We start from the raw sequence: 70,525 nt of genomic DNA, 5'->3' as shown, positions 1-70,525 counted from the left end.
TTTCCCCTGGCAACTGAGTCAAAGCGGCAGACCTCACTTACCGTATGCCTCCTCTGTGCAATAGTGAACTGACGTATCGAAAATGACCCCCTCTGCGTCGCACGACGGGAGAAGCAACCACCTGATGGAGGGAGAGAACTCTGGGAAACGGAGTCAAACGTCCACACTAGATTGGCTGCTGTTACCCTATTTTCTGTTTCAAAACCTGCTACAGGTTAGAATACCTAATGGACAGCCTGCAGACGCACCCCCTGCCCCAACCAGGAGTCTCAAGAGTTGGATCCAACCAGCTTTTTCTGCTCGCTCTCTTCCAATTCCCCTCCTGTCGGTAGTCACTATTCCGTGTGGCTTCCGTTCACATCCTAAAACCCCCAGCCTGGCCTTTTTGGGCAGACTTTCTTTTTTTGCCAGTGGAAAAACTGGTGAGATCCACAGCCTCCGGTTCCCTCCCTGCTCCAGTTGCATTCTGGTCCCATAGTGGGGAACAGGACACAGGAGTCGCAAGCTGGTCCCAACATCTTACTCACAGATAGAGCAGTAAAGCAGAAATCCAACCAACATTGCCACAGTCAAAGCCCCAGCCACGATCTTGGTAACGGTATTCCTCTCCAAACTACGAGAGCCTGCAGCGGAAAATAATTTTGGGTGGATAGTCGTGTTAGTCTGTAACAGTAGAGCCAAATTCAAGTCGAGCAGCACCTTAGAGACCAACAAAGTTTTCCAGAGTGGGTAAGTGTTAGAGAATTCCCCATTCCGGTGCCAAAAGGCAGGGGAAGCCTTCCTTCTAAGGTTGGATCACGTGGTGCAAAATGAATGAAATCCTGCCCTCAAGTCATAGCTGAATTATGGCAACTCCTGGCGGGGTTTTCATGGCAACAGACTAAGAGAGGTGGTTTGCCATTGCCTGCCTCTGCAACCCTGGTCTTCGTGGGAGGTCTCCCATCCAATTACTAACCAAGACACTCTGCTTAGCTTCTGAGATCTGATGAGATCAGACTCACCTGGGCTACCCAGGTCAGGGCTCCCAATGGGTTAAAGGGTTAAATCTCCCCAAAAGATAAGAAACAGTGAACAAACCTTACCCAGGACTTTTATATATGCACCCCCTATTTCAGAAGCAGCCCCGCTTATAGCCTTGGACACAGTATAGTTTCCGGTATCGTCTGACGTCAAGCTCCTGATGTGCAGTGAACAGTTTGGCCCTCCCGTCTCCCGCCCCGTATGGGCTGGCCCGTTCTGCTGCTTAGGAGAGGGGATGTACATAAAGATCCACTTTGCTTCATCCACTTGGTCTCCCCGGTACCAGTTGCAGAAAAGAAAGTTGAGTGACCCTCCCGGAGTTAGGGTGACACTGCGGCCTTTGAGCGGCTGTGACGGTTCCCATGTGACTGGAATTTTGATGGCCTGGGCTTGGAAACAGGAATTCAAGATGGAGGCTGTGTGGAGACAAGAAGTTTAGTTTACTTTATTCGATATTTAACCCGCCCTCCCCGCAAGCGGGCTCAGGGCGGGGGTACAACAATCATAAAATACAATTTCACAATCCGTCATTATCTAGAGGGCTTTTCTTCTGGGGAGAAAGGTGGTGAAACTCAGTGGTGGAACTCAGGACTGCACGATGCCACTTTGGATAAGCTGGAACAAGGGGGGAGTTTTTTCAAGTTTAAATTGCCCTCTGCGAAAATGGTCACATGGCTGGTGGCCCAGCCCCCTGATCTCCAGACAGAGGGGCGTTTAGATTGCCCTCTGTGCTGCTCGGCAGCGCAGAGGGCAATCTAAACTCCCCTCTGTCTGGAGATCAGGGGGCGGGGCCACCGGCCATGTGACCATTTTTAAGAGGTGCCAGAACTCCGTTCCTCTGCATTCCCGCTGCAAAAAAGCCCTGATCATCTACAATAAAATCCACCAATTGAAATCTGTATATACACAGAATCGTAAGATGGTCACTTACACATTCCTGCCCCACAACATACAAAGAGGGATGAAAACGGACAGATGAGAGGCTACCGGATGCGTACGTGGGCAATTCACAACGACACTAAACAGCCCCATGCTTTACAGGAGACAGGTGGGTGGCTCAATGATGTCCTAATGCCGGCCTCAACCATATGCCTGGTGGAACATCTCTGTCTTGCAGGCCCACCAAAATGGCGGGCCCAGGTGTCTTCAGACAGAAAGTTCCACCAGGTTGGGGCCAGGACCGAAAAGGCCAAGCGAGAAGAGACAGAACCCTGCACTCAGCAATAAGAGAGTCATTCCGCATTTTGCCTGAACTGGATAGTCCAGGCTAGCTTGGGAATGATCTTCTCAGGAAGACATTAAGAAGATGGATACCGTTCATCTTCTTCGCCATCCTAAGAATTGTGAGTTCTGACTCTCAAAAGCTTGCACCCTTGAAATCTAGTTGGTCTCTAAAGTGCTACTGGACTTGCTCAGGGCACATTCAGACATTACAAAGAAACAGTGTCTTGTTTGTGATGGAGGTGAACCTGGCTTCTCCTGGGGCTTGCGTGATCTCTCCCTCCTCCCCTTTCACATGGAGCACAACTCAAGACTTTTGGGTTTCAGAAACCTTCAGTATAGCTGGAATTCGATGTGACATCCAAAAACAGGCCTCTGGAATGGGGACACATGGGAGTTTGTTTCTTCACACAATCCAGGATTCTAAACCTCAAAAGAATTCTGCATTTTGCATCAGGAAATCCTGAATCCTGCCCTGTGGAAGATGTGGATACATCTAGGAAGGAAGGATACATCTAGGTGGCCCTAAGGAAGCCCGCCTCGCTTCATCCAGGGCCAGGGCCTTTTCAGTCCTGGCCCCAGCCTGGTGGAACGCTCTGTCAATGGGGACCCTGGCCCAGCGGGACATATTATCGTTCCGCCAGGCCTGTAAGACAGAGCTGTTCCGCCAGGCGTTCGGTGGTTGAAGGGGGTGGTGCCATGTCGGCCTCCCACCTTTGGGGTGGGGGGGGTTTCTCCCCACCATTGCACCTTAATGTATTTGGTTCATTTATTTTATTTTTGTTTGTTGTATGTTGATTTTAGAATTGTTGTTTTCTTGTTTTTATTGATTTTAACTGTTGTTCACCACCCAGAGCCCCTGAGGATGGGTGGTTTATCAATCGAAATAATAATAATAATAATAATAATAATAATAATAATAGGACAACTCCCTGTACTGGTGTTCTTTTGGGCTGGTTTTAATACTTTAAAAGGTGGTTTTATTATTATTTTTGCTTGCTTGCTTGCGCAAGTGAAATGCAATGCATTTCACTTGCAGCTACACTTGCAGTTCACTTAGCAGCTACATTAATGTACACCATTGAAAACAGATGCAATAGGGCCCATTTGCAGAAAATTTGAAGATGAGCATAAAGTCAAGCATGGGGGTGCAATCTTTGTGAAACAACTCATAACATTCTGTCTGTTTTAATTTGTTTGTCACTTTCGCAGCTCTTGTGAGGGCAGAAAGGCAAGATATAAATTTTTGTAACATAAAATTAAAAACAACAACAGGCTCATACCCATCATGAAGGAGAAAGGTGCAGTGCAAATATATTCTTAAGTGTACATCGTCAGCCGCCTGTGTGCTGGTTGTAGAGTTCAGGTTTTGGAAAGTAAAATCTGGACTTTTCTCAAGCTTGAAGGATCTAGGAAAAGGGTTCCCTTTGGAGAAACTCCCCAGTATTTTTCAGAGAGACACGGGGTTGTCAACTCTAGGTTAGGAAATTCCTGGAGATTTGGGGTTAGAACCAGGGGACGATGGGATTTGGGGAGGAGAGAGACCTCAGCAGGGTATAATGCGATAGACCCTACCCTCCAAAGCAGCCATTTTTTTCATGGGAACTGATCTCTGTCACTTGGGAGATCAGTTGCAATTCCGGGAGGTCTCCCTGAAGGTTGACAACCGTAGCAGGCACACCCTAGCCAGCCATTAACCCTCTTGAACTCCAAGCTGTGCTGCCTCACAATCAAAGCAGGGCGGGGAGATTCGTGGCAATTACCCCGGAGTAATTAATGCGGGAATGCGCGCTAAAAAGACCCAGACGGAGCCAACTGCCGGCAGCCCCGTAACGGACAGCCACGGCACGGGACCGGCAGGGATGGCTTTAGCCTTCCTTTCTCCCCTTCAGCCTCCCGGAGGGTCTCCTTTGAAAAAGACAGGCGGAGATAAAAGGGGTGAATAATGAACGGGGCCCCTCCTGGTCAATATCAAAGGTCGTTGATGGGGCGGATAAGGATTGGAATGACTTCGCTTTCTCCTGGGAGGGAATCCATCCCTTCGGGTCCCGCTGCCCTTTCCAGGGTCCCGATCCCCTTCACCTGCTAGCAACGCTGCCTGCCAGGGGCTTTTCCGCCTAAGGGGGCAGGGCAGGTGCCCCGTCCGCCTCCCCATCCTTGGACTCCGCTCCACGGGACAGGCCAGTCCCCCGGACGCCTGGGTCCCTCCGCTCCGTTCTCCTCCCTTCTTGCCATCCCCGCCCGCGTCCCAGCGGCTATCCGTGCCTGCTCTCCGACGGGCATGGAAGGGCTTTTCTTTTCCCCGGCCCTCCCGGGAGGACGGCTGTCCCGAGGCAACCCCTAGGCACCCCCCACCCCTCCGCGCCCCAACCCGGGCGGCTGTTTGGGTGCCTGCCGTTGATTTGGCAGTGGGATGGAGCGACGTCGTGGCTTACAGAGACTGAATGTGGAGGGAGACAGAGCTACCGGGCTGGGCACCCTTACTTCGGAGTAAGCAAAATTGACCCGAAACCTTCGCAGGCACAGACTGCTCATTTTTAAAAAAACGAAAAGCAACCCCGCTCTGGATTTTTACTTGTTTCACCATGAGACCCTAACCACACCTGCGCTGGAGATAGCTCAAAACAGGTAGCCGTGTTAGTCTTTCTGTAGCAGTAGAAAAGAGCAAGAGTCCAGTAGCACCTTTAAGACTAACAAAAATTGTGGTAGGGTGTGAGCTTTCCTGAGACACCGCTTCTGTCTGAAGAAGTGAGCTGTGACTCTCGAAAGCTCATACACTGCTACAAATTTTGTTAGTCTTATAGGTGCTACAAGACTCTTGCTCTTTTCCACTGCTGCACGCTTGCACTGTAAAGCACCCTTGCAAAATGTTCTCGCCGTCCCAAAGTGCTTTTCGCACAGCTAGTCTGTTTTTCACCCCAGAACAGCATGAAGTGGCTTCAGCTTCAAGTTTCTAGGGATGCCAGCTGGAGGAGTGGGCAATACTAATCTCACACTATGTAACCCGCCTTGAGCCTCAGTGAGAAAGGCAGAATAGAAAAAACATAAATAATAATAAAAAATAAAATTTGGGGGTGGAGCCTGGGGAGGGTGAGTTTGGGGGAGGGGCTAGAGATCAGCAGGGTGTAAGGCCATGAGGTCCACTCTACAAAGCAGCCGTTTCCTCCCGGGCAACTGATCTCTGTAGTCTGCAGATTGGTGGTAATTTCGGAACTTCTCCAGGCACCACCTGGAGGCTGGCAACCCTGCATACCTCCCACACAAACTTTTCAAGTCCAGTGAAAGCCACTGAAGCTGCTTCTTGTGTTTTAATAGCTGCTTTGCAAGTTAATACATTGATAAAATTAGGAAGTGTGTCCCATTACAGAGTTGCAAACCTCCTGCTGCATAGTGGTTAAGGGTTGGGCTGTGAATCTGCACTCTGCTGGTTGGACTCTCACAACTGCCATGAGCTCAGCAGGTGGCCTTGGGTAAAGCCACTCCTCTCAGCCCCGGCTCCCCAGATGTATTGTGAGAATAATAATAACACTGACTTTGTATTACTCTGAGTGGGACACTAATCTGTCTAGAAGAGTGGTATATAAGCACTATTATTATTATGAGAGCTACTTTAGCACAGTGGTTACGTGGCTAGGCTGTGAATCAGAATGCTGGTGGTTTGACTCTCACAACTGCCATGAGCTCAGCAGGTGGCCTTGGGTAAGCCACTCCTCTCAGCCCCGGCTCCCTAGATGTACTATAACAATAATAATAACATTGATTTGGTCCATTGCTCTGAGTGGGGCGTTAATCTGTCTAGAAGAGCGGTATATAAGTGTTGTTTCTTATTCTGTCACTGCCAAACCCCTGGTGTCCAGGGAACTGCAGTTCAATAAAAGGAGAACAACATCTTCACAAAACTTTGGCTTTGTCGGAGAGCAGCACCAGTCAAGCCATTTCCCAACTGGTTTCCATTAGTAGTGTTGATGCCAATAGGAGAAACTGGCCGGGAAGCAGCTTAACTGGTAGATGCGCAAACTTGCCTCTACCATGCGCTGCTGAAACAGGGAAGTTGTGCGTACTAGGCATCCTCCTTAGGGGCTCTCCAGTTCTTTCTGAACTCCATTTTTGTCTAGAGGCCAAAGCATTTCCCGGCTCTGTCTCTTGCCAGAAAACCTGTTTACTGCTATGTGGATGTGGAAACTTCCCCAGGCAGCCGGGCCGCACATTCCTTCCTTGCCTAAGTGTTTTGCTAATTGTTGAAACACCCCCCAGTCCTGCCCCAGAGAGAAGTAAAGTGCCATTAGCCTGCCCTGCCTCCATCAAACGGATGGCACCGAGCCGCTCGCAGGTGCCCACCTCCAATGATTGTCTTTGGCATTCCTCCTTGCAACTGGCTGTCTTAATTCTCTCTCCCTTCCTCTCAAATGGACTCAAAGGACACACTTCACCAAGCTGTTACAATTGAAGATTAAATAAACGTCTCTTTTTTTGGGGTGGTTGTCAGGTAGAAGCTTGCAGGTTTGGCTCAAGGTATTACCTTGCCTCCGATGGCCAACTTCTAGGTGGGGCATGGAGTTCCCCTGGAAGGGCCACTGTCTCTCTAGACTAATGGCTCAGCAGATAAATATCTACTGGTGGTCCCTGGCCCCAAGGAGGTCGGTCTTGCCTCAACTAGGACCCGGGCCTTTTTGGCCCTGACCCCAACCTGGTGGAATTCTCTCTCTGAGGGCCAAACAAGTGACGCCTGACACAGGTTGGACACTTGTCAGCTTCCCTCAAGTTTTGGCGGGAAATGTAGGCATCCTGGTCCTGCGGCTTGGCTCTCCGACTGCTGTCCAACGGACTTTTCAACTGTCACTTGTCCCAACATTCCGCCAAGCTGCCTACATTTCCCGCCAAAACTTGAGGGAAGCTGGCAAGTGTCCAACTAGTGTCAGGCGTCACTTGTACTTTGGCCCTGAGACAACCCAGGCCCAGCGGGATTTATTTTCATTCCGCCAGGCCTGTAAGACGGAGATGTTCCGCCAGGCCTTTGGTGGTTGAGGCAAACGGATCTCTTCTCTGGCATCCTACTAGGGAGGGGAGGGGGGCATCTCCTGGGGGTTTTTTTTGCTTTTCTTATCTGTTGTTTGCCATCTGCCACTATGGGCCCAAATGACGATACGTAGAATGACGCAGTGTGCGCTGCTGAGGGTGGGTTGTGAAACTGCAACTGGTCTTTTATGCTACCAGTTTTAACTGTTTGTTTTTGTATTTTTAAATTAATAATAATAATTGATGTGAGCCACTCTGGGCCTACTTGCGGGGAGACTGGACTACAAATTTAAGAAAGAAAGAAAGAAAGAAAGAAAGAAAGAAAGAAAGAAAGAAAGAAAGAAAGAAAGAAAGAAAGAAAGAAAGAAAGAAAGAAAGAAAGAAAGAAAGAAAGAAAGAAAGGCAGTTCATGAGGGCAGATTGTACGGCATACCATAGATTCTACATGAAATCTCACCCCAGATGCCCTCTTCTGCAGGAACCGCACCCAAATCTCTAGAATTTTCCCAGGCCAGAGTTGGCAACCTCTTCCCCAAGCAAGATTCACCCAGTGCCACCCATACAACTGCTAGTCAGCTTGAAGTCACTTCCACTGGGCTCAGCCGGCAGCAGTAAACATCTAGGAGGTAATACCTGTTGCTTTTGGATGACTGATGGCTAGGATAATACTGTCTTCTTGGTGGAGAGTGCTCTCAAGTCAGAGCTGACTTATGGCGACCCCTGGTGGGGTTTTCATGGCAAGAGACTAACAGAGGTGGTTTGCCATTGACCTGCCTCTGCCACCCTGGTCTTCGTTGGAGGTCTCCCATCCAATTACTGACCAAGGCTGACCCTGCTTAGCTTCCGAGATCTGACAAAATCAGGCTCACTTGTGCTATCCTTAAGGTTGCTCTATAACCACGCTATCAAGAGCTTGCTTTTCCTTACTATTGAGCAATTCCTTTTTTAAAAAAGAGGACTGGACTTTGGAAATGGTCTTTTCTAGTATCTGAAGATATGGATTACTTCTGCCACCTAGCGATCTGTTGAAGTGGTGGCCTGTGACAGATTGGCTGAGTGAGGGGGCACTTAGGCTGGAAGGCTCTTTGCAAGTCCCTAAAGGCTTGTGATGGCCACTGCAGGAATTCCTGTCCGAGACGGCTGCTTTGGAGGAAGACGGAGAAAAGGGGGCACTGCAGAAGCAACCGTGCAAAGTAAACCCACAGTGCAATCAAACCGAAACCAGGGTAGAGGGTTACAATCTTTATGTACCCAGAATAACTCCCTTTCAGTGAAATCCTAAACAGAGTTACTCCAGTCTAAGCCCATTTCAATCCATCAAACTAAACAAAAAGGCATAATTAAAACCACGTTAAAATACACCATACAATACAATAAAATGCACATACATAAAAATGGGCTTCGACTGGAGTAACTCTGTTTAGGATTTCACTGTTTGAATTCAGTGGGATGTACCACGAGTTGATATTTATTTATTTCAGGGTGGGGTTTTTTTTTGTTACATTTATACTCCGCCTTTCTGTCCTCATTAGGGCCACCAAGATGTCTAACAGGCTAAAAACATACATCATAAAAACTTAAAAACCATCAAACGAAACAAAAAGTCATAATTAAAACCATGTTAAAATACACAATACAATACAATACAATTTTATTTATTTTAAAATTTATTTTATTTGATTTATACCCCGCCCTTCCCACAAATGGGCTCAGGGCGGTTAACAACATTCAAAAAATACATTAAAAGTCACAAAAACATAAAATCAATAATAATTTTTTAAAAGTCATTAAAATAGTCCAGGAGCAGGCTATTTAAACAAATATTGGGAGTCCGTATACGGGCATAGCAGATGGCTGAGGGCAGCCCCAGAAAAAGTGGTGGTCTTAGATGGAAGAAGGAGGAGGGAAGAAAATGCACATACATAAAAATAATCTAAAACATAAGGCAGAAAGAAGGGTCACTGAGGGGACACTGGACAAAAAAAGAGGGCTTCACCCCTAGTGGAGGAAAGAGACAGAAGGGGACAGACCCTGGCAAGAGAGTTCAAGAGTTCTGATGCCATCAGGGCTGTATTTAGGAGGGGCAGGTGGTTGCCCCTCCTAAATTTAGATTGCCCTCTGCGCTGCTTCACAGAGGGCAATCTAAACTCCTCTCTGTCTGGAGATCAGGGGGCAGGGCCACAAGCCATGTGACCATTTTCAAGAGGTGCCGGAACTCCGTTCCACCGCGTTCCTGCTGAAAAAAAGCCCTGAGTTAAAGAAAAAAACAGTTGTATTAATTGGTAAAAATGTTTCTTCTTAACTTAAATTTGCACGCAAGTTTGCTTCCATAGAACCCATACAAGGAGAAGTTACATCCGCACCTTGAATTGTTCCCATAAACAGACTGGGCGCCAGTGTAGATGGGTCAAGATTGGAGCAAAGTGGTCCCTAAGACCGCCTCCAGTTACCATGTCGGCTGCAGCATTCTCACCAACTGAAGTTTCCTAACACATTTCAAGGGCCATTCCACCTAGCCTGTATTGCTCTAATAATCTAATCTAGATATAAATGGAGACATGCAAGGGAACAGACGGCGTGTCATACCTAGAGACACTGAAGCAATCCGTTCCCTAACAGCAGGTATCCCATGCCAGACTTGAGGTTTTTGACCACACTGAGGTGTGACAGATTGTTGAGACAGACCACTGAAAAGCCAGAAACTGGCTTTTGTATAAGAGAGGGAGAACACACCGATAAATCACAATCGTACCATTGTTTGGGCTTGGCTTGTTTGGGCCTGGCTTCTCTCCCATGAAAAAGAGTTTTGTTGTCCCAGGACTATCTGTTCATGCTAGCAAAAATTAATCCCCATAACAGGAAGTAACCCTGGGGATTGAGTGCTGACAATGTTTTTGCTGGCGTTGGCCCCGGAGAAGCTTGCTTGGCTGGTCTTGTAGCCTGGCCCACCAGGACAAGGGTTTACGGTGTAAAAAGGTCTTGTGAGTCATGCACAGAATTTCCAGGCAGCTTGTGGGCTTTCCAGCTGTCTCCTAGAGCTTCCCCTTGCTCTGTAGTATGACCAGTGGCGATTAGTATATGATTCTGTTCCACCCTGTGCCCTGAAATTGCCTGCTGACTTCTCCCCATCAAACTAGGCACATTATAAATTTCAGCACATAAACCATCATCAGGAAAACTTATTTTGCTCCGCTTCCTCGATGGTTGCTGTTAAAATTCACATTGTGTCGGGGTATTTCACAGGGCCAAGTTGTGGCAACTTTGGTCCTTGCAATTCCAGTCCCTAATCTATGAACTGCTTGCCTCTGTTTTCTCTTTCTTTTAATGCTTAAAATTGCCATGACTACACCATTACATTATTTCTACCATGGGGCTCCTTTCCTGGTTTCATGGCATAATTAGTGCTAATCAATTCAAACTAAAAAATAATAAATACTTTATGGAAGTTATACTTCACCTATGGCAATAAACAGAGAGTCTCTACATGAGACACCTCAGCATGTGCTCATCAAGTGTAGAGAGATGCCATGTTAGCCAGGAAGCGTAGTTTAAAAAGAGCCTGTGGAGATCACTCCTCAGAGGGTTTGTCAATTTCATCACCTCCCAAAGTCTCTGACAATTTCACCTCTCCAGTCGAAAACTGTGTGGGATGGCAACCAGAGGGCAGTGAGGAATGGCAATGGGCTGGAGCTGCTTTCCAGAGCCGGGCTTGGACCTGGAGAGGTTATAATGGGCTGAAGTTTCCCTTCTGGCATTTCACAGCTCTTCACACAGCTCCAATGTATAGCAAAGCCTTTGCCCTGCCTCCAGCCCTGCCTTTTTAAACTACCCTTCCTGGCTACCATTGCATATCCTGACACATGTTCTTCACATGTCAGATGTCTTATGTAGAGAGACTCAGAGAGGCAGATTCATGATCATAACAAGCACACACACAAGGCACATAAAGACATCTAAATAGTAAGTTTCAGTTGCCTTTCCCCCCTTTTGACTGTATGCCTTTTAAAAGGGTGGGGTGGTGGATGTGTGTAGCAGGGGCTGCTGTAAAAAATCTCCCAAGTCATTCAAAAAACCAGCTTAAACATTAAAAGGGGACATTTGCGTGAACAGCTCAATGAATGAATGACTGGCAAGCTCAGAATACGCATACATACATGCTTGTCTAAGATCACACAATGAACTTTCTACTCTGGTAGCCCCTTAAGAAGCTGCAACGTGTTCCAGGGTATAGGCTTTTGTGACTTTGTAAGACACAAAGCTTTTTTTTTTTAACTTTTTATTTTGAATTTTTTTTATTTTGACAAAACAATTTAACAACAAAAACAAACACCAGATCACAACAGTCTGCCTTGAATTAACAATACATTTCTACAGTTCACACAAAGTTCAAACAGTTTTAGCATATCAATTACCAGGGCTCATTTCGAGGGGGAACGCACAGGAACGCAGTTCCAGCAGTTCTCCAAAGAGGTCACGTCAGGTGGCCCCACCCATCTGACTTTCGGCCATTTGGGGCCCATTTTGGCTTGGATTGGGGCCGGAACAGCCTGGATCGGATCGGTGCCAGGCAGGGCCCAGCACTGACCCGATCTGGGCCATTTCGGCCCCAAACCAGGACCAAAATGGCCACTTTCGGTCATTTAGGGCCCTTTTTTGTCATTTTGAGCCCAACTTCGGTCCTGAATGGCCAGGATTGGGTCCAAAACAGCCAGGATAGGTGATGTCAGGGGGTGTGGCATATGCAAATCAGGTAGGCTAATGACACTTCTGGTGATGTCAAGGGGCGTGGCATATGCTAATAAGTTATGCTGATGAGTTCCTCCAGCTCTTTTTCTACAAAATGACCCGTCAGTTACAAGTACAAGTGTGCATTTCTTTCTGCACCCTTTTCTTTATTCTTGTTCGCTCAAAAACTAAAAAGATCGAACGGATAAGAGTTGCTCGGCTTTATCTCGTAAGTGATCATGTAATCTAAAAGTGGTAGCCAGTCTTCCCCAAAACAGGATTGTGAATTAGCCGAATCCATTTGCTTTAGCTGGTGAGATATTTTCTCCATGAAAAAGAGATCCCAGATTTTGTGCCAGCATGCAATGGGAGGTCGAGGATCCTTCCACATGGAAGCTACAGTGGTTTTGGCTCTAGACAGTAGTGATGCTATAAGATCTCTTGGACCAGACGTCAGATCTTGTTCTGTCCAGAGATTTAATAAAAATAAACGTAATAGTAAAATTGACTCATGAAAGCTTATACCTTTGAAAATTTTGCTGGTCATTAAGGTGCTGCTGGGTTCGAATTTTGTTCTACTGCTACAGACGAACGCAGTTATCCCCTTGAAATTATCATGATGGACCTCATGGCCACGGCCGGCTCCAGCGTCGCTGGCGCCTGAGGCAGCTTAAGGGCTCCCGCTGCATGCACCAGACTGCATGATGATGTCACTACGTGTGACGTCATCACGCAGGGCTGGGTGCATGCACGGGGGGCCTTCCAGCCCTCCCGTTCAGTTGCTCTGCGGGCCAGGCGCAGCCAGCCACCCTGACCACCGGCTGCGCCTGGCCCGCAGAGCAAGTGAACAGGAGGCTGCCCGCTCAGCTGCCCCACCCTGCTGCTGCCAGCATGTGCTCCTGGCCCGGCAGCACCAGGCACGGCAGGTGGCCGGGGCAGTGTGCGGCGGCATGCATTCTCCCAGCCCTCTGGCTCAGATGCTCTGTGCGCCACCCCGGCCACCTGCTGCACCTGGCCCACAAATATGAGCTTGCAGCACAGAGCAACTGGGCGGGAGGGCTGGGAGGCTGCCTGCTCAGTGGCCCCGCACTGCTGCTGCCACCATGCACTCCTGGCCAGGTGCAGCAGCACGGGGCAATTGAGCTCCGTGGCGTGTACCCCCGCCCCCGAGCCGGCGCCCCCTCCGGTGCCTTAGCGCCCAAGGCGGCTGCCAGGCAGGCCTCAATGGGTGGGCCGGCCCTGCTCATGGCCGAAATAAGACCTGAACACAGGGGCTGAGCTGCCGTTGAAAGAGGCTGGTGTTGCGGCTCCATCGTCCTGCAAGCAAGGAGCTGCCGTTAGCAGCAGGATGTTACGGGCAACAGGATGTCCCTTTGCAAAAGAGAGCCCTGTCCTTTAAACCAAGGTACAGAAGAGGGAATCTTGCCGTGGCCGCTTCTCTCCTCTCTGCTTGACTCCCTTCCTCTACACCAAAGTGTGGTGTAGTGACTAGAGTGTCACGATTTGAGAGAGCCAGGTTTGACTTCCTGCTCTGCTGTGGAAGCTGGCTAGGTGACCTTGGGCCAGTCACGCATTTTCACCCTTACCTACCTCACAGGGTTGTCGTAGGGATACGGAGGCAAGGTGAATGGTCTAAGTTGCCTTTGGTCCCCTCTGGGGAGAAAGGCAGGGTGTAATGAAATGAGTAATACAAGTTTGCATATGGTCACCCAACATCTTGGTTTTGTTAGCTGAGTGCAAACAGAGCAGAGAAGTTACGCTGTGCTGATTAAAGAGGCAAAAAAAGGTTTGTTTGAGGAAATACATACTTGAGAGTGAAGATGAGAGATAGAGATAGGTTCCTTGCTATCCGACTACATCTTGCAGAGAGAGTGAATGAGGCAGGAGAGAGAAGAAGGAGGATATTGCCCTGTTTAGCCCAATAGGAGACAAGACAAGGAAATGACCCCCAGGAAACGAGAGAGATGCTGCTCTCAGGGCCAAGCTACAAGTGACGAATGACACTTGAACGGCAAGTGAACAGACTCACGTGTATTCCTCCCTGTTTACTTGCACTCCACTTGCCCTCCACTTGATCACTACGTGATCACTATGTGATCGAGTGGAGGGTAAGTGGAGGGCAAGTGAACAGGGAGGAACGTATGTGAGTCTGTTCACTTGCCGTTCAAGTGTCATTCGTCACTTGTAGCTTGGCCCTCAGTGTTCCTTGCTGCCCCCTGCACAGAAGGCACCTCTTCCCTTCTGGCTGCTGCAGTACACCAGACATTGCTATTTCCAACAGGTTTTGACCCTTACTTCTGAAATCAGCAAGGTGGCGGGCAAAGCTGGTAACGTGATCCCTTTTCTTGAATGCGACGAATGCCTCTTGAGTCTCCCTGCAGTTGGCTCCGGCTTTAGTCCTGGGGTCATCCACACCCTTTCCACCAGACCTTACCAAGCATGGGGACGGTGGGGTGGGTGGGTAGAGAAATCTCCCTTCTTTGATGCCAAGACTTCAATAGCTCTCCAAACAAAGTTAAGATCCTCTTACAGGAAACTTTTCCGCACCGCTGCTCCTGGGGATTGCCCCCTTTTTTACTCTGAGCCTTCCCAAAAATGACATCAGGAGAAGGCCCTAATCATAAAAGGCTAGAAGTGAAAGCTGCGCTGGACATTGCCACTAAAATGGGAGGGTTGCTAGTCTGGACGCTGCTGCTGCTCTTGCTATCTGTCAGCATCTTTGGCTCCTCAACCAGGGGGAAAGGTGAGTGAAAAGGAGAATCTGGGTCCCGGAGCATTTTCAAGGAGGAGGAGGGACTCTCGTCCCTTTAACTCATTCCACATTATGGTCCGCCCCGCCTGCACATATTTAGCAGGGGAGAGAACAGTTCCTTTTATTACCACAACAGAGCTGGACTCAGGGTTGCCAACTCCAGCTTGGGAAATTCTTGAGATTTGGGTGTGGAGCCTGGAGGAGGGCAGGGTTTGGGGAGGGTAGAGTCCACCCTCCAAAGCAGCCGTTTTCTCCAGAGGAACTGATCTCTGTAGTCTAGAGACGAGTTGTGATTTCAGATCTCCAGGCCTCACCTGGAGGTTGGCAATGCTACCTGGAATGGCGGAAGTTGACTGTGGGGTTGAGACGGACCAAGGAAGTGCTTTCCCCACACCTAACATGCACTACTTCCTGTATAGTACAGACCTGTCCAGTCTTGCAGGTCACCATCCAAGGCCTTCTGCAGCATGAATGGAAAAGAGATACTGTCTGCTACAGGCGGGGCCTTTGCTGTGGTGGCACCTCCCTTGGGAAATTCCTCCTCTGCAGAGATTCATCCAGCACCTACTCTTTGGAATATTAGGTGTCCAAGAAAGGAAGTTCCCATCTAGGCCTTTGAAGGGTGCTTGCATTTTTGTGGATTTGTTTTGATGACTTCAAATCTCGTTTTAATTTGGCTGTTTTAGTCATTTGTACTTTCGCCTGGATTGTTTAAAGCCTTCTTTGCTGTTTTAATTTGCTGCTTTTCCTCTCCCTGCATTCTGAACTGTCTTGAACTTTGGTGGAGAGGCTGTCCAGAAACGAAGAAGCATGAAATGAACTTGTGGAACTCACTGCCACAAGATGCAGTGCTGGCTACAGCTGATTTATTGCTTACTGAATCAAAACTTCTACATGTTATCTTTCGTCTGCTTGGCAGCAATATGTAAAATTACTTTTCCATAGCTGGTATTACTACTATTTAAAAAAAAGAGAGAAAACCCTCTGCTGGCGCTCTTCCCACCAAGGCCAGGCAGCATTAGGTGTTGGTGGTAGGCTTCTCCTTCCTGGCAGATACAGTTTGTAGCTCCTGATTTTTCCTTTTAATTGTGACTGGTGAAAGCACAGGAGCAGGGGAGATAATGTAAAAATGCCCCCTTCTCCCAATTATTCTTAGAGATCAGACAAAAAATTCATGGAAGCAGTTTGTATCTATGTCTGTTAACCACAATCCTTAAAAGGAACCTTCATGTTCAGAGGCAGTATACTCTGAATGTTAAATGCTAGGGGAAAGGCATGTGACTGGCCGCTGCTGGAACACAGTCTCCCAATGCATGTTATCATATTGAGGAGGGGTTGGGTGGGAAAGTCATGGGAAAATGCTGTGGAAGGGTAGCGGTTTTAATGGTAGAGTATCTGCCTTCCATGCAGAAGGTCCCAGGTTCAGTAACACGATCCAGTAACAGGAGATGATGGGAAACCTCTGTAGGTGACCCGACAGAACTACTGATAGTCTGCAAAGGAAGGCTGACCAATTTCTTGGCTCCGGAGCCCTACAGTGAATGTATATGCTTGTACCTGCATGTGTGCATCTGTTTGCAAGAAACAGTCAATGTATATTCATTTTACAAAGCAAACCAGGGACCAGTCCCTAGATCAGTGTGGGGTATACATCACACACTGAGCAGCTGTGCGTGCATTGAACATGATTCAACTCGTGTATAGAGAAAAATCAGGGGTACACTGGCCACAGATTGTATATGTGTTTGCTGTAACTCGTGGACAGCACTATTATAAGGCTGTTTCGGGTGTTTATGAGAATGGAAAACCCGCTCCTTTCAAATTCTGTTATCCCAAGGAACATGGGGCCTTTCTCTCCTCCCTACAGTGTATCTGTTAAATTTTGTCACCTGTACTTTGCCTGTTGGGTCAGGCCAGTTCTAGAGAACCCTTCGTGTGCATGTGGTTGTGCCACCTTTCGGAGCTGCTCGGCTGCTAATTTATCCCTGTTTCTGGGTCAGATCAAGGATTGCACGTCGGCCAGACAGAGCGGGAGCTGAGTGGATCTGACCAAAGCCAGAATGGGAGTGGATTCTGCCGCTGCCCAGGTGAGTGCCGCCGCACCTCCCGCAGCCGGATAAAAGGAGGATAAGGCCCAAATTCTTGTTTTTAATTTTCTCTGTGGAAACTGGCCTGGTTTGTTTGCTATCCGGGTGTGTCTTTTGTAACTTCCTGACTCTTCTACAGATACCTGTGGCATCATGCCCTCTGCTTTGACAATTCCCCAGAGAGGTTAACCGTTTTTTCCAGCTAGCTAGCTAGCGTATTTTTTACCCCAGTTTCCTTCAAAAGCCCCAGGGCAGGGTACATGGTTTCTTCCTTCCTTCCACAGCCCTGGAAGGTAGGTCAAATAGCTTCATGCCAGAGCAGGATTTGAACCCAAGACTCTCAGATCCTACCCTGACACTCTAGTTAAGTTTAGTTTAGTTTATTCGGTGTTTAGCCCACCCTCCCCGCAAGCAGGCTCAGGACGGGGTACAGCAGTCTTAAAATACCATTCCACAACGGGATAAAATACAATACAATAAAATAGAAAAAATCACCAATTAAAATCATATACACAGAATCATAGATGGCTGCTTCCACATTTCTGCTCCCCAACATACAAAGAGGGAGGGAAACGGACAGGTAAGAGGTAATCAGATACATACGCAGGACAGCTCATAACAGTCTTAAATAGTCTCAAGCTTTGCAGGGGGCCGGTGAGAGGCTCAATGATGGTCCTAGTACCGGCCTCAACCATATGCCTGGCAGAACATCTCTGTCTTGCAGGCCCGCCGAAATGATACAAGATCTTGGCGGGCCCGGGTGTCATCAGACAAAGAGTTCCACCGGGTTGGGGCCAGGACCGAAAAGGCCCTGGCCCTGGTCGAAGCCAGGTGAACATTGCACTGTCTTGATCCAGCAGGGGGTTCTGTTTGCACACTTCGCCTTGGGCTGGTTAAGGGTGGTGGAGGAGAGTGCCCTCAAGTCATAGCCAACTTATGGCAACCCTGGGTGGGGTTTTCATGGCAAGAGACTAACAGAGGTGGTTTGCCATTGCCTGCCTCTGCAACCCTGCAATTACTAATCAAGGCCGGTCCTGCTTAGCTTCTGAGATCTGTCAAGATCAGGCTCACCTGGGCTATCCAGGTCAAGGCGCTGGTTAAGGAGGCCTGTTGATCATCGCATTCCCCCGAATTCTGACATTCTTCCTGATTAACTCATACCTTCTGATGTCATTTTAGGCTCACCGAGGCCTCAGAAGCAGAAGAAACACAGGCATGTGTGTCCCTGTGATGACGTTGCCGTATCTCAGCCAGGTAAGAAAAATGTTCTGAAGCACCCCTGATCCTGGGGAGGGAATGAATAGGGTCACATCATGGACTGCTCTGTCACCAGCTCTGAAAAGACTGAAAGTACTTAAAGTGATCTTCCATCAGAGCTCCGTCCCAGACTTTTGGAATGTCAGATTCCTAATCTAAGACTTACAGGAAGGACCACCAGCCCTGCAGAGAACTGGGAACGTGTCCTGGCTCAGCCAGCTTTGCCAAAGGACTCACTTGGTGTGTGTTTCTGGCAGACAAAGGACACCATAAAAAGGTCCCTTTGATTTCTGGTTTCAACCAGGCAGGATTTTTTTTTTCAGTGTATGCGGCGAAGACGTGGAATGGATGAGTGCGGGCAGCAACAACCCCACATCAATAGAGAGAGTCATGAAGTATTTTGTTGAGGTGGGGGGGGGAGCCATGGGAGAAAAGCACAGGAGCGGAAGGGACTCTAGCTCTTCTGGGTCAGGCAGAAGAAGAATCCGCAGGAAGCATATTTTGTCTGCTTTCCTTCCAGAGGGTATTTTTGCCCACATCTGGGGTGACAGAGGCTGCTGGCAAGGTGCTAGAAAAACAAGTTACCTGGTGCCAGAATTAAGACCCACAGCTCTCATGTTCTAAATAGATGCAAGAGGGACCGAAAGGAGATAGGATCTACTGTTCGACGGGAAGAGAAATAATAACAACAATATTTGATTTATATACCACCCTTCACGACAACTTGAGGCCCACTCAGGGTGGTTTCCAAAGTGGGTTATTGTTATGCTCACGACAATCACCCTGTGAGGTGGGTGGGGCTGAGAGAGCTCTGAGAGAGCTGTGACTGGCCCAAGGTCACCCAGCTGGCTTCAAGCAGAGGAGTGGGGAATCAAACCTGGCTCTCCAGATTAGAGTCCTGCTGCTCTTAACCACTACATCAACATGTGCTCGGTTTCTTCTGTCCCCCTTTCCCAGGGCGTCATCGTCGCCATCCTCACAGCAAGAACAAGCATTTTCCTCGCCACAGGAAGCAGAGGTGCCGGACATCCCACAGCAAATGCAAACACCGGCATCTAATGAACGGGCTTCAGATTCCACTGTAGCTCTCTGGGGCTCCTCAGTAAAGCACGTCCACCCACTTCCTATAGAAAGGGCCTTCTTTCTGGGGTGCATGTCACTTCTGGCCTTGAAAGTGAACAGATAGAGAATGGACAACTCAGAACCGATGCTGAAACTCCAGTTCAACCATAGGCTTACCAGGCCTATTGCTAGAACCTCCCAGCCTCAGTTTGTCATCTGTAAAATGGGAATACACAATGTGTGTGTGTATATGTATATATATGTATATGTGTATATATATTCATATATATATGTGTGTGTGTGTGTGTGTGTGTGTATATATACATACATACACATATATATACATATATACATATATACATATGTATGTGTACGTGTACGTGTATATGTATATATATATATATCTGCTGGCATGTGCATGCAGCATTTAATAAATATTTCTTATTCTTAGGTTTAAATGTACATTAAAGCAGGGAGTACACTCTTTTACTTTCTTCTTATGGCGCAAGAGCTGCAGATCATGGCAATAAAATCTTCTCACAACCAAGCTGCTGGAGACTGAAACAACCGGTTGCAGTGGGCGCCTTGCTCTTCAGCTCCATGGATTGGAGGAGGTTTCATGCAATGAGGTTTACTTCCAAGTAAATGTGACTACAACTGCAACCTTGCAGCGCAATCCTATGCACTTTTGCAAGAAACTATATCCCACCAAAGTCTCCATTCAGGTCCAGTAGCACTTTAAAGACCAACTAGATTTCCAGGATATGAGTTTTCGAGAATCAAAACTCCTTTCTTCAGATACATCCAGAACTGGAAGTATGCAAGGTTTTATTCAGCCAGAAGATGGAAAAGGTATATAAAGTAAGAGTGTAAGGTATAATAATATTGTAATTAGTTTCATAAAGTTGTGGTATGAGAAGAAGGAAATTAGCATCTGTAGTGAGAGAAGAATCCAGTGTTCAAAAACCAGTGGGAGAACATTTTAATCTTCCAGGATATTCTGTTGCGGACCTAAAAGCAATAGTAACTTCAAGAGGAAAATTACAAGAAACTTCAAAGGAAAATTACAAGGTGAGTGCTGAAACTGAGTTCATTTGCAAATCTGGAACATTCCCCAACTCCCAGGGCTTATTAGGACATTGGATTCTTCTTGCAGTACAGATGCTACTTTTCTGCTTCTCACACCCCAGCTTTATGAAGCTAAGTACACTATTATTATACGCTGACTTTAAATACTCCGTCCACCTTCTTGCTGGATAAAAGCCTACATACTTCCACTTCTAAATGTATCTGAAGAAGTTAGCTTTGACTCTTGAAAGCTCATAGCCTGGAAATCTTGTTGTCTTGTTGTGTTGTCGCACAAATCTTGTTGTGTAACTATACTTGAATCTTGCTTGTCTACTGCAAACCATCACGGCTATCGACCTGAAACTGTGCTAGGACTGCAACTTTGAAGTGCAATGCTATATACTTTTGCACAAATTATATCCCACTGAAGTCTGATTTAGTAGTAAGCCCTCATTAAATTCAACAGGTGATACTTCCCAGTGTAGATACTGGGTAGTTCCCTGTTGCTCAAGACGTCATGTTAATTACTTATGCTTTAGTTCAGAATAGGTTTCATCTCTGTGTTCGGCTTTATGCTAGTTTGTCAAATTTGCGGCTGCCGTACTCTATTGTATTTGTTTCCCAGAATGTCCTAACTGTTATTCATTATTGAACTCTGCTCCATGAATATCCTAGCTGTTGATTATATTGTATTCATTTGTACTATGTAATCCACTTAGGATCTCAGTAAGAAAGGTGGACTATAAATAAACAACAACAATACTATATGCATTCATGAAAAAGGTCTAATTCAAAAAAGAAAAACTGCCTAGGCAGTGTGGACAGCCTCCTCCTATCCATTCCTCCTTAGGACTGATTTCGTAAGAATCATTAACAAATAGTTCCCAAAAATGGGAAGCACACTAAATTTCCGATATATAAAATACAGAGTATAGTAAACACAGGGCTTTTTTTCAGCAGGAACGCAGTGGAATGAGTTCTGAAACCTCTTTCCTCTCCATCCCCCAGCAAAATCAGTGTTACTGTGTCAAACATGGGAGGAGGTGTGACAAGTGCTCCCCTTGCCCTTTTTGCTAGATGCAGGGCTTTTTTTCAGCAGAAACGCTGTGGAACGGAGTTCCGGCACCTCTTGAAAATGGCCACATGGCTGGTGGCCCCGCCCCCTGATCTCCAGACAGAGGGGAGTTTAGATTGCCCTTCCTGCGGTGTGGCCATGTGACCATTTTTGCCAAGGGCGATTTAAACTTTAAAACCCCCCCTTGTTCCAGCTGACCCAAAGTGACGTCCTTGTGCGGTCCTGAGTTCCACCACCTCTTTTCCCAGAAAAAAAGCCCTGAGTAAACACATCATAAAGTTTAAATTACACATTAAATACTTAGGTTTCCCCCTTATGGTTTTCAATCTCCTGGTGGGGCCTGGAGATCTCCTGGAATTGTAACTGCTCTCCAGACAACAGAGATCAGTTCACCTGGAGGAAATGGCTGCTTTGGAGGGTGGACTGTATGGCATTACACCTTACTGAAGTCCCTCCCCAAACTCCTCTTTTTATAACTCCACTACCCCCAAATCACCAGGAATTTCCCGACCGGGAGTTGGCAACTGCATCTCGTCTGCATTGCAAAGCGTGCGGGCCCTTTAAGGCCGGCAAGGCCTGGGTTGCCACGGCAACCCCTCCTCCGGCGACGTCGCAACGAATCGCCCCTCCGGCTCCGCCCTCGCCCCATTGGTGCGCGCCAGTCATGTGGCCCTTTCGAGCGTTCGATCCGAAGGAGGAAGCCGGTTTGGAGGGGGGCGAGCTGGAGGGCAGCCGGCGCAGGCGACGGAGCCCCTCTGGGTGAGTGGGCGGGGTCGTGCCTGATGCGTCCCCCCGTCAAGGGCAATGGTGGGGTCCGGGCCTATTCCTCCTCCCTCAAGCACCGGGCGAGTCCATCGGGGAAGGGGGGAGGTCAGAAGGCGAGCTGGTATTTTCTCTCCCTCCGAGGCATGAGGGAGGCTTGAATAATTAAATCCCTAAAAGAAGAGAATCCAGGTTGGGAAATTCTGGAGATTTGGAGGCTGGAGCCTGGGGAAGGCACAGTTTGAGGAGGGTCTTCAGTGGGGTATAATGCCCTAGAGCCCACTCTCCAAAGCTGTCACTTTCTTCAGGGGAACTGATCTTTGTAGCCTGGAGATCGGTTGTAATTTCAAGAAATCACCAGGAGGTTGGCAACCCCAGTTCAGACCTGTTGCCCTGCATCTCCCCAAGGGGAAGAGATTTTGTGTAGGATCCATTGAGGGTTTGATGGGAGGGGGACCAGCTGTGAGAGTGAGGAGGAGGAGGAGAAAGTAAGATGGGGAGGGGTACCTGGAGTCTTTGAGGGTCGCTGTACTCTGGTCATCAGGGTTGCCAGTCCCAGGTTGGGAAATTCCTGGAGATTTGGGGGCTGGAGAGGGTGGGATTGGGGAGGGGAGGGTCCATAGCAGGGTTAGGGTCTAGACTCCACCCTCCAAAGCAGCCCTTTTCTCCAAGGGATCTAGTCCTGGTGGTCTGGAGATCAGTTGTGATTCTGGGAGCTCTCCAGTCACCATCTGGAGATTGGTAACCTTAGTTATCCACACACACCCCACAGAAGATGGTAAGGGGGTATTTGAACTGTTAAGAAATCCCCTCAAGTCTATGATCATCATCCTTGAAAAATATACTGGGGTGCCTTGGCCAGATAACTTAGTATCTGGGGTTTGTGGGTGTGGAGGGGGTCTTTCATTTTGCCCTGTGGCTGTCAACGTCAGTTGCCTGTGTGTGTGCGCACATGCCCTCAAATGCAAGTTGATCTGCCTTGCCACATTCTCTGTTACCGTATACTGCGATGCCATCTCCCCTGCCAGCTACCTCTCCTTGTCTTTTAGCAAACTGGCTTTCCACAGCCTTGATTTCTCCTGATACGATGTCAGTTCTAAGAAGGGTTATGTCAAAAACTTTGGCCTGTGTGTGTAGGGAGGGGGGCTTGTAGCGTCCCAAAGTTCATCCTCTCAGGCTGTTCTTCTGATTTCTCACTGCTTTGCAGATCTTGTTTATATAACCAGGCCTAACCCCATGGTTAGGCTGAAAGAGAGAGACTAGCCACAGTGCCCTAGGAAACTTCTGGACTTAAGTGGATTTGAATTAGATCTCTCAGGTCTAAGCCCAACACTGTATCCACTGCTACGCCACACTGGTCAAATATTTCAGCCCCCCTCCTCGCTCTTCAAGATCTCTACTTTCTGCTCTGACAGCATCTAGAACAGAAGTGGTTGTTAGGTCCCCTTTCCCCCAGCCAATATTTTGGGGTCAGACCAGAGGAGTGGAAGACGCTGCTGGACTTTCTAAACAACTGCCTGACTGACCACTGTTGGAAATCCAGATATTAAGGTATGCAGCATGGGGGCAAGTTGGTCTAGAACAACCCTTGGTGATGCCGAGGAAACACCTTTGCTGTATTATCAGTCGCGCACTTTTTCACTTGGTGTCTTTTTTTTTCAACCTCTGCCATCTCCCCCCTCCACCTGGCCGTCCTCCACAAGGGCAGGAAACTTGATCTTCTAGAACTGCAAGTTCAGTTTTCCGTACTTCCCGGCAGACCTGCTTCATTCTTTGCTAGCAGATTTTTACATGATTCATGCATGAACCCAGGTCATGCCGACTGCTAAAAGTAACTGAGGTGAGATGTTTCCTGCCCCATTTGTGTAAGGCTGTCCCTCACTTTGGTTCTTTGTATACACCTGAACAACGGAAAACAGTGCTGAATTACCCCAAGGATTTTTGGGGTGAAGCCCTTCTTTCTATGTGGTCGAATGCAGTCCTGTGGGAATATCTAACAGCTCAGCTGTGCTCTCTAAGGAGTCTTGCTTGCTGCTCCAGTCATGTCCACATGGAATATCAATTCAGGAGTTGGTACCTGTATTCCTAAGGAGCTCCCCTGCATTATTCTCTAGAGGAATCCTGTATAATTGCAGAGCAGAATCAAAGAGTGTAGCAGGTGAGGCAGGAAGTCCCGGGTTCAAATCTCACCTCAGCCCGGCCAAGCTGCTTTTTTCTCAGTCTCAGTCCCTCACCCGCAATATGAGGAGGCTAATGCCTTCCATGCAGGGGTGTTTTAAGGAATGCTGACATGACGTATCCTCTAGGCTCCGAAACGACTGGCAGCCATTTCTCCGGGGCCATAATTAACACTGTCTCTGTCTTAAGTAGTGTTTACAAAAGGAAGCATCCTCAACACTTGCGTGGAAGTTGAGGCTGGCCAAACTTGCTGCACCGCTCCACACATCACCAAACTGTAGAATGGGAGCTTTGCATGCCGGGTGCTTTCCCTCCACCGCGAAATCTTTGTCCTCTCCAGCCCCTGCAGTTTCCGTTTAACACCCAGGGTAGGGAGCGGTTGGCATCTTGGCTGGCAAGTCACAAAGGAATCTGTGTTATTAATAATGAGTGCCTGGCACCACTGGGAGTTGCCCTGAGCACAGCCAGCTTCCTTGCCCTGAGCACAGCTGGCTTCCTTGTCGTATGATGCTTGTTAATCTGAATTCAAGTGGCCTGTTGATGCTCTTTTTCTCTCCCTCTTTCATCAGTGTTTTTTTTTTACCGGAATCCAAAGCACGGGCCCCTTGAGAGCAAAGAGCTGAAGGACAGGTCAGGCAAAGGTGCGGGTCTGTCCTCCACCAATCCTGGAGCGCATGGCTATAGCCTGATGTGATGGCCAGGCCTTTGACGGCAAGAGTCTCTTGCGCCAGTTTCCCGTCTCTCCTCCCCCCCAAAGTTGAGGTCAAAGGGCAAGGTTGCACACAACTCTTAGCCCTAGGGAGAGAAGAGAATTAATTGACTTTGTGTTCTCCCTGACGACACCCTCCTTGTAGCTGGCTGTTGACTGTTTTTGTGGCCGGGTTCTTCTCTGCCCTCTCTCCCAGTCCCCTACGTTCCTTGTTCTTGGCATTCTCTGTGATGTCCCTGAGCGCCCTGCCCTGATTGCATGTGTCCATCTGTGATTGTTGTGGTCCTGAGTTATTGAGGCTCTTACTTTTTGCCCCATTATCCTGAGGTCAAACTAACTGAAATAACTGAATGATCTATAATTTACAAAGGAAAACATACACGGGAGGGTCTGAATGTGAATCTTACAGCTTTTTGACTTGTTTGGTCCTTGGCTGGTACCAGGCACCACCAGAGAGGAAGCGTGGAGGTCCAAATGGAATTCGTGAAGTTCTCAGAAATTGTGTTAACACTGTGTGGGTTTGGGACTTTTTGCCTCCAGTGCTGGTCTTCTGCAAAGAATAGATCTCTGGATTAAGCAGGCCAGATGTCACTCTCATACATCCAGTTTAATGTCTATTTATTTGGAAAACTCATATGTCACCTCTCCAGACCTTCCCAAGGCAGCTCACAACTAAGAGGATAAAACACAACCTAACTAATAGCCCAGGTGAGCCTGAACTCGTCAGATCTCAGAAGCTAAGCAGGGTCAGCCTTGGTTAGTAATTGGGTGGGGGACCTCCAGCGAAGACCAGGGTTGCAGAGAGAGGCAGGCAACGGCAAACCACCTCTGTGAGTCTCTGGCCATGAAAACCCTGCCAGGAATCGTCATAAGTCAGCGATGACTTGAGGGCATTCTCCACCGTCAACAACTAATTAAACAAGACAAGTCAATAAAGTAAATTAAGAGCAGGTCATAAATAAAAACATGCCAGTAAAATCAAGGCAGGGCATGCAAGCACATAAAGCAAACACAGCACATTAAAAGTGCATAAAACAAATATCATCAAGGGATACGGCTGAATAGGTTAGATTCAGTCCTGTGATGACTGTGGATGGGTGTGCATGTGTTTGTCCATGCGTGACCACCCCCTGCCCAATATAGAGGCCCTCTCTTTGCATAACCTCTTCCATCATAATCCTGGATGTTTGCTAGTTTAATAATTATAAAGGAGGTTTTAAAAGTACGTTGTGTTACGGCACATCCAGGGATACCTTGAGGGGTGGATGGGATGCAGGCGTACTTGTTCACTTCCAAGACCTGGGCCCTTGAAAACTAGTCCTGCCACACTGTATCAGAATGAGCTGTGTAATGCGCTGATCGACCAGTTTCTGTGCCATCCCATGTTCACGTTCCCGACCCCCTCCCCAAAAAGGATTTTGCAACGTGGAGTTTCGTTTTTTAAAAAACAAAGCAATGACCAGAGGTCAGAATGGATATTCATGCAGCAGCTTTTAAAAAAGAAACAAGTTGAAAAACGCACGAGGGAAAAACAGATAACGTGATCTGTGTTCGAGACGTAGGTGGGTACATCACTGTTGCTGGAAAGTGGGAGGGCGGTCCTTGTTCATGTGGCAAGCCCTGATAAGGGGTTCATATGCGCACTTATATGTGATGGGTTTTGAATAGGGTGCGTGTGTGTAAAATTTAGATTATCCCCCCCACCCCCCAAAATTGAGCAATGGAGGGCGTAGATGAACAAGACAAAGATGAATTTGGGAATTAGGGAATGGGGTGGCATGATGCGGGGGGGGGGGTCATAGGGAGACCTGGTGGACTTAAGAGATTCCATGGGGGGCCCCGTCCCACAGTGTTTTTTCTGAACCTCTAGTGGGTACCTTTTGCATATGTCTTCATCCTCTCATCCCATTCTGCAACATGGGACCCATGAAAGCTGCTGTAGAATAGTAGTTAAGTAGTTGGGCTGTGAATCAGCCCTCTGCTGGTTCAGATACCACTCCTGCCGTGCGCTAAGCAGGTAGCCTTGGATCAACCACTCCTCTCAGCCCAGCTTCATTGTGGGGATAATAACAGCACTGACTTTGTTCACTGCTCTGAGTGGCGCACTAATCTGTCTAGAAGAGCAGCGCTGTTGTTGTTGTTATAAATTTATTTTTCTGCAGGGTCTGTTTTCCTTCTCTCTCTTTCGTTCCTCTCCCTCCCTCCTTCAACCCACTCCACCTCTTTATCTGTTTTTTTTTAAAAAATTGTACCAGTGTCACCGTTGTGGAGTTATTTAGTCCCCACCTTGCCTATCAGATAAAATCCAGTGATATAAATGAGCATGCCAGGACCACTGACTTAGTCTGCCTAAAATGTGATAACTAAGTGGGTCCTCCTGGCCGCTGAGTGCTTGCATTTCTCTGCCACCTTTGCTTCTCTGTGCAGAGGCGAATGCTCTGCAGTAGCCTCAGGCTCTTATTTACTTCCAAATGAACTCTGGGGAGCCTCTGGGATCAGAAGGTACGGGGTGAACTTGTCCCTTCATGGAAAGAGGCAACTCCTTTCCTATGGAATGCCTTCTGGCAAACACAATCACGAGGCTCCCATAAAGATCCCCGGCTCGCTGCCATGTGTGAAGAAGAGTCTCTGCTTGCCTTTGCAGCTGGTGCCAATTGCTCAGCCTTTCCATTCCAGTACAAACCCAGTTCTGGCAGCATCGACCAAAAAATGAGACCTACTGGAGCTGGGATCCAGAGGAGTTAGCCGTGTTAGTCTGTAGTAGCAAAATCAAAAAGAGTCCAGTAGCACCTTTAAGACTAACCAACTTTATTGTAGCATAAGCTTTCGAGAATCACAGTTCTCTTCGTCAGATGCATGGAGGGCAAGAAGAAACCGGTCAGATATAGAGGAGGGGAGGGGAGGGAGGAGTAGATGCAAACAGCTCTCAAACAGCTCCTTCTGATATGGAGATCAGTTCTGACCAGTTTCTTCTTGCCCTCCATGCATCTGAGGAAGAGAACTGTGATTCTCGAAAGCTTATGCTACAATAAAGTTGGTTAGTCTTAAAGGTGCTACTGGACTCTTTTTGACTGGAGCTGAGGATTGGGATGGGGGCCTAGGGGTCAGCTGCGCCGTGTTTATTCTGTTGATCAAGTGGCCCAGAGAATCGGGTAACAAGCCGGACTGTGGCCGTTTGAAAAGGGCAAGAATCCAGTAGCACCTATAAGACTTAACAAAATTTGTGGTAGGGTATTAGCTTTCGTGAGCCACAGCTCTCTTCTTCAGATTTGTTTTTTTTTTAAAAGAGATCTAGGCCTTATGGCTTTTGCAAATGAAGAAACTGAAAATTGTCAGATGGCAGGGCGGGGGGGAGCGGGGGGCAGGCTTTGTCTTAATTGTTGGGAGTCAGGCTCTCCACTCTTCACTTTGTTACTTCCCATATTCCTTCTCGCCAACCCCTAGTACCCGAGTGATTCCTGACTCAATATTTCTTGCCAAATTCCTTCCTGTTTTAGTCCCTTGCACCCTTCCAATGGTTCCCCCCCCCCAACAAAAATCCCCCAGTTCCTGCATTCCCGCCCAGCTCAATTTTGCAGCCAATTTCTAATGAAGCAAATGCATGGCACCCTACCTAAGTTATTCCCCCATGGCATTCTGAGATGCCTCATGGCAGAATTTGCATCAGAAACTCCTGGTAGTGCAGATAGCAGCCTTGCCCCCCTCCCCCCTCCCAGCGATTTTTTGTTGGGAATAAAATCTGAGCATGCTGACTCTCTCTGACTCCTGGAGGCCAAATCCTCCGTCTCTCCTCCCTAGTGTAAGCTGGTGCCTCCTCCAAGGCGGAGTTGGCCTGCTAGCTTTCCCAAAGATCTTTTAAACCGGCTGGTCGGGCGGGCAGCCAGTTGTCATATAGCATCGGGAAGCTGCTGAGCTGGGGATGGGTTAGTGCCGCCTCTTTGCTCTCTCTCTCTCTCTCTGTCTCCTGTGCCGGTCAGAGCAGTTTGGAGAGCAGATGTCGCCTCCAGCTCAACATGAGCGGGAAGTCCCTGACGGGGATTTCACCTCTGCTTCAAACCTACTGTTCTCTCAGCCTTCCTTGCATCGCAAGATGATAACGCTGGCCCACCTTGAAAGGCTGTTGGGAGGATTGCTGGGGTAACGTATGTGGACATTGAGACGTGCTGTGGAAACATCTGTCAGTCTGAATTAGCAAAATGCCTGTGTGTGTGTCTGTATCCTTGACTCTGTCCTGCAGATCTTGGTCGGAGAGAAACGGGCCGTTATAGTGCTGAATGTTGAGTGACATTTGCATGGGAGAAAAGCCCTTTAAGGTGACAGGTAGCCCTGCTCACTTTCCCAGGGACCCCACCTGCCATTCCTCTTTGAACAGATCTATCCTGGATTATGGCGCTGGTCACACTACACTGTGACAGAATGTTTGGAACTGGCTTGTATGATCCTAGATATCGTTTTAAGCTCTGATCTGCTCAGAGGGCTTCCTGGCTGCCTGGGAGGGGGCAGTAAAACTGTGGAATGCCAGATGCCCCACCAGGGTGGTAAACAAGGCATGCAGGCGAGAGTTAGGAGGTTCCGCACCGGCTGTTGGCAATTCTAGTCCTCTTGTCCAAGGGAGCCCTTTTGTCCCACTTTGGGGAGGAGGGTTCCTATCTTGAACTCTTATCTCTCCTCGTGCAGGCCCCCCTCAGGCGGCCACCATGGATTCCCGGCCCCTGTTCCAGACTCTGCTCTCCTTGGCAGATGACAACGCTGCCTTCTTCCGGGAGAGCACCACCGAGACAGGCCAGCGGTTCGTGGCAGCCTTCACGGCCATCCGGGAGCACGCACAATACCTGGAGCCGCTGCTGGGCCACTTTGCCACCATCTACCACATCTTTGACCTGGATGAGCACACGCCAGCCAACGGCTACCGCAGCCTGGCCCAGACGGTGCGCTGCTGCCTGGCCCACATCATCCACAAGAGCCGGTACGTGGCCGCCAACCGCAGCAGCATCTTCTTCCGCAGCCGGCACAACTGCGCCGAGCTGGAGGCCTACTGCACCGCCCTGACCCAGCTGCGGGCACTGGTCTACCTGGCCCAGCGCCTGCTCACCCACAACCGCCCCGGCTGCCTCTTCCACCACGAGGACCCCCGGCTCTCGGAGCAGTTCCTGCGGGAGTACGTCACGATGCACAAGGGGTGTTTCTACGGCCGCTGCATGGGCTTCCAGGTGAGGCAAGGGGAGGGTGTTTGGGGTTTAGGTGGTGGAATACATCCTGCAGTGTGCCACTGACTCCTGCACGCAGCCTTTACTTTGTCAGGTCCCCCTTAATTGCCCAAATAGCTCCTTTTATCAAAGAGATGAGTTCATATCCCCCTTGAGCTTGCCTCTGCCTCTGTGCAGCACTGGCCGTAGAAGCATTTGACGTAACCCCTTAGCCTCCTTCGTTCCCACTAGCCCATAGCAAGCTGCCTTTGCTCGCGTCCCTTTCTTCTGCTGTCTTTCACCCGACTGCACGTACCCCCTGGGTTTAGATCGCAGTCCTCTGGGGCAGGGACCGGATCGATCGATAGCCACAGTGCTGCATCAGTATATAAGAACCAGGACCTCCCAAAACATCCCAGGAGAAGCAGGCCTCTTCCTTCCTGCACTTCTCACAGGAAGACATGCGCGCACGCCACATGGTCTGTGCCGATCTCTGTTGGTTGTGCCATTTCCCCCACTTCCAAAAGCAGAGCTTTCCTGTATTCTGAAAGACGAGGCACAGTTCTCCGGCAGGGTCTCTCCCCATGGTGGAAAGCTAGACTTGGCCTTCCCCTTCCCTACCTTCCCAGGCAGGCTGTGGCCTTGGCAACATGGCCCTGAGCTGATGTGATATGCAGTGCTCTCTCGCAAGTCCCTCCTGGCTCTCCCTTTACCCATCCCTGCTGTCGCTCGGCCTGGTTGGACAGGACTTGGGATGTCAGGGTCTTTGCAGGCAGGAACATGGCAGAGTGACTTTGCGTGGCAGCGGCAAGAGGCATGCGCTGTCATGCATCGAGCTGCTTCCAGCTGCCAAGGCCCTACATATTGAGTATTGACCCAGAAAGGTCCCTTCATCCTGTCTGTGTGTTTCCACCCAGCCCATAAGTATAAGGCTCTGTGTTGGCCCAGGGTGTCTGGGGCTGCTTCCAAAAATATCTCTTTAGGTTCACTCTGGCTACCAACAGTATGCCTCACTCTAGCTCAGAATGCACCACCCTGGGATGGAAGGAACATCCCAGATTAGGAGGCAGGGCGCTCCCATGATGGCCCTAACACTCCCTTCTTGTCCTTTGCCTCAGTTTGCCCCCTCTATCCGGCCCTTCCTGCAGACCATCGCTATCGGCCTCGTCTCCTTCGGGGAAAATTACAAGCGTCACGAGTCTGGCATCGGTGAGTATGGGGCTCCAGCAACCGGTCTATGCGTTCATTAATGCCACCCTGCCCATTATGCCACATGAGCATTGCAGGGCTTGTTTGTCCCGTGACATACCTGTGGGTCCTTCCCTTCGCATCACGCATTGCGCCCAAGCCAAGAATGGCTGTCTGCTTTGTCGAAACAGCTAGCCTGAAGCTTTTTGTTCTTGCCAAGAAGAAAACCTTTATTGTATGCCCGACACGTTCGTCTTAAAGTGATCCAGTAGGGTTAGTCATCTAGTTATTGCATGCCCTGCCTTCACTGTAAGCCGGAAAGTTGACCCAGTAGGGTTTGTTATCTAGTTACTGTATGCCTTGTCTTCACTGTATGCCAGACGTGTTTGTCTTAAAGTGACCCAGTAGGGTTTGTTATCTAATTATTGCATGCCCTGCCTTCACTGTACGCCAGAAAGTTGACCCAGTAAGGTTAGTCATCTAGTTATTATCTAGTTGCAGGTATTTTCTTTGAACTCTCCACCTGCTATTAGCGACGTGCTTTATTCCCCAGCCTTCTCCTTCTCTGTACTGGAGACTGGGGAGATACAATGCCATCATGTGGCTGCTCCTTCCTTGAATTCCAGAGGAGAGACCTCACCTGCACTCCCATTGTCTCCCCCCCCCCATCTGTGCAGGTGTGGCAGCTGGCTCGCTTTTTACCAGTGGGAAGTTTGCTATTGACCCCGAGCTGCGAGGGAGCGAGTTTGAGCGCATAACGCAAAACCTGGACGTGCACTTCTGGAAAAGCTTCTGGAACATCACTGAGATGGAATTACTGGCCGTGAGTAACCCTGTCCAAAGGGAGGCTGTAGGCCGTTGTGACAGCCAAGGGAAGGGGATCTACATGGGGACGGAGATGCTGCCTGCAAGTGTTTGGGGGGTATTTGGGAGAAGGAGAAGAAGAAACATGATGGGGGCAAGAGTGGGAGCGTTGGAGAAAAAAGGGGGCTGGCGGCAGTGGGGTACCCCCACCCTGGCAAGAATGAGGAGCCATCCAACTGACACACTGTTCCTGAATAGTAAAGAGTCCAGTAGCTCCTTTAAGACTAGCATAAGCTTTCGAGAACCACAGCTCTCTTTGTCAGATGCATGTGACGAAGAGAGCTGTGGTTCTCAAAAGCTTACACCTCAATAAAGTTGGTTAGTCTTAAAGGTGCTACTGGACTCTTTGCTATTTTGCAACTACAGACTAACACGGCTAACTTGTCTGGATCGCTGTTCCTGGAGTGGCTGCTGCACTCCGAGTCCCATAGGAAGGGATGGCTTTATTGCTGATCCTTTGAGAAGGACCAGTACCTTAGCTATACCTTGCAGGGAACTGTGCCTTGGATAAGTGTTCTAAGGCAGTAGTTCTGAAATTATGGGTTGAGATTCTTACAGGTGAGCGGTGAGGTCGGGATGGTGAAGGAAGACCAGGGTGAACTGGAAGAGAAAGGTCCGGGTCGAGTTTGGGCTTTCCTCTGCATAATGTGCAAAACGTGGCCCTGATGGTCAGCAAGGCTATATTTTTATAAAGGCAAAACATGCCAAAGAAACAGATGGCTTTTTTATCGCCGTGAGATTTTGGAGGTTTGTGTTGGGAAGGGAGAGAGTAACGCGAAGTTTCTCTTTGCCAAGCGGGGCCCAAAAAATACTGTAAGCTAAGAAAAGCCGTTGCTTTAGTGAATCACGTGCCGCTTCTGCCTTCCTTGCAGTCCCTGGCCAGCATGGCCTCCTCCCAGGTCCGCGTCTCTCGGGCGCTGTTGGTGCCGCCCAACTCCTTTGACCTGCCGCTGGTTGCTGATCCTAAGCTGTCTGTTACCATCACACCTCCGGTGGCCCACAGCGGACCTGGAGCTGTGCAGATGAGGCTGATCTCCTATGAGCTCCGAGAGGGGCAGGTAAGGGGCAGAGAGTAGCTGTGTTGAGGCCTTGGCCAGGGCTGGGCGGGTGCAGCAGACTTTGCCTAGGAGCAAGGCCAGCCCTGAGCTTTTCCTGTGTAGACTCTAGCATCTGTCTGTAGAATCCATGGCTTGGCAAAGCTTCCTGGGCTGTATCACGGCTTGCAGGGGGAGTGAGGTAGCTGAATCACGGCTTGCAGGGGGAGTGAGGTAGCTGAATGCCCCCTCCCCTTACTGCAGAAAATTCAGGGATAGAAGAAAGGTGGTAGTCCTGCCTTCTCTCAGTCGTGGTAATCTTTGACATACAGCATGTATGTCAATACAGCATGTGATTCCCCACTTACTAGAATCACTGTTCCCATGACAAGTTGTTTGTCTGGAGAGTCCCTTAGCTCACAGGGCCCCAGGGACTGGCACCGCCCAGAGATGCCGGCCTGTGCCAGCTGGGGCACTTGGCATCGCACTGTGCTTCTTTTTCCACCTCTAGGACAGTGAGGAGTTGAACAGCCTGGTGCGTCCCGAAGGGACCCTTGCCCTGGAGCTGCGTTGGAGGACCAAGCCGTTGCCTCGCTCGCCGTTCCTGGTGGTGCATTTTCACGGCGGCGGCTTTGTGGCCCAGACCTCCAAGTCGCACGAGCCGTACCTGAAGTCCTGGGCACAGGAGCTGGACGCCCCTATCCTCTCCATTGACTATTCTCTGGCACCCGAGGCACCCTTCCCACGGGCCTTGGAGGAATGTTTCTATGCCTACTGCTGGGCCCTCAAGAACTGCCACCTTTTAGGTGAGAGGGGGGTGGGAGGGGGAGCGTAGATCTTGGGTGCTGGCTACTGCTGTGATGAGAAGCCCTGCCTGCCAAGATTTTTTGGGAAGATTGTGTGAACTTAAAGTTCCTTCATACTGTGCCTGGCTTGGTGACTGCAGTTTATCTAGGCCAGCACATCCTATGATCCCTGCCAACAGTTCTTTAGGGGGGCATAGTCTCTTTTTGCCCTTCTATGAGACACGTGAGGGTCTGAACCTCTGACACGTGTTCTGCACCTGGGACAAAGGGGGCAGTTTCTTGTGACTTCTTATAAGGGGGGGCCTCCTGCTAAGACTTTGGCTTACATCCTACCATCGAAGTTTGCAGCCTTTGTCCAGCTTAAGTGACTCTTCCTCCACTGAAAGCCATTTAAGTTGCTTTTGTTACACTTTGCTGAGTGGAACAATGGGATACACAATTGGATTCCCCTTGCTGGGGAATTTTGCTAATATTTAGCCACCCATCTAAAGCCTTATTTGAAAAAGACACCACCACCAGATACTGGGGGGAAGGAACTGCAAGAAAGATTGGAAGGATTTCTTTTCTGGATGAGGCCAGGATCGATTTGCTGTAGTGGTGCCAGAATTGCTTTGGGACATGGAACAAAGTATCTGAAGAAGTGAGTTGTGTGACTCACGAAAGCTCATATCCTACCACAATTTTTTTTTTAGTCTTATAGATGCTACTGGACTCTTCCTCTTTTCTAATATTTGTTAAATTACTGACTGACTTTCAGTATTTCACAAGCCTTTGGCCTGAAATGATGAGGATGCAATATTTCTGATTATGTAGAAATCCCGTTAAATTGTGATTACTCTGAGAAAGAATTCTGGAAATGGGGACAATGAACCAGATTACCCGTCATGGTCACAGTTGAAATCATATCCTCTGAGAAGGAATCAAAGACTAATTTGGATTGTTTCAAGTATAACAGGACAGTTCACAATATTATGTAAATTAAAGATTTGAATAAAAACTCTTTCCTGCTATATTAAGATTCAGTTGATTGTGAAATACTATCTACAGAGGCTTCTTCAATGTCCTGACTGTGAATGAAATTGTGCAATATATATTTTTGGATGTTTAAATGCACAAGCCCTTTAATGCTCTCGGATACTCTCTTTATCACAAGATTGAGTTGTTTTGTTAATAACATCCTGAGAGGCTTGTGTAGTATTTTGAGTAGACTGGAAATTAACATAACCTCCCTGTTAAGTTGTTGAAATGCTTTGCTTAATAGAGAACTTTGTTAGATGTAAAAAAGCTTTGTAAATGATTTAGTACACACGTCCAAAAAACCTGTTTGTATTATCAAGATTTTTATTGAACAATTCATTTGATACAACCTTTTGACACGTGGTTTAATTAGTTTTACGGCTTGTTTTTTGTTTCCCTCCACCTCCTGTCAGGTTCCACAGCGCAGAGGGTGTGCCTTGCGGGAGACAGCGCCGGCGGGAACCTGTGCTTCACGGTCTCCATGCGAGCAGCCGCCTTTGGGATCAAGATGCCAGATGGGATCATGGTGGCCTATCCGGCCACCCTCATGCAAGCCACGGCCTCCCCCTCCCGCCTCCTGACCCTGCTCGATCCACTCCTGCCGCTCAGCGTCTTATGCAAGTGCCTCAGCGCCTATGCCGGTGAGGGCCCTGTGGTGGCCTGAGTGCCACAGAGATGGGAGAAAGGGAAGGATACAGAGGATTTCGGGAGGGTTGTGGCAAAGCTCTGCCCTGTGCAACTGGGACTAGGCAAGAGTTGAGAGGGACTGAACATGGGACTTGGGCAAGAGGCTGGAACTGCAGTGATTGCAATAAGAGACGGGGCCTGGGGCTTTGACGCAGAGATAGCGTAAAAGAAGGGAGGTAGCCCCAGCCCTGAGACGGGGCATGTGAAAGTCCCTCACTTGGTCCCAGGCAAGGCCTTCCAAGGTCAATGGGAAGGCGTTTTCTGACCCGCCTGCGCTTCCATGGACTGCAGCCTAAGTCTTCAAAAAGTGTGTATCTAGCCCACAGAAGTTTCTGCTAGAAGAAAACTGTGTTAGTCTTCAAGGGGCCACTAGAATCCTGTTAATTTTTCCTGCAGCAGTCCAGCGTGGCTCCTCTGGAGTTATCATCAGGAGAAAGGGTGCGTGAAGGGGGAACGTTTGGTTGAGACTGAGAGAAGCGAACACCCCTCCTCTTTCTGTAGCAGCCCAAACTAGCCAGATCTGGTCAGAGCTTAGGAGCTTAAACGGGGCTGGTTCTTGGATGGGGCACCACCTAGGAAGACGGGGACTGGTATGCAGAGGAAGTCAGTGGCAAACCACCTCTACGCCCATTCAAGTCAGTGGGCTTAGAGTAGGTGTCATTCTGCTTAGAAGAGCACTGCAAGCCTGTTCTATTTTTATAATGGTGTATTGAGATAATCAGCCCTAATAGCCCAACCTGTCCTGATCTGCTCAGAAACCAAGCAGGATCAGCCACAACCAGTTTATGGATGGCAGACCACCAAGGAAGACTGGGGCTGCTGCAGTGCAAAGAAGGGCAGTGGCAAACCCCCTCTGCTCGTGTCTTTGCTTAGAAACCCCCATAAAGTGGAACGTTATGGGGTTGCAGTGAGTTGGATGCTATTCAATGGCACGCTTTACCTTTACACCTGTTCTCTTCCATACCCCCAGGGATGGATCCAGAGCAATCAGAGGACACCACCCTAGAGAAGCTGAGCCCCATAAACATGATGCGGAGAGACACCTCCCTTCTCTTCCGGGACCTGCGCCTGAGCGCCTCGGCCTTGCTCAACTCCCTGCTGGAGAATACAGGCAAGAATGACCAGGGGCGGTGGGGGGGGGGTGTAGGGACAAATGGAAAGAAGCGTTCTTCCCTAGGCCGCCACTACTGCGTTCTCTGGCTCTTGTTCTCCAGTCCTTCTCTCACCTACCTTGTCTCTGCAGGGAGCAGCCCTTTCTCCTGGTGCCCGCGGGGCTACCTCAGGCGCCCCATGGCCCAGCTCCTGTCGATGCTGTCCTGGGTGCAACTCTCCCGAACCCAGAACCTGGCCCTTACTAACTCACCAGCTGGTAGGAGCCACGCCCTCAACCTGTCCCTAACGGCATGCGTGGCTGTTGAAAGCGAGAAAGGGACAAGGTTACATCGGCGGCATTAGTATGGCTTTCTGCGCAGTCGTGGGAGCAGTTGCTGCAGTTGGTACTGCTTGGCACGCATACACAAGCTCAGGCTTGGGCATGGATTTGGCTGGAAGAGGATAGCGCTCCCTGACTGTGCATGGCATGGTGTTTGTTGGCATAATTAAATACCCTTTATAGATGGGGATTCTAAAGCTCTGCAAAATAAAATAGCTGTGTCTTGGGATCAGAAATTCCAGCTTCTTGGGCAGGCTGAACATCTGTAAGTGTGGCATATTTGCACATAGTCACACTGTGTCACATCTTGCTCGTTGTAACTAACCAGGGCACTTAAACCCAGGCCTCCTGTTTCCTCATCTTGACATTCTCCTTATTTTCCCGACAATTCGTATATTTTTTTTTGCCTTTTCTTCCAGCACGCAAACAAAGAGAGAGGCTTTCCCCAGAAGCAAACCGCAAACCACGTGGAACCCACACAAGGGAAATTGTTTTTAAGAAAACAGTAGCAATATGTTCAATTAATTCTAAGTGCAAGTTTAATGCAAAAATAATAATTTTTAAAATAATTTTTAATTATTATTTTTGCATTAATCTTGCACTTAGAATTAATTGAACATATTGCTACTGTTTTCTTAAAAACAATTTCCCTTGTGTGGGTTCCACGAGGTTTGCGGTTTTCTTCCAGCACAGCAGATTTTTGTCTCCCGTGCTTGAGCAAATGTGGCTCAGCGATATCCCTGCTGCCACCTTGAGAGCTAGGAACTTGACTACCTCTCTCTGTCTTCTTTCCTTGTGAAAATGGAGAGGATTGCAAAGGGGCTGCTGTATTCTCTGCTTCAGGCCATGGCTTCCCTCCTGTAAAGCTGTCGTAGCCACCTGTTTATGCAACCAAGGCTGGCATTGTGTGCCATTCAGCAGGAGTCAGCATGGCATAGTGTGTGGGCACAGTACAAAGGAGGCTGGCATTGCTTGGCATATACTCATAGCACAGCACGTGGAAATTTTTCTTGCTTCCCGTTGTTGGAGGACTGTTTACTTCGAGGGAGGGCGCAGGGGGAGGCATTTAATCGTGGAAAGTTCTTGGGTGCCAAGCAGCAGGAGGCAGGATCCATTTACGTTCAAGGTTATTATTCTGCTCTTTATTTTACTTCTATTTGTTTATCTAGTAATACTACTTTTAATCCCACCCTTTCTCCAAGGAGCTCCCTTCTTCCATTTTATCCTCACAACAACAACCTTGTGAGGTAGGTCAGGCTGGGGGAGTGACTGGCCCAAGGACATCCAGCAAGCTTCCATGTCAGAGCAGGGATTCGAACCTGGGTCTCTCAGACCAACATTCTCGCCCCTGCACCAGCACTAGAGCATATCAAGGGCGCCAGGCTCAGCTTTGGGCATCTCCAGTGAAAAGAACCTCTGGACAGAGGGCTGGGAAGGACCCCTCTACTCGGAGATCACGGAGAGCTACTGCCAGCCTTTGCCGGCAGACACTGGGCTGGCTTAACCTACAGCCCCAGATCTGGCTCTTCTGCTGCAGACCAACACAGCTACCCACTTGGAACTAATTTTGTATAAGGCATTTTCATATGTTCTGTCTCAGGGTGATTCTCGAGTCTGCTTTCGAAGCAAGCAACACTCCCCTTTTGTATGGAGGTGCTCAGTTGAAATGCTTCACTCTAGTTACTGGCAGGGGGCTTTTTCCTTTTTGGAATTAGGAAATCTTTTTTTGGAAAAAACAACGTGGGTAGCAAGAACAGAGGTGGGGGAAAGTGCAGAGCAGCGGAATGGTCCTGGCCCTAATAGTTTTGCCTCTTCTTTCCCTTCCGGGCTCCAGTTAAAACATGGAAGTTCTGTCCCTTGAATGCCGTAGCGTTGTGTCGCAATCCCCTGGATTGCTTTCTTGGTGAAGGAGTAAAAGACGTGGTAATCTGCACCCAAATTTTATTTATTTTTATTGTGTGGTTTATTAAATTTTGCCTTCTGTATTGATGTCGGGTTTTTTGCAGCAAGTCATGGGAGAAAGAACAGATTGGATGACAGCTATAAGAAGGGGTCAGTTGGGTCTTTCGTTGGCATTAAGATGGGATAAAATCTGAGGCTGGTTGAGCTGTGTGGAGGGGCAGGCAAATTATTTACATACTTGGCGGGGAGAGAGAGAATATGCTGTGATCAGCCGAGAGAAAGGCTGTAACAAAGGTGTGTCTCTGGTGTGGCGGCAGCAGGCCAAACTCAGTCCCCGCTCACTTCCCTTTGGTCCCCTCTTCGGCGTGCAGAGTCTATGCGGAAGAGCGTTTCAGAGGCAACCTTGAAATCCAAGACCTCCAACTCCAGAGAGTCCCGCAAGAGCCAGACGTGCCAGAACCTCTCGTGCATTGCAGATTCCTGCCCACTGGATGGAGGCTGCCCCCCTAGCCCCTCAGGGCATCAGACTGGCTTCTTTCTGAATGAGGGCAAGCAGGATGACACGGCCTCTGGCATCGACCATGGGCTGACCTTCCCGGACAACTTTCAGCCGGTGCGCTCCGACCAGCCAGCCACTTGCCTGCACCTAGAGCTCTCGCCCATCTTCAAGAACCCTTTCATGTCACCTCTCTTGGCTCCGGACGCCATGCTGAAGGGTCTGCCGCCAGTCCATATAGTGGTGAGCATGCGCAAGGGGACTGGAGAAGATGGTGGAGGGGCAGCATGTATGAAGGGGAGAAGTTGTGGGATGCAGGGAGAACGCAAGAACAGCTGTGCTGGGTTAGGTGAGGGTCCTCCATCCAGCAACTCAACTACTAAAAATATCCAACCTGGGTGCCCTGGGAAATACTCATGTATACAGGATGATGGAGTCGGTTCCCGTACTGACCAATCCATTGGCTGCCAAATGCTGGGACTGCCAGTGATCTTGTATCTGCCACTGTGCCTGGTTTTGTTTTTCCATCTATGTTACTTATAGTCCGCCTTTCTCACTGGGACTTAAGGCAGATTACACAGAGTAAGTCAATGCTCAGAAAGGGCCAGCCAGTGGACAACGCAGTAGGGTTTGGATTGTAGGAATCTGGACCCAACTGGAAATATAAACAGAACTGGAGCACAACGTAAGTACTAATATGACACATCAGACAATGCAAAAATTACATGAGAGGATCCTACTTACAACAACAGGCAATGCGAATTTTATGTTGTAGTATAGACACTAACTCTCTTCTGTCTCTGCTAGACACCCACACTCTCCAGGCCTGGACCTAGTTGGGGAATCTTGTTCCCCTCCAACAGTCCCCTTGTGCTTTGCCTACCTTCCTCTTTTCAGAGAAAGTATTTATGCAATTGACCATTGCAAGTATCTTGTGGCCATGAGTTCCACAAAACTGATTTTTGAAGCAATTCTTCCCTTTTCGTCTTGTCAGTTTAGATTTTATGACCATGAGCTTTTTTTTTTTTTGCCTTTCCAATATTTCCTGCCCTGTGACCCGTTTCTCTTCTTTTTTTCTAACACTCACAGATTTATTGCTGAGGAGCCCCTAAACATTTTGCCCCAGAATTCTTGTGCGTTGCAGAAAGTAGTGGCATATACTCTTAAAAGGCCTGTTCTGTCGATGCAGATCACCTTGACAGACAAATGTATGCTTACTTAACCCACCCACCCCTTTTTAGTAACTTTGCATCGGATATGCTGCTAAACTCTAATTACGTACAGCATTTAGCAACGCGGTTAATCGTAAGCAAAGTAGACATCCAAAATAATAATGATGACTTTTAAATATAGGGAAGATCAGGGCTCATTTCGAGGGGGAATGCGCAGGAACGCAGTTCCGGCAGTTCCCCAAAGAGGTCACATGTCAGGTGGCCCCGCCCACCTGACTCTTGGCCGTTTTGGGCCCGTTTCAGCCTGGAATGGGGCCGAAACGGCCCGGATCGGGCCTCTGACAGGTGGTGGATCACTCTCCCACTCAGTAGCAGCCCAATCCTGACCATTTTGGGCCCCTTTTCGGCCATTCTCAGCCCCTTTTTGTCATTTTGGGCCCAATTTCGGCCCTGAATGGCCAGGATTGGGTCCAAAACAGCCAGGAGAGGTGATGTCAGGAGGTGTGGCAAATGCAAATCAGTTATGCCAATGACACACTTCCGGTGATGGCAAGGGGAGTGACATATGCTAATGAGTTATGCAAATGAGTTCCTCCAGCTCTTTTTCTACGAAATGACCCCTGGCTAAAATACTGCATATGGCGCAATATCAAAACAAGTATTGGGTGTGTGTGTGTGTGGAGTTAAACAAAACAGCTACAAACGAAAGAATCTGCAGTGTAAGACAGATCCAAAGGGCAGCTGGAACAAAAATATCTTCATCATCTTGTGGAGCACCAACAGAAAGAACAATGTAACAATGGTTTTTATGGAGGAGTGGCCAGAAAATATGTTCTGTTGTCAGTCTTATACATGGAGGAGGGAGCCTGTTGTCCCTTTTGAGTTGCGTGTTTTGAGTTGAATTACAAAGACAAAAGCCTTCCTGGAAAACAGAATGAAAATTGAAGTTTTGCCGCTCAGCCATTACTCTGTTAGCCACTAGCCCTATAGAGTGTCTCAGAACACTTGAAAAGATACACAAAATGGCGAGGAGGGTTCTTTGCCACCTCCTTTTACACTAGAACCCAAGGCCACCAATGAAATAGACTGGTGGTAGATTTGGGACCGGAAAGGCAAAGCGCACCTTCACGCAGTTCATAATTGAACGGCACTTAGGGGAGAAAGGTAGTTTTTAAAAAAAAAACTTTTAGCAAATAAGATGAAATCTGCCAGAAGATCTCCTTGAAAGGCAATTGGGCAGGTTCTCAGAAAGTAGGTCTGTCTATGTTTCTGAGCCGTGAGAGCAAAAATGAACCTTCCTGTTCAGATAAATGAGTTTCCCTCATGTCCCTCCGTGGAACAGGCTTCCTCGGGAGGTGGTGGGCTCTCCTTCTTTGGAGGTTTTTAAGCAGAGACTAGATGGCCACCTGACAGCATTGCTGTTTCTGTGAACTTGGGCAGATCATGAGAGAGAGGGCAGGAAGGGTTACATCAGGGCTTAGTTCTCGTGGCCCCTTCTTACATGCCCAGGGTAAGGCCGATCACCACTTTGGGGCAAGGAAGCAATTTTCCCCAGGCCAGTTAGGCTAGGGATCCTGACGGTGTTTTGCCAGTTTCTGGGCATGGATCACTGGGGGTGTGGGGAAGAAGTAGTTGTGAATTTCCTGCACTGTGCAAGAGGTTGGACTAGATGACCCTGGAGGTTCCCTTCCGACCCTCTGATTCTATGACTCTGGGACGTCTCCAAGCAGGGCATGTTGCCAGCTGGTGTTGTAAACAGGGCCCAAGAACAAGATCTGGCAGCACTCCTGTTAGGTGCGGCGTAAGAGGGCAGCCTTGCAGTCAGAACGTGATGCCTGGTAAGAGGCTGATCTTAGAAAGCCTCCAAGAGCCTGGGAAGGCAGTGACTGAGGTTGCCTGGGCTCCAGGTTGTGAACAGTGCCTTGAGTGACGTAATTCTCCCCCTCTTCCCCCTAGGCTTGTGCCCTCGACCCCATGTTGGACGACTCGGTGATGTTTGCCCGGCGGCTGCGGGCCTTGGGGCAGCCAGTGACCCTGCGGGTGGTACAGGACCTGCCCCACGGTTTCCTCAGCCTATCGCAGCTGTCCCGCGAGACCCGCCAGGCCTCTGCCCTCTGCACAGAGCTCATCCATGACATCCTGATCCCCCCAGAACAGACTCCGCAGCCGCCCCCAGCCGCCCCCTCCCTCCGCAAGCATCGCAAACTGGAGCGGACCTGCCACACCGAGACTGCCGCCAGCCAGCCTGCCACTTGCGCTGTGTCCCAAGAGAACAGCAATCAAACTGGACAGGAGGAGCAGAGCAGCAGTGTCGAAGGGAGCGGCCCCACAGGTGCTGTGGCCAAGGCGGCTCCTGGCACCCAGGGATGTCCCGCTGGGAGCAGCTCTGCCGCAGGCCAGCCAAGCGGGGCCAGGCCCCCTTCCAATCCCGATGTTACCGCCGGCCAAGATGCCGACCCCTCGGGAAGCACGGCGGGACGGGGGGTGGGTGCCTGATTCCTCCCCCATGTCCGACACTAGAACCACATGGCTTGAGACTACCATTGTGTGCTGTGACTTCCTTTTGCGGTGGAAATCTTTCTGGTGCTCTTTTTCTCTCTGTTGTGGGTGATGCTCACCGGCAGCAGCAGTGTGTGCTAAGAGAAATTGCCCCACGGTATCTCTCCCCTCTGCTGGAGTGCCGTTTTATTATATGTGGGGCTTTTTAAAAAAAAAAAAACTGTGTGAGACTGTGCTACCCCCACCCTCTCCAGGTGCCAGAGTTTCAGGACCCCTCCATCCTTCCTCATTCCCCTTTCCAGTGGTCCCGCCTTTCTTTACACCCGGCACACTTAGTCCAGCTCTTCAACGCACAACACTCCAGTGTTATCCAAGCACCTCAGGATTGGGGTCACTCCATATTTGGGAGGGGTACTACTGGCACAGAGAGACCATGTGGCCTTTTATTCCCAATAGTAGGGAAGTCTGTTCTTCCACCACGGCACTATGTGCTTCTCGCATTCAAGCCCTGCCCGTGTAATAAGTGTTACAGCCACTGCCCTGTCCCTTCACCAAATGAGGTGACCTGACTGCCACTTTTCAGTATTAACCTGGGACAAAGTCCGTCGCACTGTGCTCTTCCTGCACAAATCTGTTTGCCTTTTGATGTACTTGCTGCTGTGAACCAAAGGGGAGGGGAGGCCGAGGGGGGATTGGGGGGTTTCCACCCTCCTCCAAAGAGCTGTTCCCTCTCCACCCATCTCCAGAGTAGTGGTTGGGGGAGGCACAAATTAATTTTTTAAAATAATAAAAGGCTGATTTTGAGAGAGGTATTCTATACTTGGGAGCTGAGATGTCTTGGTGTTTCCTTACAAACAACATGCTCCTTCTATCTGATGAAGGGAGCTCTGACTCTTGAGCGCTCCTATCCTGGAAATCTAGTTTGTCTTTAAGGTGCCACTGGACCCAAATCTTGCTCTTCTACTGTAGACCAACACGGCTACCCACCTGAAACTATCTTGTACCAGGCTGAGGCAGACTTTGCTCCATATGCATAACCCCCACTCCCCTAGGGACTTTACTTGGCAACCACAATGTTATGCAAATTGAGGCCACAGCCTTATATATAGTTACAGAAATAGGCTGGCTGTGCCAGTAAGTACATAAAGTTACTAGCCCCTAACATTTCCCTGACCACACCTTCTTACGGTTACAAATGGACCTAAAAGGGGGGGTGGGGAGAAGTACTTTTGTAAGGCTTCTTTCCTGTGTTGCCTGGAGAGGATTTTTACTCGCCCTAGGCAAGCAGGTTAATTGCTGTGGCATATAAAGCACGTGCCTTATGCTGTCAGACTTATGATCTCTCTAGCCCAGGAGATGTCTGGTGGGCAGCAGTTCTTCTCCATGTGAGGCGGAGATATTTCCTAGACCTACTAAGTGTGAGACCCCTGAATGTGGAGGCAGGAGTGATTGACGGTGGAACTCTTGTTTAGGCCAAGCATGGGACTGGATTGTAGCCTGGGAAGTTGTGTAAGCGACACACTTCCTTTGCATCATTCCAAATGTTGCTTTGGCTCATTAGGGAAATGTGGCAATGTTTGTAAGGGTGACTGTTCTCGGTCCCAGCTTTAAGGATGCAAAGGGAAGGGGGCAAAAGGCCAACCGCTTGTTTGGGGACTGCATGGGGGAAGTGACAGCATCTTTCAAGGAAGGGGGCCTTTTGCAAGCTGATCTTGTCTGCGACAGGTCTCAGAAGCTCTGTGATGGCTTCTGGGTCCCTTGTTTATAGAGATCCTGTAACAGCGAGACATTTTCAGCTTTCTTGGAATGCAGCATTCTGGGCCTGCTGCAAAGGTTCTGGGAGGTAGCTAATGGCACCCCCAGACAATGGGATTCTGCTAAGAATTACATCTGTACATTAGCGTTTTGCAAAAGAGAACAGCTTGCAAGAGTAGATTAGGGAGTGAGATCCCAGATTTAGAAAGTAGTATTCTGCAGAACGTCTCTCTTTAGAAGCTGCTGCAGGAAGCTGCAAGATGTGTGCGGTCAACCTTTGCCTCATGTAAGTCACAAGAGTGGTTTGATCATTCCCAGGTGTTCGGAGGGGCTCACTCCCATTCTATTGGTGAGGCTAAGCAGGTCACCAGGAAGGCAGTGAGAAAGAAAGCCCCAAGAGCTTGCTTAGAAGCCCCCCCCCCCCATTTAGGATTGAGAGTGCATTCTAGTGCATGGTCGAGGTTCTCTGGCAGATGCACAGGAACTCTTCGGCAGTCCACAAAGCCCAGACTGTTCCAAGACCAATCAGGAATCAAAGAGGATGGCTAACAGAAGACAGAATCGTGGGCAAATGCAACTCTTCAGAGAGCTGGAAAAAATTTCTGGAGGGCAGGAGTGGCTTGGCCGTTGTGGCCAGTGGGACATTTGCTGATGGGCCGGTGGCTCCTTCCCACCTCAGCTGGAGCAGCCCAATGAAAGAAGGGCTGTACTCCACCCACCCCAGTCCAGCACAGCCAGTGAAAGCAGCTCTTCTTCCTCCCTCCCTTCTTTTAGGGAACAGGGCCCTTGTCCAGAGCTGTTCTTCTCAGTCTTCCCTTGCCAAAGGGACAATTTTGCCAACCTGCCATTCTGGGACAAGCTGTCGCTGCTTGAACCCCTCCCCCTCCTCCTGCCTTGCCCGTTGCGTGTGGTTACCCAGCAATGACCCTGTTGCCAGGTGTTGCCTGGGGAAGGGATGCCAAAGTTGACCTGACAACACACGCTGAGGACATTGGGTCATCCCTCCAGCCTGGGACCTGCTGCTTCACAAATCTGTTCAGCCTGAACGGGAGATGTGTTGGGATTCTGCACCCTGGCTTTGGAGTCTCAGAACAAAACGGGCAGCACCATGACTCTTCCTCCAACGGGCGTCGTCATCTGTAATGTCACTAATGAACATTTGCAGCCGTGTCCACAAGCAAGGCAAACACGTGCATCTTAGCCAAAACAGAAACGTTTGATCAGTAGGCTGATGATGATAACTCCTGGCTCATATGAGAGAGACAATTGCTACCCTAGTGCCCAACTCTTTCCCCCCAAATGGTGGTGGAGAGTGCCCTCGAGTCATAGCTGACTTATGGCGACCCCTGGTGGGGTTTTCATGGCAAGAGATTAACAGAGGTGATTTGCCATGGCCTGCCTCTGCAACCCTGGTCTTTGTTGGCAGTCTCCCATCCAATTACTAACCAAGGCCAGCCCTGCTTAGCCTCTGAGATCTGACAAGATCAGGCTCACCTGGGCTACCCAGGTCAGGTAATGGTGGATTATGCCATTCTCTTCCTGATCACAACGGATTCATCAAAACTTTGAACATGCACCCTGTGGCCATGTAATTCAGCAGCCCTGTACTGGTGAAATTAAGCTACTGCAACAGATTTTTTTTTAAAAAAATATCCAGCTGCCACATAGACATGCAGTGCAAAACCAGCGGGTTGTCTAGCACCCCTGCTGGTTTTTATCCCTGTGATCTAAAAGACAGGATTAAAATAATATGCAGCACTGTGTGACAGATGGACACCCAGCCTGGACTCTCCCTAATAAGAGGTCAAGTTAACATCAGAGGGGGGGAAATCTCTACTTTCCACCCTGCCTGCTCTCACACAAAGTCGCATGAGGTGGGAGAGAGACTGCAGAGGTTTATGTATGTAAGCAAGCAAGCATCAGTAATAGAATCTTAATAATAGTAGTAGCATTTATTGTAACGGTCATTAGACCAGCTGTACATAATAAAATCAGAACATAGAGCAAGATAAAACACATTGTTTAGAATTCATATACTTCAAATAAAATATCCAAACACATATCCTAATACACCAATACAGAGGTAAGCTTAATAAAATCCTGAATGAATTTTATTTCACTGTATTCCGCTGATATAAGAATCTTAACAATAATACTGTTTTTTTTTTTAAAAAAAACTCCCCACACCCACCATTTAGTTATAGAATTGCTTGGTTTTTTTCCTCCTGAGAGGTTTATCTGGCTTAAGAAATGACTCGGCTATCTTTGCTCTTAAAAGCAGGGCCGTATTATTCATAAGGCTGACTAGGCCTAGGAGCCCCACACGGACTAGGGGGCATTATTATTATTTTTTGCTGAAATAAAATACAATAAATTGATTCTCTTCTATAACCTCTATTAATAAGATAATTAACTGCTTCCTTATTGAAGTGAAACAAATTGTCCCTTATATTAAAACAATTATCCATAAATGATATATTTTAATAAATAATGAAAAATTTATTCACTTCAAAATATTACAGTATTGAACAATTATACCCCCCAAATGTGCTTTCCTGAAGAGTTCTATTTGTGCAATTAAAATATTTTTAAAATTGTGAGTAGAATTCTTCAGGAGATAGGGTTCCCAGGGACCTGGAGTCCCTTGACTGGGGATCCCTAGGTCCCTGGAATCTCCTGGCAGGGGATTGGGAGCCAGTACTCACCTCGGCCTCTTTCCTCATGCGCGCATGTGCGCACTCCTGTCTCACATGATGATGTCACTTCTTGGAGTGACGTCATCATGCGAAGTCAAGGGGCACCCCTGGGTCAAAGGGGACCCTTGTTCCAGCCATCGCAGACAGCCCCTGGGCAGGGGAATGGCAACCCTATCAGGAGACCCTCAAAATGGATATAGGGCTATATACTGTGGTCTAGTAGCTACCGTACCAGGCTCAGGCTGTCAGCTGTAGTGGGGTGAAAGATTGAAGTCCTGGAGGGGGCCCAAAATACCTGAAAGCCAGGGGCCCGGCCGTAGGTTAATATGGCCCTGCTTAAAAGTGAGTATGGCTTAAATGGTGCAATCCTCATTTTCTCCTCACAACCATCCCTGTGAGGTAGGTTTACAACTAAAAAGCACTTCTGAATTAATAGCCGATGACTTCCCCCAACTTTTTATTCCTTCCTTTATGACCCATTATGTCCCACAGGCTCAGAACCGAGTTTGCAGCAGTTTTTGCAAAATGCCCCTTTGTATCCAAAGTGGCTCATAGTCTAAATAATTTAATGGCAAACTTGGGGAGCCAGGGCTCAGGCTTGGGGGTGCCACCTCTCTGCTCAGGATCTTCAGATAATAAAAAGTATTGATAGGAACAATCGGTGGCAAATGTTTGTGAAGAGGCATCGCTGCCTGCAAGTGACAAAGAGGAGAAAAAACGTGCCACCTCACCTGCATACAAAGAAACCATTCTTTCTTCAGAACTGTTATCTTGCTTGCAAACCCGTGCATGCAAAATCAGTTTCCCCAAATTTGTATGGTAGTCAAGCTATGCTTGCTTTAATTAGGCAATAGCCCCATTATTTCCCCACCTCCCTTCCTGATAAAGATATTTGTGGTTTCACCCATTGTTGCCAAGTAGGCCCCCTCCCCTGCTTTGAAGCCTGCTATGAACTGTGTTAAAGTTTCCTGCGTTGCTGTTTTACTGCTACACCAAAGACTGCTTTGCACGTGTGTGCTCTGATACACGTGTCAGTTTCCTGCCTGCGTGTCAATTACCTTGCTGCCGCTATAGACTGTGTAGTTTACTGACTCCATGTTTGGTTAACTGCACAAAAGGACTCTCTCTCTGGGCAGCCCTGCCCTAACCTGTATCTGGAATTCCCAGTGGGTGTTTGGACTTTATTACAAGTGTGCCCCGTGCCTGCATTGCCATCTGCCACGGACCGTGCCTGTTCCCTGCTTTGGACTGTGTTTTAAAGTGTTGTTCCCGCTGCCTCCATGGAAGCCTGCCTCATATGGGCCCAAGCCGCTGCTAGCAGCCGGGCGCCTGCCGGGGAAACCTCCAGCGAGCCTGGCTAGGCGCTCCCTGGTCAGTTCCCGCCTGGAGCCTCCCGCGGGTCGGTCGCCGGGCTTGCCCTCGCTACCGGGCAGCCTGCTATCCAGCCCCAGCTATGCCCAGCCGGCATCCATGTTCTCAGACACCCAGAAGACCCAGAGGAAGAGACTGCTTTAAGAAGCCATTTTGGCGAAGCGGGCACACCACGTCCGCAGCGAGAGCCCCTCGCCCCGCTCTGCATATCTTAGGAGCCGCCCCGGAGAAGAGCTAAGTGCTGACCATCCCAAGCACTTAGAGAATGCATCTCAAAGAAACCTCCGCATTCCAGAAGCTGATGACATCAGGACAAGCCCTGTCCGCTGGAACATCCATTCAGCCCACTCGGATTTCCCCCTCCCTCTTTTGTCCCCTCTTCCTGAGGTGTCACTTATCACAATCTGATTACCAAAGTGGCCCATCCAAGCCATTCAGTAGCCCATTAGACCCTTTGTTTTAATCTGTGAGAACCACCAAGTACAGCACCAGCCCCAGGGTACGTTTTGGGGTATTTAAGCTGGTCTCCCAGACCACTCGGTGCTCAGGCCATTCCCTATCCAGACCTCCTTGCTGTCCGTCTGTGGTCCCAGTGCTGGCATTGGGCCACTCTCGCTGCCGTGTCTCTGCTTCGCTCCAGGATTGTGAGTATTTCCCTTATCATCGTTGGGAACCCGCTAATGCGAACGTCTCTGTATTTCCTACTCTGTATTTCTTAGACCTTGTATGTTCTTTGTATGATTGTGCAAGCTAGGCTTACGCTACACTCAATACACGTGTTTGGAACTTATTCGTTGTCTGCCTCTTTGTCACTAGAGTGTCTGGGATCGGGACCTCCGTAAACATAGGTTATGATCCTCGCTTAATATTAATAGTTACAGACTGCTACAGCTAATTCCCCATTATAATAAAGAGCAGTTCTGGTAACAGTTTACTGGTGGAGAATGCGGGCATAACCCAGTTCGTGTGAATGCACGTGAGTCGACACGCGTGTCTTCAGCGAACTGACTTAGAGGAAAATTTTCCAGACCTCTGTGTAAAGAGCGCAATTTAGCTCAGGGAATTAAAAGTGTGAGTGTGTGTGGCTCTAGCGAGCATTTCTATCTTGTGGGTTGGCTTTTCCCCATTTCCTCCTTCAGCCAGCTTTGGACTACTTGACTACTTGCCTTTTGTGGTGCACCGCGAGGCCCTCCAGCCGTTATAACCGGTGTACTGTGGGTGAGGACCTCTGAACTGGTGAAGTTCCTGGCCACCTTCAGGGCCGCCTAAACGCGTCTATGTGGGTGGGATCCCAGAAGTAGGCTCTATAGATATATATATACATCCTGAAGCAGCACATATAAAATTCTCTTCCGCCCTCCCCCGTCTCTCCTAAGCCCGTCCAAACCCCGTTCCTGCCAGCACTTAGGCTGGCAGGAGGAAACGTGAAGGGATCGATAGTCCGTTTGGTTAGTTAGCTTTGGGAATCTGAAGCCCCGCGGCAACCGGCCGCACCGTGCTTGAGAGTTTTAAGTCAGACTCCAAGAACGAAGAAAAGGAGGAGCCGGAGGGGGGGTGAAGAGGAGAGCATTGCAACAGCAGTTGCACAGAGAGAATTGCGTCCGGGACCCAGAAGGGGGAGGAAAGTTTAATCAGAATTTGAAATGTTTATTCTCTGTATGATTAACCACTCCATCATTATTCTATGGAGCTATTTTTGTATTATGACAGTATGAAGGGAAACATTGAAGTGTAGTGTTTAGTGTTTGTAGTTCATTCCCCCCCCCTTTTTCTTTTTCCACTCCCCTTTGTCCCTTCCCTCTTCCCTTTCCTTGTGATAGTCTGGTGTAGTGTTTTGTAGTTATGAAAAATAAAAAAATTTATAAAAAAAAAAAAGAGAGTTTTAAGTCAGACTCGTGGGCGCACCTCGCTTGGGAGTCAGTGGGACTCTTGGGCACACTTTTGCTTGGGAGTTGTTAGAACTCTTGAGCGCACCTCGCTTGGGAGTACAGTAAGCTTTACTCCTGAGCCATTTTGCTTGGGGACGTGCAGAGGCAGTCCTTGAGCGCTTTCAGTCTTTTGGTCTTGGCTTGGAGACAGTTTAACCGTTTGTCTCTGAGCACGAGGCCTGGGGACACTTTGAGTTTAGTTCTTGGGCTTAGAGAGCTTGAGAGCATTTTGGCTTCTGAGCAGAGGCTTGGAAGCACTTCAGTTCCTGAGTAGAGGCTTGGGAGCATTTTTGGTTTTCCGAGTAGAGGCTTGGGAGACCCCTGAGCTTTAGCTTCTGAGCAGAGGCTTGGGAAGCACTGAGCGTTTTTGGTTCTTGGGCTTAGAGAGCTTGAGAGCACCCTCTGAGCCAGTAAACTTTTCCTGGTCCTGTGGCTTGTAGGCAAGCTTGAAACGGGAATAGGAATTTTCCCCTCTCCCCCAGAGGAGAAGGATTGAGCGTAGGACCCTAAAAATACCCTTGCAAACCCAAAAGTAGAACCTTAAAACCCCCTGGTAAAAACCCTTGAGGACCTGAGGGAAGGATAAACCTCCCAAAAGGAACATAGAGAGGAAGAAGTTGTTAAAACCCTTGAGCAGCTTTAATCGCCCCACCCCTGGTGTCGCTGATCCACTCTTTAACCTCCCCCGAGATCAGCCTTAAACTAAAAAGTAAAATGTACCGGGCAAACCCCACCGTGCCCCGCCTGGAGAAGTGGCTAGTTAAGAAGGGAGATTGCCCTTGGGAAGCCGGTTCCTTCAAGGGACCCGACCCGCTCCAGATAGTCAGAAGCGCCTTCCAAGATTTTTGCGAAAAAGAGAAACCTAGGTCCAGTAAGAAGGATAGGTATGGAGCCTGGGCACTTTTCACCGCCCTACAGGACAGCGTGTCCCTAATTAATAAGCTCCAAGTAGCTCAGGAAGAACAGGAACAGGAGATAGAAAAGCTAAGGAGAGAAAAGAAGGAACATGAGGAAAAAGCAGCCGAGTGGCGTTCAGAACGCGTTAACTTCATGCTGGAGAAGCAGGGACTAGCCACTGCCCTCCAGGACGCCCAGCACAAGGCTGAAGTAGCCATCGCTCGTGCCGATATGGCTGAGCACGCAGTAATTGAAGGACAGGAGAAAATTGCAAAATTAACCCATGCTGCCCAGTTCATGGCAGAGCAGAAAGTCGCCAAGATAACCGCAGCAGACCACTCCGCTTGTAAGAGGGAGCTAGAGGCCCTAAAGCAGCACCTGGGGATGCAGCAGGCCGTAATTTCTGCCGTGCATCCCGCAGCCCTCTTGGCCCTCCCCGAAGGTAGTACCGACAACTGGTCACCCCCTTCGCCCCAGCCTGCGGAAGCCCCACAGCCCCTCCACCCAATAGCCACCAAGGAAATTGTATCCATGGATGAGGATGGCAGGAAAACAGACCGGGTCATTAAGGAAACCCGCAATTGGAGGCCCGATGAGCTCCAAGCCATAGCAGATCGCATGGGGCCCCTAAACCGAGACACGGCTATCCAGTGGTTCACTCATGTGACCACCTCCCAGCCCTCCGCCAGTGGTTCTGATGTAGCCCAATTGGCCCGCCACTGCGCCAGCCCTGAAATAGTCACAGCCCTTAACGCCTATATCTCTAACCGGAGACTAGCCACCCGCAGTCAGTATGGTGCCATGAAAGAGTTGTGCGCATTCCTGTGGCCCACCAAGAGTTTAAAGGCCCTGTATATTGCAGAGTCTCAAAAACCCGGAGAGGATCCAGCGGCATATTTAGCCAGGAAGCAGCTCCTAGCCGAACTAGCAGACGAGGTAGATTTAGACTTAAGCGACATGCCGGACTTCGATGACTTAGAGTTTAGGAGAGCAGTCATAGATGGGCTCAACAGCACCACTCGCCTGGCCCTGGCAGGAGTCGAACCCGGGAGCATTACATGGGGAGAGCTGGAATCCCGCATCAGAAGCATTGCTGGCCTGTTGCGAGAAACCGGCGCCATCCGCCATGTGAAGCCCCCGGCCTCCCATAGGAAAGAGAGTGAGCCCATCAACACAGTCACGTATGCCAACCATGGTCCCCACTCCCAATATCGGCCCCAAGGGCATAGCTCGTACTCAGAGCCTAGAGGTGGAATCTTGCGTGGGAGAAGCGGTAGCTTCACTCGGGGCCGCAGCCAGAGGGACTCCCGTCCAGGAGTAACCTTTGCGCCCACCCCCAGTCGCTACCCTTCCTCCCCACAGGGACCCTCTGAGCCCTGGAGACCTGCGCTGCCCTCAGCGCCCCCGCCCCCTCGGGCACCTCACCCCTACAATCACCACGTCTACCCTCCCCCAAGTCAGGCTGACTCCTGGAGACCGCAGCCAAAGGACCATGAGGAGCCCTCTGACCTAGGCGGCCCGCCGCCAGCCAGGGACTCACTCCGCTGGGAACTCTGGAAGCGGCTCAAGGATCATGGGGCAGACATGGAGCTCTTCCACCAGCAGCCCACTTCAGTGCTTCTCTCAGCCCTTCTAGACATCTTTAGGAATAGCCCTCCCCAACATGCACAGCCAGTGGCTACAGTAAGAGAAGAGCCGCCACCAGCTGGGAACCCCTTTTTCCAATAGGGATGCCCGGGGGTCACACATGCTTCTCCCCACTTAACTGTCTGTGGGAGAAAACCAAAGGTTGAGGCTAGCCTTCGACCTCCGGGAACTAAAAATAGCTGGAAACTTAAAAGAGAGAAGGAAAGATTCCAAAGGGTGATTCGCACCCAGAACCCAGCACCAACTCTGCCAGACACCTCTGAAAGAAACCTGGCAGAGCTGCAGAATAAAATTCAGGAGCTCATAAGTGTAAATAGGGAACAGAATTTAAAAATAAATGATCTTAATAAAGAGAATGAGGAATTAAAAGAAAAATTAAATGCTTGCACAATAGAGAAAGAGCAGCTCCACAATAAATTCCTTAGCATGCAGACTTTGCTGGAGAACCAGAATAATGAAACTGCCACTTTAAAAACCCTGATGCAAAATCTCCTGGAATCCCAGAGACTCACTGAGGCCAGATTAAAGACCTTAGAGGAACAATCAGTGATTGAATCAGCACCCCGCCCCGCCAAAGGCAGTGAAACAGGTAGTCAGTCACCTTTGCCTCCAATTTCTGCCTCAGCCCCCACGCCCAAGAAGCCAGAATTCACTTTAGCCTCTGAGCATGTGCAGAGTTTAAAAGTCATTCCCCAAGAAATTGTCTTGGCTCCCATAGACTGCCCCCAGCCAAGCTATACACAGCCCACCATGACTGTGCCCTCTTGCAATGATCCTGAAGAACAGGTAAACAAAAGTAAAAATGCAGTTCCTTTAAAAGATTTAAATTGCTTTGAGAATCCAGTGCTTGCAACTACACACCAAATAGCTTTCTCTCAGCCTTCCCTGACTAACACCCCTGAAGAAAACCTCATGTTGTGCCTGTGTGGTTTAGTAGTGCTTGAGCTAATTCAGAGACATGTGTGCAGCTGTTTCCTCATTTTAAAAGGCTCAAGCCCAAAACTTAATGAAAAGGTAGAGCCTCCAGCAGTAAGTGCAGTCAGGAATGTAATAATGCAAGTGAACAAACTCCAGAAAGAATCCCAGTTGCTAGCAGCGTCTGAAACAGACTGTTCCCACTCAGCGTTGCACCCCCACCCCTCATTGAAATGGAAAAACTGGCCAGACCAGGATTCTGACCTCCTCCCAATTCTTCCTTTTGTCCTCTCCCAGGCTGAAGTAAGCCCAAATAAATGTGCTCACTGGTTCCCACTAAGAATTTGGAAGGGATTGGAACCAGGAGTGGAAAAGCCACCTTAAGGAGACTTGAGTTCAAGTCCCTGCAGCCCCCGTCCCTTTTTGTTGTGCAGTCTTAACTTTACGTGTGTGTGAACCTGAAGCCCAATTCCCTTTTGAAATTAGATGTAAAAAGCCAACTTAGCTTCCTATAATCATTTAGTGTTTTTGTTATTTCTTGTCAGTCCTATTCTTTAACTTCATTAGGTGGGCCCCACAGTTGGGACCCTTGGGGGGAACATGGCAACCAAAGCCAAATAGGACCACCACCGAGAGTGATTCTTAATTGGATTGTAAGCCGCATGTTCGGAAAAAATTGCACAGGCAAAAGAGAGTTGCTGTGTGAAAGTGGTTGGAGAGGCTTTAGCCCAAGAGTGAATGCATTTCCAATATTGGAGACACACCAATAAAGGTGATCTCTGTATTTGAAAACATTTCACCCGCCGTGCTGGTGAAGATCCCGCATCTACGTAGATTCGGGGTCTCACCTGCCAGACCCACGCTTTCGCATGATGGTCGGCTTTGGCTTTGAGGGCCGTGCCTCCCCTGGAAAAGGATCCCCAAATAGCCCAATATCCCTCTTTTACTAATGTTCATATTCGTCATGGTGAGTTGCTATACGGCGCCACCATCTAGTACGCTTTAGTGCAAAGGTAAAAGACCCGCCAGTATTTTGTAAATATGTGCCCTCTGGAATATGTTATTGAGGTGCGTTCGCCACGCACAAGGGGCAGCGTGCCTCATTTACATAGCCAAGATCCCCCGCGCCAAGATGACCCTCGAATAACCCAGACCCAGTGGCGCCGACAGATCTCGGCCGCCTCCGCCGCTTTTCGATAAACGCCGCCGAGCGCCTTCGGCTCCACTTCGGCCCTTTCCGCCAGCAGCCGCCCGCCCCACGTAATCTTTTCCCTTGCCCGTACCGTACAAGGGAAAAGAAGGGGGGGAGACATATTGAAGTTATAATGAAGCCCTGCCAGGCCTTCCAAGTGAGAGCAACCTGAAAATAACCCACGCCCGTGTGCTTTTGCTTTGTGTGTTTCTTTCTTTTAACATGAAATTGGGGCCTCCCGAGGGAGTCCCTCCAAAAATTGATCCTAGGAAAAAATATGGTCCGCTGAAATACATACAAGAGGTCCTGCAAAAAAGCAGAGGGAAAAAGGCAAAGCAAAAGCAAACCATCATAAAACATACCTTTAACCCTAACCACCCCTACTTAAAAATTATTTTAGAAAAATAGAACGAAGGTCTCCTTTAGCAACAACCCTTATAGTTAATGGAAACCGCTCTTTAGTTTTCTTTTCTTTTTAAAACGGCAAGGACAGGCCGAGCCGGACCGATAGCTCTCAGCCCGCAAAATAAAAATAGCCCGCCACCGAGCAAGGGGCACCTGAAGGCCACATAGCCTAGGCACCCAGGGACCCCTGGGGCGAGTTTGCATAATCCCGCCTAACGCACAGCCGACCCTTGCTCGACGCAAAGACGTCCCCCCTGAAATATACACGCTTTAGGAAGAAGCCTCCGCATAGGAGTTCCCCAGAGCAACAAGCTGGAAGGCTCGCTTAGTGCTCTGGGACTTCTCGTTCGAGTCCCGCCTAATAAACAGTGCTGGCAGAAAAAAACGCCCTCCCTTTTCTTTTTCCCTACTTCACTTCATTTATTTCGCTGCAAGAAACTCAGGGAACCTGTACTTATATCCGCAGGTCTCCCCAGGATATTTTCACCACAAAAGGAAAAGGAAGGCCAGGAGATGAGGCACCTGGCTACCCTGTGTTTGCTCGTGCTGACAGGCACCCTAATAGAGGGACGCCCGTCCAAATTAATGCCCTACCCCCACTGGAGATGTATTAATACACTGGCAGGAAATGAAATGATGGTCTGCAAAGTTGTACAGCAGATCAATATGACCACTCCCACGGATCGCACAAACTTCCGCAGTTGCGAAGAGCAGTGGATCCGGCCCCCAGAGCTTGTTATTTTATGTGTGGGAGTAAAAACTCTGTCTCAAGAATTAGTATGTTACTCGCCTACTGATACGGTTTCACCTCTCGCTCCGATTCCTTGTATGTTTCTTCCCCGTATCAGGCCAGCCCCCACCACAGTCCCGGTGGTAGACAAATATACCACCCCCGCCAACTTCGAAACCTCGCCATTTGTCACTGAGGCTTTCGGACCATACTGTGAAGTTATTTTAGTGTCGGCCGCAGTATGGAAGGCAGGAGACCCCTTTAGAATGACCATCCTACTAGGCACCACTGCCACTGAATCTGCATCAGTCACTATCACGCCCCCTTCAGGCGCAGTTCTCTCCTTTGCTATAAAACGCTGGGAGAACCTGACCTGGATTGTAAAGGAGGAAGACCTAGCCAAACATGGCCCACCCGATTGGATACTGGTTCAACAGACGCCCGAATGCCAAACCAAGCCCCTAGTAGAGAAATTTCACCGGCTTGGGCTGCTCTTTGTAAATTTGACTCACGAACCAGGCAATTATTCCCTGCTGATCCAGACCCAGGAGACCCACACCATCCAAATTGACCCTTTGATTGCTAGCAATGAACAATTAAGCCAAGGCGGCACGCATATAGTGGGCTCCCATGTTTTGAAGACTGACATTCGAGAGAGAGTTCTAGTCCGCCCGCAAATGTCTTTAAAAGAGATCCGCATAGACTTAGCTGAGCTAAATGTAACCCAGAGGCTGCCGCAGTGCGCTCCCTATCTGGAGGCCGGTAGCAAGGGTTGGAATGCATGGCTACAACTGTGGATCGATCCCTCCCCCTCTCTCTCGCGTGCCAGACGAAGCATTGCCGACTGGACTGCTCCTGCAGCCGGAGGCTTAGCAATCATGGATTCGGTCAACATTGAGACTCTCGCTAATAAGTTTGCCCATGTCACGACCAGCATCTCCGACTTAGGTAAACCGGTGGTGCAGTCCCTAAATTCCATTTCGAATGGGCAACACGAGATCAGCTCCATTTTAGGTAACTGGGAGAGTCAAATTGAAAGAGATTTTTCTCTGCTGCTCAAAGGGACACAGTCTTTGGAACGCAACATGTCAATAGCCATGGCATGTATGCAAGCCCAACAATTAAACCAGGCTGTGGCCATGGGGCTAATTCGGCAAGCCACGGACGGGCACTTGCCCCTGGAAATTAAAAGATTGATTATGCCCAAATTGTCACCCATAGAACTGGAGCTTGAATCCTGGTGGTCTCTTGTAAATTCCTCATTCTCACCGACCACCCAGGAGCTTAAATTATTTTTAATAACGGCCAGTGCGCACGAGTCATTCCATGTGTACCCAGTCGTGCCTCTGGGACTCCAAGTCAGCGACACCGAAGTCCTCTACGCTCGCCACCCCGACCATTGGGCCCGCTTCACCCCGACCGGATGGCAGCTCGTCAGCCTCCAAGGGTGCCAGCATCGAGACCAGACCGGCTTCATTTGCCAGGACCAAGCCTTTGCACCTCATCATCCCTGTGTAGCCCCGCAAGTCGACGCCCTCAATGAGTGCCCTTTCGAGGTCGTCCGGGAGAACAGCTCCGCCGTGGTCTACCTTGGGAAAGGATGTGCCTGCGTGCGAACGGCCTGCGACTTCGTGGTCCTGAACTCGTTCCAGCTGAAGCCCGTGATCCCGGGAGTCAACCGCTGCTTTTGCAACCTGTCTTCGGTAGCAGCCTGCGACTTCACCTACACGGTACCGGTCTGGACCCAAGAAGAGATCCTGGTGGCACCCTCCATCTATCGATATGTGAAGCCAGTTTCCCTTGGCATCGGCCTGGAACTAATACACGAGCTCCTGGCCCACCCGCAGCTCCACCGCACCCTCCAGAGCATCCAGAGGGACGGGGACACTACTGCTTTGGTTGTGTCCCACAACGGAAAGGAGATTTTGGATCTGGTCCAGCGGATTAAGACCACCGGCGAGCATTCCTGGTGGGAGACCCTCTTTGGTTGGAGCCCCACTGCCACTGGAATTTACAATTTGGCTTTGCACCCGATAGTTGTCATTTTAGCCTTTCAAGTCTTGTTATGTGCCTCACTACTTTATTTGGGCTGTTGGAGCCGCCGACAGCTCCAGCAACTCCAACTGTCCTACCGTTTGGATCATTACAACCCCGACCTCCTCTTGCCCTAATGGTTATTCTTGGCGCCCTCCTTTAACCCTTGTTTGTTTTATTGCTTGTGCCGGTATGGACTATGATTATGTTTATTACTATGTGTATGGATCCTGAACCAGCCCCATGGACGCTCTGCTGCCGGACACCGCTCCGAGGCCCTCTTGTGGACTAGGGGGGGACATGTTTCTCTGCCTCCCAGCCCACGGCCCGCCTACGAACAACCGCCAGCGGCACTACCTCCATGAGGACTAGAACTGTGTGCCTGAAGCCCTTCTCACCGCCTGCCGGCCCTGCTCTGCGGATTGACGCAGACAGCCAGGGGGGGTGGAAGTGTGTTTTGGAACACATGGACTAAGCTTGCTTGTTCTTGTAAATATGCAACCCAGTCCAGCAGCTGTACTGCGGACTGAGCCGTCTGTGATCTTTGTTGCTCTATTCTTTTATGAATTTCTTTCCACTGCTTTTATGAATGTTAACTCCCATGAATTTAGCCCCGAACTAGTCCCTCCCTCTATCTACTGCAAGTGCGCCCATGAACTTTATCCCGATGAATTTGATTTTAACCTTTTGAATTGCCTTCTTAACCCAACTCCCTCCGCCGAGGCAGTTCTAGTCTATGAATTTGATTTTAATCCAGCCATATTGATTTGGTTTTTAATTGCAGAGTGTATTTTTCTGCCCCCATGAGCCCTTCCGCCGCCTACCCCTCATGAATTGTTTCCACGCACTTGCTTTTATTCTTGCTGCTTTTGACTTCATGAACTATTGCTGTTAATCACATATATGTATTTATGATTTTAGCCATTTATGAATTACTCTACCCTTGATGAATTATGCCATGCTTGCACATTTCACTTTACCCTGTATGAATTGCTTTTAATTGTCCCTGCTTTTAATCCTATGTATCTATTTATGATTTTAACTATCCATGAATTGATCCATGTATATTAATTGCTCCTGGTTTTTAATGCTTTTAACCCGTCATGAATTCCGTATGAATTACCTTCATCCATGAATTAATCAATGTACACAAATATGAATTATTGCTATTTATATGCATGAATTGATCATTGCTGCCTATTACTATGAATTACTATTGCTATGAATTATTGCTATTTATTCTGACGATTGCACTTAGCACACCCCCTGGTGTGAACCCAGAGACCTGCAGCCCATTGGCTGATCTAAATTGCACTTATTCGGTTAGGTGGTTCTCCAAACTAAATTTTTTTTGAGTGACGCCTCCCCCTCCTTCCCTTCCCACTCCTTCCTCGCTCGAAGCTCGACCACTGGACATTGCCGACCACCTCACCTTTGAAGTCAAGTTCGGAGACCCGCGCGCCTGACGTCCCGGGGTCTCCGAGGGGGGGAATTGTTGCCAAGTAGGCCCCCTCCCCTGCTTTGAAGCCTGCTATGAACTGTGTTAAAGTTTCCTGCGTTGCTGTTTTACTGCTACACCAAAGACTGCTTTGCACGTGTGTGCTCTGATACACGTGTCAGTTTCCTGCCTGCGTGTCAATTACCTTGCTGCCGCTATAGACTGTGTAGTTTACTGACTCCATGTTTGGTTAACTGCACAAAAGGACTCTCTCTCTGGGCAGCCCTGCCCTAACCTGTATCTGGAATTCCCAGTGGGTGTTTGGACTTTATTACAAGTGTGCCCCGTGCCTGCATTGCCATCTGCCACGGACCGTGCCTGTTCCCTGCTTTGGACTGTGTTTTAAAGTGTTGTTCCCGCTGCCTCCATGGAAGCCTGCCTCATATGGGCCCAAGCCGCTGCTAGCAGCCGGGCGCCTGCCGGGGAAACCTCCAGCGAGCCTGGCTAGGCGCTCCCTGGTCAGTTCCCGCCTGGAGCCTCCCGCGGGTCGGTCGCCGGGCTTGCCCTCGCTACCGGGCAGCCTGCTATCCAGCCCCAGCTATGCCCAGCCGGCATCCATGTTCTCAGACACCCAGAAGACCCAGAGGAAGAGACTGCTTTAAGAAGCCATTTTGGCGAAGCGGGCACACCACGTCCGCAGCGAGAGCCCCTCGCCCCGCTCTGCATATCTTAGGAGCCGCCCCGGAGAAGAGCTAAGTGCTGACCATCCCAAGCACTTAGAGAATGCATCTCAAAGAAACCTCCGCATTCCAGAAGCTGATGACATCAGGACAAGCCCTGTCCGCTGGAACATCCATTCAGCCCACTCGGATTTCCCCCTCCCTCTTTTGTCCCCTCTTCCTGAGGTGTCACTTATCACAATCTGATTACCAAAGTGGCCCATCCAAGCCATTCAGTAGCCCATTAGACCCTTTGTTTTAATCTGTGAGAACCACCAAGTACAGCACCAGCCCCAGGGTACGTTTTGGGGTATTTAAGCTGGTCTCCCAGACCACTCGGTGCTCAGGCCATTCCCTATCCAGACCTCCTTGCTGTCCGTCTGTGGTCCCAGTGCTGGCATTGGGCCACTCTCGCTGCCGTGTCTCTGCTTCGCTCCAGGATTGTGAGTATTTCCCTTATCATCGTTGGGAACCCGCTAATGCGAACGTCTCTGTATTTCCTACTCTGTATTTCTTAGACCTTGTATGTTCTTTGTATGATTGTGCAAGCTAGGCTTACGCTACACTCAATACACGTGTTTGGAACTTATTCGTTGTCTGCCTCTTTGTCACTAGAGTGTCTGGGATCGGGACCTCCGTAAACATAGGTTATGATCCTCGCTTAATATTAATAGTTACAGACTGCTACAGCTAATTCCCCATTATAATAAAGAGCAGTTCTGGTAACACCATAAGCACTGCTAGTTCCAGCCTTGCACTGTAGGATTGCCAGTTGTCCTTTTCTGAGCAGCCCCAGCAGGGGCCCAGAGCACACTGCAGCTGGAAGATGCGCTGCTCAAGGTAGCAGGCTGGTTGGGGGGAATGAAATACGATGAGCCATTATAAGGGAAGGGGCCTTGAAAAGCTCACCGTTTAGCACCTATACAGCAGCCAGAGCATATTCTTGTTTAAATTGTAGTCCCCACCTAAGCATATATATTACCATATGCAAATATTGTTGCTTCCCCCCTACCCCGGGGGGTGCGTTTGTCCTCTTTGGTTATCCATGGATGGCCAAGTGTAGTGGGGAAAAATGTCATGCATCAAACAAATGACAAGAATGCCCATTGGAAAACCCAGGTGCTCTTCCAAGGCAAAATTCATAATGTATAGTTTAGCCCAGAGCATGCATTCCACAAGCCTGCCTTCCCTCTCTCCAGCCCTCTATGTTTCACCCTTTCCCCTACATCTCTTTACAGTGCAATCCTAAGAAAAGTTACTCCAATCCCAGCCCACTGAAATAATTGAATTTAGACTGCTTAGGATTGTACTGTTAGGGTGTTTTATTTTCGTCTGTCCATGCTCAGATGACACAAGTTCCTTGGATGGAGGGTAAACGCCAACATTTCTTTCTTTCTTTCTTTTTCTTTCTTTCTTTCTTTCTTTGCAAAAAACCCAGACAAAACAAATATACACACCCTTTCATTAGGTGCCCCCCCCTTTGCACTGAGCTTCATGGAAATTAGATATATGATCGAGTGTTGAACCATTCCTCGTTTTATTTTCAGCTTTGCTGTATTTCAGTGTGTTTCAAATGATGCAGTTTCAAATAAGTCAGGTATGGGGTAGTGGCAAAAGAGACGGACTAGGATCTGGGAGACCCAGGTTTGAATCTCGACTCTACCATGAAAACTCACTGGGTAATCTTGGGCCTGTCACAATCTTGCAGCCTAGCCTCCCTCACAAGTGTGTTGTTGGGGGGAATGGAGAGGAAAAGGAGGATGTAAGGTTTGGGTCACCATTGGGGAAGAAAACGGGGTATAAATTTAAAAATGCAGCCCAGTCCAGTCCCATCAACAGATCTGTTGCTCCCATTACATCCAAGGGTCTTGAGGTTGCCAACCTCCAGGTGGTGGCTGGAGATATCCCAGAATTATGACTAATTTTCAAAATCAAAAAGAGTCCAGTAGCACCTTTAAGACTAACCAATTTTATTTTATTGTAGCATAAGCTTTCGAGAATCAAGTTCTCTTCATCAGATGCCTTCGGATCAGGCATCTGATGAAGAGAACTTGATTCTCGAAAGCTTATGCTACAATAAAATAAAATTGGTTAGTCTTAAAGGTGCTACTGGACTCTTTATGATTTTGCTACTACAGACTAACACGGCTAACTCCTCTGGATCTATGACTAATCTTCAGGCCACAGCACTCAGTTCCCCTGGAGAAACTGACAGCTTTGGAGGGTGGACCTAGGGCATTATACCCCACTGAAGGCCCTCCCCTTCCCTCAACTCCATTCTCTCCAGGCTCCACACCCCAAATCTCCAGAAATTTCCCAATTATTTAAAAAGGGCTTTTACTCAGATTGGAGGGCTGCATTGTAGGTAGGGGGTCTCAGATGCTTTGCGATTGAGTTAGGGACCACAGACTTCAGCACTACGTTGCTTTAAATCTGTGCTCCTATGTGCTACCTGTGCTTCATGTTGTCTAATTTCATCCCTAGAATTGCTTATGCCGTTTCAGCATTTCTTCAACTCTGTACTGGATTCTTGCTAATGCGATGTCTTGTAAACTTGTATTTACTTACCCTCTGGCATTTTTTTTATGGAAATGTCTTAGACACTGACTGTACTGTGTAATGCGCCTTGAGTCTCAGTGAGAAAGGCGAACTATAAATGAAATAAATAAAACAAACCTGGAGCTGGCCACCCCATTCTGCAAAAAAGATGCCTCTGTTAGATTTCTGCTCTGTCTAGCTGTTGAGTGAAGGCACAGGGCAGAAGCGGGACGAACACTTACCCTCCGTTGTTTGCAAAAGACCATTGAATGGGAGACTGGAAGCCAAAGGTGGTGAGGGAACTGCAGACGCGAGTTGGTGTGTGGAGACTCTTGACCCAGGTTGGCTGCCTTCGGAAGGGCAAGGAGGGGATTGGATTTGGGGACCAGAGGGTCAAGGGGGTAGAAAATCGCCCGAAGAGGGGGGGGGGTCCAAAGTTGGGATTCTTTCCCGGCGGAGGGATACTGTCTCTTGGCGCGACCCTTCACTCCCCCGCCGAAGTCCCCCCTCCCACTGCGCCCCAGCGGCGGGTCGCTTGGCGGAGCAATCCGTGCCCTTGCCCGCCCGGGGGAAGAAGTCCCGGAACCACGGAGAGGCAGATTCCAAGATGGCGGCGCGGCTGATGCGTTGCCGCGAGCACCCTTAACAGACCTGCCGGGGGCGCTTGTCTAGAGCGTTCACCTCGGAAGCTTTGAGTAATAAAAAGTCAAAAGCGCTCCTGAGAAACGGGGCTGACTCTTCGACCTTTCGGGTAAGTGGTTTAAAAGCGCTCCGCTCACGTAATGTGCGTTGCGGTGCGAACGGAGAGGCGCACGCCTTGGGGGCGGAGCGTAGAGTCGGTTGGAGAATAGCCCTTTAGGCCCGAGGGAGCTGCGCAAGGAGCGTAGCGGGAAAGAGCCGAGCGACCTCCAGGGGTCGCTGCGCGAGCGGCCTGAGCGGTCGAAACGGCGTTACGCAAGCGGCGTAAGAGGCGAGGACGGGGTCTCGGGCGCAAAGTGCGTAGGGACGGAGAGACCGAGCTGGAAGCGCGGTGCGTCAAGGGCGTAGGACGTTTTCGTGAATAATGGGAAGGAGGCACGTGGGAAGGAAAGCCGTGGTTGGTTTCTTCCCGGAGGCTTCCCTGGTTTTTGGGTTTAAACTGCGCTCAAACAGCAAATACGAAATAACTTGAGCATTTCTGGCATACTGGCAGATACAGTCGTATCCACGCTGTATCTCCCCCCAGACCAGGAATAAAATAATTCCTTTGATCAAAATGAACAAAGCTCAGTACAGTAGGATGTATCGACCGGTCTTTACCTGTTCGGCGCATCGCTGGCGAACTCACATTGCTAGATAAAACCACGTTTCCTCTCAGTTGGTCTCTGTGTTTAGGGCTGCAGCTTTGAGTCGATTTGCAGTACAGTGTTTTGCAGAAAAACAAGATTCAGCTACAGTCTGACTGGGGTAGCTGCCAAGGATTGCACTGCAAATTGACTAAGAAGTAGGAAAGAGCAAGAGTCCAGGAGCACCTAAATTTGTGGTATGAGCTTTCATGAGTCACTGCTCACTTCTTCAGATACATGAATCTCAAGTAAAGAAGAGGTGCCAATGGGTAGGAATCCCATTGACTAAGAAGGTGCCTCAGATTAATCTGGTAGCATAATTATAAAAAAATCAGAAGCAGCCCTTCCTCCTGAGTGAAACAGAGAAGAAAGAAAAAGAAATATAACACAACCACAGTGTGCATGCTTTGGAGTTTGTCAAAACTCTTTTTATCAGGCTGGATGCATAAAAAACCAAAAGAATAATTTGTTTAGTGCTATCATGAACCAGACTTTATTTAAAACCTGACTTCTTGATTGGCCCTGTTGTTGTTCTCAAGTTTTTAGTTATTGCCAAGCTGGCCTCAGGTATTAAGTCTGACAAAATAATATATTTATACCCATCCCAGGGATATAATATTTAAGCAATGCTTAGAAGGTTTCCATAACAGAGTTGCCATTAACAACTGGGGTAATCTTTGGAGATTTGCAAGAAGAGATTGACTGAATCCAAGTGGATCTCTCTCAATGAAACCACTTTTAAGGTTCATTGATCCTAAACCATTGCAAAACATTTTTAATGAAAAAGAAATGTCAACACTTCATAAAAGTCAGTTAAAACACAACCATAGCTTTGCAGATGAGTTATTGTTGCCCAAAGCGAGCAGTTCATTACAAATTTTGCAAGCCTGTTGAGTTCAAAAAGAAACTCTTTGATCTGCTTAATGTTGATGTGGCAATGTACAGTTCCTTTGGAAACATTTGGCTACATCTTTTTGCTCTTGGTGCTTAATTTTTTTTAAATGTTGGATGTCAAGATACCTGGATTCCCTTTTGGTGTGTTGTGTATAATTTGGAGTTGTTCTCCCAATCCTGTTTTCCCACTCCTACCCCCAGGAAGAACGAAGATGGCCCCAGCCTGTGAGCAGCTGCAGTTTCGCTTCCCTGGTTATGGTGATGGGGTGTTGCGCCGCATGGACCAGTTGCGGGAGCAAAGGCGCTTCTGTGATGTGACGGTGCAGGTGAATGAATTGCGGGTGCCTGGACACCGTGTGGTCTTTGCAGCCTGTTCCCCTTTTCTGAGGGACCAGTTCCTTCTCAACAACTCTCAAGAGGTGTCTGTTTCGCTCTTCCAGAGCCCTGAGATCGGGCGCCAGCTTCTGCTGTCCTGCTACACAGGATGCCTCGAGGTGCCTATCAAGGAACTAGTCAACTACCTGACAGCTGCTTCCTTCTTGCAGATGGGCCATGTGGTAGAGTGTTGTGCCCAGGCACTGTCCCACTACTTAGTCCCCAAGGCAGATGCCCTGCTGCGGGAGGAGGAAGAGGAGGGGAACTGCCTACAGCAGGTTGGAGAGGAGGAGGAAGAGAAGTTTCAGCCTTCTGCACTCAGAGGGGAGGCGGACTCTGTGGAAGGCAAAACGGAGGGGCCTGAGTTCACCCCCTGCAGTACCCGCAGCCCCTCATCTCCAGCAATCTCACTCTCCCTTATCAACTCAGCTGTGGAGATCACCCGCAGCTACCTGCAAGGCTGCTTCGATGATGAAACAAGCAGCAAAGGCCTTCCTTTCCCGTCCCCGGTCCCCACTCCTGCCTCCCAGTGGAGGAGCTACCCCTTGCACTGTCACCGACGCGGCACAGCTGTGACTTACAGGGATTGGCGGCCAGGCAGCAGGCTGGCCGCATGGAAGGTACCCGAACTGGAGCGCCCATACCGGTGCCCGCGCTGCAACAGCGTCTTCCAGCAGCTGGGACATTTTGTGAGCCACGTGCAGGAGCACAAGCTCTTCCTGTGCCTCCGCTGCGGCAAGGTCTTCTCGCAGAAGAGCAACTTGACGCGGCATATCCGGGTGCACACCGGCTTCAAGCCTTTCCAGTGCCCCATCTGCTGCAAGTGCTTCACTCAGAATGCGACGCTGCAGGACCACCTCAACTTGCACAGCGGCATCAAGCCCCACCGGTGCAACTACTGCGAGATGCACTTCACCCACAAGCCGGGCCTGCGGCGCCACCTCAAGGAGATGCACGGCAAGAGCACGTTTGAAAACAGCCACGAAGAGATCGAAGAGGTCACCATTGACTTTGATTGATGGGAGGGGGGAGGAGCGGGCTCTTCTGCAAGGCCAGGATGTTTTGTTTGCTCAAGAGGGCTGCTGGAAGGCAAGGAACATGCCACAGACTGAACTCGATGTCCTGGGGGCAGGTGAGGCCACAAGCAGACCTGCTCCATTCCTAGTTGTAAGAGAAATGGTATGATTGGGGTGTTTAGTTATAGGTCAGCAGAAGGAGCGTGGACTGAGCTGTTCTCTAGACAGGATGAGATACCTCAAAGCAAGTAGGGGGACCAAGGCCTTTGGCTCAGGTCTTGTGTTAGCAGAGGATGCTAGAATTTAGGTCTGAAATTATTCCACTGCAGAGTACAGAAAGGGCCTTTTAATGAGGCAAGGGGAGACTGCTGCCTCAGGGGAAGAGTTTTCAGTACCATTAAGGGCAGCTGCTGGGAAAGATCCACCCTCTGTTGCACAAGCCACTGGCAAGCTCTCCTGCGTGTGCCTCATTGGGATATAGGGGAATTTGCAGGAATGCAATTTTGCCCTTTCGGTTCCGTAAGAATTGTGCCAGAAAACAAAGGAAGAATACTTGAAAATGATTTGGGTCCCCAATACTGTTTTGGAATTCAGGTTTCTTTCCCCTGGGAATTCCAAAATTTTTCAGGCCCATTATTTCCTAGGGATGACACTTTCCAGGGCGCTGGAATGGCTGTTTATCAAGCAAATGACACCAAAATTGCAGAATGCCTAGTACTGCCTGTCCACTAAAAAAAACCCCTCACATTTCATGTGAACTGGCTTAAGGGGGCCAGTTCTGTGGGCCCCTGAACACGTTGCCTCCTACTTGTCGCCTTTGTTTCCTATGCGGCAAGTCTACCACAGCCAATGTCAAACCAGAGAACCTAAGCCAAACCAACTTAAGCAAGGGACGCTGTCACAAGCCTAGCCAAACCTGTAAAATCTACGAAGAACGGCTTAGGAATCTTAAAATGTGAGTCCCAAATGTATCTGGAATTTTTGGAACCCGATTTCTGGTATTCCATAAAATTTGAGTATTGCACCCACTACCCATATACATCCAAAAAGTACTGATAAATTATTTTTGGAAGTATAATTGGACCAGAAATATCCAAATGCACAAGCCTACTGAGAATTTCACCATGGATGAATGTGCAAAAGGGCTGCCATTTTGCTTTCCCACGTCAGGCCCTAGGATATCTTGCGATGACTCTGGTGGGGTGCTGGAGTCAACTTTTCGCCTCAGGCTCAGATTTTGAGAATTTCTCACTCTGCAGCTTTGTCACTTTGTAAATTGCAAGTCAGAAATCAGTCTGTTCTGCCAAAATTCCTGGCTCAGAGAATTGTCTGGGTGTGGGGTGTTGCGGCAGCCATAGTTCTGCCCTCTATTTGCAGTTGTGCAGCTTACTGGGGCATGGGGGTGGGGGGAGAAAAAAATGTTCTGCCTTAATAAGCCTCCCCCCATGTTCTGTAGCAAGAGGTGGTAGCTCAGTGGTGATTGATGCCGAAAGCGGAGGCAGCTGCAGTTGGTGTGCTGGGCAAGGGCTCATGTTTGGATGTGGGGAAGACCGCCCCCATCTCACCGAGAGTGAACAGCTTGTGCCATGTGCGATTAGATCAAAACACCAAGAATGGCAGAGGTGGGCTGTGCCGGGTTGCCTTTTGAAAGGCAAAACTGTTGAGCAGATTAGCGTTTTAAACTAGGCTGGAGTTGCCACCCCCCTCCCCCAGGACAAGGAAACAACCATCCACAATGTAGACAACACTGAGTGGGTTCCATGGGCAGTGTCAGAAGGGAGGTGAGGCCCACATCCTTAAGGTGCCAGAATGGGATACTGTAACTCACCCACTGCTCAGTGGTACAGTCGTAGGCATTCTGATTCCCAGCCAGGTCAAGATGCAATCTAGGAAGTGAAGACTCCTCATGGAACCTGGCCGTTCTCTTTCTCTTTGTGAAGTGGGCATCCTCTTTTGAATATGAGCCCATCCTGTCCTTTCCCGTTTGGAAACAAGAAGCTTCATGCATCAGGAAGGATCACAGGTGGTGAACTGCAACCCTGAGGTTTAGCATCTGCATGTGCTCCAAATAGCTTGGATCCAGAGCACGTGGCTGGGATTCATAGTCCCTAGACCCAGTACCTTAGAGCAGTCGGGCTCTTCCCGTGGGGTGATTCTGGGGAGGGATACGTCTGAGAGCTGTGTTGGCCCCTCGCCTTAGAACTGAAGACATGAAGCAGCCTTGAATTGAGTTAAACTCTCTGTCCATAGAGCCCAGTGTTGTCTCTCCAGCTCTCAGGTGCACATGGGGCTCTCCCGCCTCTTGCCGCCTGGGGTCCTTAAGCCGAAGACACCAGGGACTTAACCCAGGATCTTACATATCCTAAGTATGTTCTGTACTACTGAGCTGTGTCTCCATCTTCATGATAGCCGGGTGCTGTAGATGCCCAGTCGACCTCGGAATTCTGGACTAGCAGTTTCTCGTTTTTAGGATCATGTGCCACACCAGGTAGACTTTGTTGTGGTGGGAGGCGTCTGATTTTTTCGTATAAAGATATCTCCATTTTGAAATTTGGGTGCTTCCGTCGTTTGTGCTTATGCCGCCACCTACCTCAAAAGAGGGTGAGAAAGGCTCAGCGAGGAAGGAGGTTTCCTTTGATCTGTCAGCTCATTCTCTTCCCAGCAATGCCCAGCCCCAGTGCTGCCACGGGGTCTGCATCCCATGGTGAATGCAAAAAAACCCTGTCCCATGCAAAAAATGGTGAACAGATGTAATCCAAATATAGGAACAAGTTCTTTTCAAATTGCCTGTGGGTCAGTTCTGAATGCAGTGGTTGCCTGCAAGCTCTTGTCAGACTTGCTCGCAAGCCTCTCTGTGAAGTTGGCTTTGGGGACATGAACTTCAGCCCGCCTTGCCTGAAATGATAACCTCTCAAATGCAAGCAGGGTCATTGTGAAGAAGTTGTCCCAAAGGTCAGTGATGGCACCCACCCAACCCATGCAGCAAATATTCTTTTGGGGGGAAACTTCAGGTGCCTCTACCAGGTTTATGATAAAGATGCAGGCCCATGCAAATGGGCTTCTGGCTGCTGTTGCTGGGTTTTGTAAGAGTGGCTGCCAGGTAATCTGCAAATCCCAGCCGGCATATGAATTTCATTTGCATTGCGCAGCTGGTAGCCAAAAGTGAGAGCCCAACCTTGAACTAAAATCCTTCACTATGTGGAGAACCTTCAAGGTTTCAAGGGTTAGGAGAGCAAGAGAGAGATGTTTCTCCGGAGCCATCTCAGATCTCTTATGAGTGCTTTACTTTCCCCCTCCACTTTTGGATCTCACAGTGCTGACAACACCCAGCTTTGCATTCATTCTCCAGAAGCTCATTTGGGCTTTGAAGTGAGGAAAGGATGGTGAGACAAGTACGTGAAAGAACTAATTACTAACATAATTTTGCACTGGCAG

The 70,525-nt window shown here is 49.2% G+C and overlaps 2 protein-coding genes across 3 annotated transcripts; both read left to right on the top strand.

The window, feature by feature from the left end:
* Nucleotides 1–21,961: 21,961 nt before the first annotated feature.
* Nucleotides 21,962–43,256, top strand: LIPE (lipase E, hormone sensitive type). Of its 2 annotated transcripts, none has more exons than XM_054999820.1 (10): nucleotides 21,962–22,042; nucleotides 29,610–30,142; nucleotides 31,237–31,327; nucleotides 31,984–32,129; nucleotides 33,043–33,228; nucleotides 33,716–34,010; nucleotides 35,441–35,668; nucleotides 36,685–36,825; nucleotides 39,420–39,787; nucleotides 42,673–43,256. In XM_054999820.1, the coding sequence occupies exons 2-10, from the start codon at nucleotides 29,630–29,632 to the stop codon at nucleotides 43,210–43,212; spliced, it is 2,508 nt and encodes an 835-aa protein (XP_054855795.1). In that variant the 5' UTR covers nucleotides 21,962–22,042; nucleotides 29,610–29,629; the 3' UTR covers nucleotides 43,213–43,256. The 2 variants fall into 2 exon arrangements, with proteins under 2 accessions (XP_054855795.1, XP_054855794.1); XM_054999819.1 differs by lacking the exon at nucleotides 21,962–22,042 and adding an exon at nucleotides 28,837–28,855.
* Nucleotides 43,257–64,040: 20,784 nt separating this feature from the next.
* On the top strand, nucleotides 64,041–69,626 carry LOC129342813 (zinc finger and BTB domain-containing protein 26-like). The gene is made up of 2 exons (XM_054998720.1): nucleotides 64,041–64,231; nucleotides 65,901–69,626. The coding sequence occupies exon 2, from the start codon at nucleotides 65,912–65,914 to the stop codon at nucleotides 67,091–67,093; it is 1,182 nt and encodes a 393-aa protein (XP_054854695.1). The 5' UTR covers nucleotides 64,041–64,231; nucleotides 65,901–65,911; the 3' UTR covers nucleotides 67,094–69,626.
* Nucleotides 69,627–70,525: the final 899 nt, after the last annotated feature.

The sequence above is a fragment of the Eublepharis macularius genome, chromosome 15 (assembly GCF_028583425.1).
Source record: "Eublepharis macularius isolate TG4126 chromosome 15, MPM_Emac_v1.0, whole genome shotgun sequence".
Taxonomy (NCBI): Eukaryota; Metazoa; Chordata; class Lepidosauria; order Squamata; family Eublepharidae; genus Eublepharis; species Eublepharis macularius.
Note: the sequence above shows the minus strand (reverse complement) of the source record. Positions and strands in the feature narration are given on the sequence as shown.

Excerpts from the sequence above, each read along its gene's own strand:
- LIPE (XM_054999819.1), top strand. Across the intron at positions 31,328-31,983 it reads GCGTCACGAGTCTGGCATCG|GTGTGGCAGCTGGCTCGCTT; the intron begins GTGAGTATGGGG and ends CCATCTGTGCAG. Across the intron at positions 33,229-33,715 it reads ATGAGCTCCGAGAGGGGCAG|GACAGTGAGGAGTTGAACAG; the intron begins GTAAGGGGCAGA and ends TTCCACCTCTAG.
- LOC129342813 (XM_054998720.1), top strand. The coding sequence starts at position 65,912 with ATGGCCCCAGCCTGTGAGCAGCTGCAGTTTCGCTTCCCTGGTTATGGT.